At 40.4% G+C, this 72,089-nt stretch overlaps 2 protein-coding genes across 6 annotated transcripts; one reads left to right on the top strand and one right to left on the bottom strand.

The window, feature by feature from the left end:
- Positions 1 to 12,645: 12,645 nt before the first annotated feature.
- Positions 12,646 to 55,936, top strand: LOC131239963 (uncharacterized). Of its 5 annotated transcripts, none has more exons than XM_058237934.1 (14): positions 12,647 to 13,102; positions 13,185 to 13,260; positions 19,152 to 19,357; positions 19,518 to 19,604; positions 19,765 to 19,857; positions 24,115 to 24,269; positions 24,421 to 24,505; positions 24,637 to 24,723; positions 24,812 to 24,931; positions 42,670 to 42,771; positions 42,863 to 43,033; positions 43,088 to 43,108; positions 43,287 to 43,381; positions 55,615 to 55,936. In XM_058237934.1, exons 1-11 carry the CDS (start codon positions 12,695 to 12,697, stop codon positions 43,028 to 43,030), a joined length of 1,587 nt encoding a protein of 528 aa, XP_058093917.1. In that variant the 5' UTR covers positions 12,647 to 12,694; the 3' UTR covers positions 43,031 to 43,033; positions 43,088 to 43,108; positions 43,287 to 43,381; positions 55,615 to 55,936. The 5 variants fall into 5 exon arrangements, with proteins under 5 accessions (XP_058093919.1, XP_058093917.1, XP_058093918.1 ...); XM_058237935.1 differs by lacking the exon at positions 55,615 to 55,936 and adding an exon at positions 50,095 to 50,635; XM_058237932.1 differs by lacking the exon at positions 43,088 to 43,108 and having other exon boundaries at positions 12,648 to 13,102.
- A 3,762-nt stretch (positions 55,937 to 59,698) lies between these two features.
- On the bottom strand, positions 59,699 to 66,379 carry LOC131238903 (G-type lectin S-receptor-like serine/threonine-protein kinase At4g27290). The gene is made up of 9 exons (XM_058236489.1): positions 64,961 to 66,379; positions 61,974 to 62,407; positions 61,578 to 61,703; positions 61,312 to 61,493; positions 60,794 to 61,004; positions 60,439 to 60,676; positions 60,103 to 60,286; positions 59,834 to 59,995; positions 59,699 to 59,752 (listed from the first exon to the last, which is right to left on the bottom strand). The coding sequence occupies exons 1-9, from the start codon at positions 66,310 to 66,312 to the stop codon at positions 59,699 to 59,701; spliced, it is 2,943 nt and encodes a 980-aa protein (XP_058092472.1). The 5' UTR covers positions 66,313 to 66,379.
- Between the last annotated feature and the right edge of the window lie 5,710 nt (positions 66,380 to 72,089).

Raw genomic sequence — 72,089 nt, 5'->3', positions numbered from 1 at the left:
TGGGACTGAGTTTATCCCGTTCTTGTTCTAGAAGATGAACAAAAGCAATGCATCCAAGCACTCTTAACCGACTATAATGTGGATCTTCATTAAGAAGGAAGAATGTGGGAGTTTTTCGGTTAGCCAATACACTAGAAAGTAATCGATTGATCAGATACATAGCTGTTGATTTTGTTTCAGCCCAAAGAAATTTTGGAACATGTGCATATTCCATCATGGTGGTTGATACCTCAGTAATGTGCCGATTCTTTCGTTCTGCTACTCCATTCTGCTTTGGTGTGTGAGGACACGTTCGCTAATGTATAGTACCATTTGAACTTAGAAAAGTCTCAAACTCGGGAGACATATATTCTCTCCCAGAGTCAGACTGTAGAATTTTAATTTTGTTTGCAGATTGGGTCTCCACATATGAGGAAAATTGTATGTAACATGAGAATGCTTCAGACTTGTGTTTCATGAAATAAATCCAAGTGTGCCTTGAAAAGTCATCCATAATGATGATGTAATACAATGAACCACCAGGAGCCACGATGGGAGATAGACCACAAACATCAGTATAAACGAGATCAAACAGATTCTAAGTACAAGAGTTACTCAATGAAAATGGCAATGCAGTAGATTTACACACTTTGCAACTAACACAGTTCATATCGATGGAAATGGGACTAATATTGATTTCATCATTTAAAAGACCAGATCTGTCATGCCCCAAACTCGGAAAACGGGCTCACAAAATTTTCGATCGCCGAATCCGGTGCCGACAGCCTCCGTAGTGCCCCATTCTCGGATTCCGGCACTCTCATGCAATATTCCGATCCCGGGATCCTATAAGGAAGATTTTCAGTATAAATTTTTTTTTTTGTAATGGAGCATAACCACAAGCATAACTAAGTTACAAAACAACATCACCACATATCCACTAAAACAAAATCTTTAAGTACAATGCGGAAAGGGAAATACAGGGTGATCAAAAAGCTTCAAAATAAACTGATGTGCACTCCTGCCTCAGTGCTGCTGCTGTCCAACACTACTTGCACGCAACGGTCGTGCATAAGCTTACAAAAGCTTATAGGGTGGTGAAGGTGTGTGTAAGGCGAGTGCCAAGTGTACAATATCAGAGTAATGCAAAAATATGCGGTAAGTCCATGAATGCTATCAACTATACCAAAGCTATGTGATGCAAGGCATGAATGCTATCGGCCATACCAAGGCCATGCGATGCGAGGCCTATGTAGCCAAATGTCATATGCGAGATGCAAAGTAAGCATGTCAGTCCTCATCAAGTACACATATCAGTACAGTTCCTCTCTGGATATCACCGGGGTCTAATACACTCCACACAGACTGCCTCCTCCTTAGCTGCACAGTCGAGCAAGTGGAATAGACCTCACTATCCGCCTGACCAGTAGTCTGCCAACACCTACCCGGCTCGTCGATAACGGACTCATTTATGAGCTGGTCAAACTCAGCCTACCCTATAGCCCCCTCACTCGGGCGGATAAGGCCACACCCCCTTCCAACCGACCACGACACAGTGGGAGACGCGGCCTACTGGTATTCGGCACTCGGGCGCTCATGTATCCACTCGGTCTAGATGTTGGAGCATCTCCTGGTACCAAAAAGGTTCTGGGACTTTCACCCAAAGACATCCTAAGTGCCCACAATGCTAGAGTCAATATTTTCGATATCCGATACGACCATCCACGATGTGCCTGTGAAGGCTACAGCCCTGATGTCACTAGGGCGTGCAGTGATCAAGTCACACATGGTGGAATGCATGAGTCACATCGTCAAATCATGTAGTAATTCAGTGCGTACCGCACACTCATGTGGGGGCACTCCATCTCATAAGGAGTCCCGTAAATGCCACAGCCCAATGGTTTATGCTATGATCAAACATTCCTCATATCAAGCATACATATGATGTGTATGGGCATGTATCATGGAGCTATACTAAGCATGTTATAAAGTGATGAATTATCCCTACAATGCAGATGGGCCTAAAACGCCCACACACCACAAGTACGGCCTATCAATGGGCCCTAGGGAGAGTCATAATGCGGACATTTAACCAACATTATACTTGCAATGTGGACGTCAAACCAACATTGCTCCCAAGGCATAGCCTGCCACAGACCATAGAGGAATCACGCATTGCAATGGACCCTAAGGACAACCCATTGAGCCTCAACCCGTGGGCCTTAGGTTCATCAAAATGGGCCTAATCACATGGGCTTTACATTCATCAAAGGAGCCACATTAATGGGCCTCACCAACAGGCCTTATGTACATTGCAATGGGCCATAACCCATGGGCCTTAGAATATATCAAAATGGGCCTAATCACATGGGCTTTACATTCATCAAATGAGCCGCATTAATGGGCCTCACCAACAGGCCTTATGTACATTGCAATGGGCCATAACCCATGGGCCTTAGAATATATCAAAATGGGCCTAATTACATGGGCTTTACATTCATCAAATGAGCCGCATTAATGGGCCTCACCAACAGGCCTTATGTACATTGCAATGGGCCATAACCCATGGGCCTTAGAATATATCAAAATGGGCCTAATCACATGGGCTTTATATATCTCAAATGGACTACACTAATTGGGCCCCATATGTACATCCAATGGGCCTCATAACACGGGCCTTATAAATGCCAAGGTGGGCCTTATAAATGGCCACAAATACATATATATATCATGTCCAAGGATCAACCGATCCTCACTTCAAATAATAGTGGTAGGACCCACTTGAACCACATATCTGACTCATTCTTTAGCTCATGCCTTAAAATGAGCTTGCAAAATGGATTGACGGTTGGGGTGCAGCACAAGCATCATGGTGGGGTCCACTGTCCAGACAGCGTATAGTGTGGATAAACACATAAATCATGGTGCGCCCCACCGTCTGCTGGACGGTGGAAATGAAACACGTACGCCACATTGGGCTCCACTGTCCACTGGACGGTGGAAGCAAACTCATAAATCACTGTGGGTCCCATGTGGGGCCCACCATAACGTTTATTTTCCATCCAGACCGTTGATATGGTCGCATGGACCTGGATGAAGGGTAGAAACAAATTTCAGATTGATCCAAAACTTCTGTGACCCAGAAGTTTTCAAAGGCAGACGTTCAGTCCCATTGTTTCCTACGATGTGGGCCACCTGAGCTTTGGGTGAGGCTGAAATTTGGAGGATGACTCTCTGACCTAAGGGCCCACCATATGAACGGCTTAGATGACATATAAATATCAAGGTGGGGCCCACGGCTGGAGCCGTGGGACCCTGCTGTCTGCTCGCCCACCTGGCGCGGTGTCAGCGCCTGACACCGGCAGCAGCAGCAATGCTACTGTTGATATTATTATTATTATTATTATTATTATTTTTGAAAACCCTTAATTTTGTGGTTTTTCAGAGGTAGGGCCCACATCTGCTGAATCCGAGTCTGCCAATGGATTCTATCATGTATAACAAATCCATCAAGTCCAATATTGGGCATTTTTGGGCATGTAGAAAAAATTAAGGTGAGTTTCAACGGTGGAAATTACTATTTTCAAAGGTGTGGCCCGCCAGAAAGTTAGATCAGTCCCATTTTTCGGCTCAACGCCTAAAATAATCTGGAAAATGAGATGGACGGCTTGGATTTGAAGCATACATCAAGATGAGGCCTATATGAGTTGGCCACCAAGAAGCTTGTGAACTAAGCTTATATTTGTGTTTTCCATGGACGTCCAGCGTCCCTGGACGCTGGACAGTCTAGGCCTATCACACGCATAAGGTGGGCCCTGTTTAGGTGGGCCACCAAATGATGAGTGTTGTGGATACAATACATATAAGGTGGGTCCCACCTATAGATGGTTTAGGATAAAATACAAGCCTTATGGTGGGGTCTATTCGGGCGGGCCACACAATCACACCAACATCACATGAAAAGAAGAATAAAAGAAAGGGAGGGAGAGAGAGAGAGATATACACGTGTGATGGAGGGACCCCGGCACTATGGGCCCTCCGTTTCAAGCATCCAATCATATATCAAGTGGGTCCCATTGCATATGGGCCCACCAAATTGAAAATCAACGGTGGAGATCCTTTCTCCGCCAAACTAGAAGGTCTAGATGACCATATTCATGCAAGAAAATAAACATCATGATGGGGTCCATGGAGAATGGCCCCATCATGGAATGATCTTAAGCATCAAGGTGGGCCATTAGCCACATCAAGGGTCCAAAGTGAGATCCATACCATTGATCGGTAGGCCTCACTTGACCCATCATAAGAACATGAAAATCTAGCCTATAGAAGCACCCACCGGTCGATCTTCTCGGTCCGTTGAAATGCCGATCTCCTTAAGCTTCACTTTGATGGTGGAAGATGAGAAGTGAAGGGCTAGGATGGAGGATTTGGGATGAGAAAGTGGGCCACACACATGCACTCTCTCACATGGAAGAGAGCTTGGACGTGAGCTCTCTTGTTGCTTGGGATTGAATTGAGAAATGAGAGAGAGAGAGAGAAGGAGAGATGGGATGTAAAGAGAGAGAGTGATGGATGTGAGTGATGGGTGAGGTGATGTGTACTTGACTAGCATGGGTGTGTAAGAGAGAGGGTGAGAAAGGGTTGACTTTGGAGAGAGAAAGCATGGGTTGCTTTGTACTTGACATGAGGTGATGGATGGGATTGATTTGACATATTGTAGAGATTCTCTTGGGATTGCAAACGCGCGGCGTTTTCTTCGAAATAAACGCGGCTCATATCTTCCTGCCAGGGTATCGGATCGGTGCGAGAGACGCGGCAACGGTGCGGTCGCAATGGTACAAGTCTTGATTTAAGCCGACTCAAATCTACAGCATAAGGCTTAGGGTCGATCGCAACGTCGATTATACGTCACAGGTTGCCGAAATTCGACAGGAATGATCGCGGGATTCGACGGAACAGTACGGACTAGGATACGGGTCTTACAAGATCTAAATAAGAAAAGCATGTTTTTAGATTTTGGATGCCCTAAACGACTATGCCAAAGTTTCTAGCGTTTATTAGCAAAAGAAATATCATGCGAAGATGGAAGAAAGAAACAATGCGATAAGACAACTCCGAGATCAAACTTCAAAGTAAATAGCCTTCCTCTCTTATGACCCTTCCTAATCAGCTTCCCTGTTTCCAAATCCTGTATGAAACAACCAGACCGAGAAAACAAAACCAAACAGTTATTTTCCACTAGTTGAGTAACTGAAACTAAGTTGGTAGATAATTTAGGAACATAAAACACTTTGCGAAGGAAGAAATTGCGAGTGATGAAAGGAAGATATTCAAGGACCTGATGTGAGGATAGGTAATTGGTTCCCATCCGCAGTATAGATGGAACCCATTCCTCTACAAGGGACATAATCAGTTAGACAAGAATGCTCCCCAGTCATATGATTAGATGCCCTTGAGTCAATATACCAAGGATTTATATGATCAATATTACCTATCGAACTTGAAGAACCCATCGCCTGGAGGATTTGCTGAATTTGTTATGGGGAAAGTAGATTAAGCTGTACTGATGGGGTCATAGATGATGAGTCAGTCTTCTCAGCAGAGGGAGCCAGAAATGCACATTCACGTTATTGGTAGTAAGGAGGTAGGGGAGGGCGAGTCGGGTAATTGGCTATATCATGTCCTTCTTGTTTGTAGTATCGATAAAATAGAGTATTGGTTCCAAAAGATTTCAGATTTGCTTTCTTATTGGGACAACGAATAGCCATATGACCAAAACCATTACACTCAAAACATTTAAATTTCGACATGTCTCGTGACTTTCCTGAAAAATTGCGAGTAATGAAGGCAGCATCAGGAACAACCTCTGTCATATAAGCAAGGGTTTTCAAACGTCTCTTCTGCCATCAAATTAGATAAAGCCACCTCAAGGGATGGAAGTTGAGGCTGGTTCATCAGAGCAGCTCGGGTTAGTTCGAACTCCGAATTGAGTTTATATATAAATTGTATCAATTTACTTGTGTCATGAAGTATCTTTAATGTCTCTACTACTGCAGGGGGAATAACTGGATCCATATGATGAATCTCATGCCAAAAGGGAGGTAAGTTTAGAATAGAAATCTTGTATACTCAGAACTCCTTGTTTTAATTTTGACAGCTTATATTCTACTTGATAGCGACGAGCATGGTTTGATTGTTGATAACACATTTTCAAGTAAGCCTATATTTCAGATGCAGTCTCGAATGACGTGAGGTTAATTGCAATGTTGCTCTCAACACTGTTAAGGATCCATGTGACCACCTTTGAATTATTGTGGTCCAAGATAGAAGTTCCTTTTCATCATTTGGTTTGCCCATAGAACCATCTACATAACTGTAGAGGCTCTTTCTTGTTAAAAAATGCTTGAATTGAAACTGCCATAAGGAAAAAATTTTCCCATCCAACCTAACATGGATAGTTTCGATCTTATTAGAAGGATTCATGGATGCCATAAGAAAGAAAAAAACCACTAAGAAGAAATGTATCACTGATTTCTGCGCGAGCAAGACTGAATTTGATGAGCAGAGGTAGAGACACTGCGATCTGACGATAGTGATGGACTGAATCTGACGAATAATCAACTTGATGGGTTCAACCGAGCTAAGAGCAATGAATGCAGATGTGAAGACAGATGAGGAACTGGAGGTGTGGATGAATCTGGAGGCATGGCTGGATATGGAGGTGGGTTTCAACGTGCGATTGGTCGTTTGTCGGATCTGGAGGTGTGGCCGATTATGCGGATTTGGAGGTATGACCGGATCTGGAGGTGGGTTTCAACGTGCGGCCAGTTGTTTGTCGAATCCGGAGGTGTGGCCGATCGTGTGGCTGGTCGTGAGCCAACCGGAATCAATGGAGAAGTGATGTGGCTGGTCGTATGGCAGGAACGGGCCACCAGAATCAATGGAGGAGTGCAGCTATGACGGCAATGATGCCTGGAATGACAGAGATCTGTGGCGGCTGGATGATGGCTCCGATACCATGTAAACACAAGAATGTGAAAAATATTTTTCTGTATTTCTTCAACCCAAAGGTGGGTTTAAATAACCCCTCTACAAAACTATACTAGGAAGCTTATTTAGAGTTTCTCTATACATAGTATATTACAACTAATACACAATCCCATATACACAATATTCTCACACTTCCCCCTTTCTTTGTTTGTTGGCAACATTCGTTGATAACCTATTTAGACCTACGTGCATCGTCTCTATCTAAAAGGTGGGTATTATCCTAGTCATGACTTCGAGAGCACGGGCTTTAATTGAGAGGTCATGAAAAGTTCATATATTGGCACTCATCAAGCTAAATGTGACTCCTGTTTTCATGGAATTCATACACATTTTTACTTGTTCCTATTCTCTTGGGAGTTGTCGACATGATGCACCCAAGGTCTTCCATCGGTCGATGAACTTCTTCATTGATTCACCTTATTATTGTTGAATAAAGGCCAATTCAGGCTACCCGACGTCTCCGTCAGACAAAAAGAAATTTGTCATAAAGGCATCTTATATTTAGTCCCACGTACGTATAAATTTCGGTGTCAGGGCCGAATACCATCAGAAGGCTTTTCCTGTTAGAGATGTTCCAAACAGTAACAAACAATATTGCTGGAACATAGAGAAAACTGGCATGGTTGTGATGAAATACATCAGGTGTTCCTCCGGCGTCCCATCTCTATTGAACTTCTGGAAGTCCGGATACTTGAAACTCAATGGAAATGGCACATCTTTGACCTTACGGAGGTACAATGTTAAAAAAATGAATCTCTTAGAATGTTATCTATCTATTTCCATTCGGACGGCTTAAGCTACTACTTGTCGGATTTCATCTTGAGTTACTATGCGAATAACAGGTGTTGATTCATGCGATCCCACCCTCGGCGGTTGTGATCCTTCTGCTTGCTGATCATTCACATTCATCACGCCCATTATAGGAGGGGTAGTAACTTGGGCTACGTTGCAAGTCAGTGTTATCAACGCCTCCATGAGGTTTCTGCATTCTTCCATTAAGATATTTTGTGTACGTGTCATCTCAATTAGACGTTCATTTGTGGATAACGGTTGGATTTGGCTCGTTCCTACCATGAAAATTGTTGCCTCTCCACTTTTCGATTGTCCAAACGTCGAATGAGAGAGTGGGTAAGTCGCCACAGGGGGAGTTTAAAGAGAAAGCAACCACTGGACCTATTAATACTTTCACATGGTCCTCATTATTTTAACCGGTGCATACCTAGCTTTGATACTCGTGGAGGGGCCGTCGTGACATATTTTATAGATGGCTGTTCATTTGTTAAGGGAATCTCTCCTTTTTCTTTTTGAGTAGGTTGTGAAGCTATGAGCGTTAAGGCGGGAAAGTCCTGCAGAGCGAAGAGAGCAGTTTCGACATGTTCAAGATAAAGCGGGGTATTTCCCCCTATTTTTTTATTTTTATTTTTTTATATAAATTTTATGAAAATAAATAAAAACTAAAAATTAACAATATATATGTGGTCGTATATGCGATCGTGTAATCGCATATGCGCACAAGCATATACGATCACACGCGATCGCATATGCGATATGACGACATTGATTCCAGTATTTATCATGGTAAGCTTCTTGGTGACGTTTTGGACATTATTCAATTTCTTTGGAATAGTCTTCATTGGAGAGCCCTGACCAATATTTAGTTTTGAAGTATTTTTCAAACGAAGACACAACCTCACCCGAGGAAGTACCTGATTGCCGTTGTTCTTTGGTTGAGGTTGGTGGCGGTCAATTTGCTATGGTTGGTTGAGGAGGTGGATCAGTGCATGTGAAGACTAGAGTAGGAGGTTGTGGGGCAAGGCCGAGAGGAGCTCATAAGTCAATGATCCTCTTTGGGGTTGATGGAGATGGTCGAGTCATTGGAGATTTTGGAGAAACATGTCCTTTCATTGTATCTTTTTAGCGCTTCGGTTTAAGAATATTCTCGGTCGATGGAGCTTGCGAAATGGTAGTGGCGGCCAATTTAATCTTTGGCTTATTCGATTTTCGGGTAAGGGTTGTGACTGATTGAGGTGTTACTCTTTTCTTTCCTCGAAATTCTATAGAAGAGAGGAGTTGAGGTATGATAACTCGAAGACATTTATTAACCAACTTTTTATACTGACTTCCCCACCAATCAGGGAAGGTGTCCATTACATGAGGCTGATTCGAATAGATGGGAAGATTGAGAGTCAGACTGGTTAATTGAAAAGTAGAATTAAGAGAATGATAAAGATCAATTCAATCGGCGATCGACCGAGTGAAGGGAGGTTGCTTACAAGATTTTTGAATGAATGGATAGGGAATGCACTGGACAAGACCAAACTGACGAGTGAGCAAAGTTGGACAGTACTGCTCGATTTGAGCCTTGCCATTCTTACTAGTATCTATTGTGTTGCCATATGAGAGATCCTTGCAAATATGACAGCTCTCCCAAGCAAGGTGCATCTAAGATGGTTCTTAGCTGTCCTTATTCTCATGTTGGCCGGTAAACCAGGCCGGACCGAACTCTCTATCATGAAAAGGGGTGAACAACCGACTCCGTTTACTTCTATCCAGAGAAAATAATGAGGAGTTGATATAATGAAAAATGTATGGATCTCCTAGGGAGAATGGATGATGCGCTGATCGTAGAAATAATAAATACTATTGGAATGAATGAGAGCATGTACAGGGGAATGATGGAAATACTCATAGATCCACATTTGAAGAAGCCATGGTGGCCCTCCTCCAAGATACATACCTTTGGTGGTAATTTAAAAAATACTTCTATACAAGTGACTGAGTACAAAAGGTGTCAGAGCAAGTTTTCGACCCTATGCAAACACCTCAGCTAGTTGAACATAATCATTCGTGATATGAAAAGCATTCACGCAGTGTAAATGTTGGTATATCTAGAGTTGAAGGAAGGCCATACGTTCTTTGCAATCGACCAGGCCTTCATGTTTGTTGTACACTTGGATAAAGTGTGAACAGGCCTTACCAACCTTATTTGAAAAATGTCTTGTTTCCTTCTGAGCGAAGCTTAGGAAGACTGCCTTGTCGGAGGGAAGAAGTTGAGTCAGAGCTGCTATGTCTAAAATTGCTGGACTCATGAGGCTGCATTCGAAGACGAAGGTGCTGGTGGGTGGGCTTCAGGATGTCAATGTCGCTGTAAGAAGAGCATGGTCCAATGGATAATCATATATGTAGAGTTTGATGCACTTGTAAAATGCTAGAGTTCCTCCATGTCACTTCATAATGAGAAGAAACGTGAGTGAGCCAAACATCCTATTCTAGTAGTGGTTTCAGCCAGGATCGAGGATTTTTTAGAGTGTTGGATGGTTTTGGGATGGATTTAAATTGAATCGGTATAGTTTCACTCGGACAGATAGGAAACAAAGGATCCATTATGCTAACTCTATCAGTATCAATCTTAGGGAAAAATGCCAGTCCTATTCAATAATAGTATCGAATCGGCGATTTGAAGACTATTTCGTTGGAATACTTATTGGAAAGAGCATCCATTACAGTCGTCTTTATGGAAAGATGGGGAAGAGGACAATGGGGCAACCATTGTCAAGGTTGGAAAGAGAAGGAATGAGTTGAATTTTGGGAAAGAATGATGAAGAAAGAAGCGTGGAATGGGAAGAACGTTGAAATGATGCTTATATTGGTTGAGCAGACGGAGCATTTATTAGGGCATCATTAAAATTTTGTTTTGTGCAATACAAGTACACGTGTTGCAATGGGGTTAGCCCTTATTTCGAAAAGGGGTGGTTAAAGCTGACGTGTAAGGCTATATCAGTCAAAGACAGTTATTATAGCATTGCCGCATGTATCGAAAGACTACTACAGTAATGAGGGGTCACACATCGCTTTCACCTTTTTTCAAAGGTGAAGCGATGTGGGGGGACAATGTTCATCCTCATTGTCTCCAATTACTGCGAAAGCTAATCAGAGTGAGTTACATGTAATCTAGATGAATTTGTGCGGTGTATTTGGAGATCTTTGGGAATATACGAAAAGGATTCTATAATAATACAATTGGAGTGCATAGAGTAATACCACGTCATTCACTAAGTAGTTGATTGAAGAACGATCGTGTATAAGCGGTTACATGACAGATGACAAGATTATAACCAAGAAGAGTTGAGACGTGTTGAATGGTTATAATAACCGTAAGAATGTGATAGGTATCCAGATGACCGGATTAATGTTATAAATAACAATGGAGTTCAATAGGAGAAGGGGTCTCATATCAACCCAATCAAATCCAATATATCTTTCAATTACCCATCATTTACATTCTCAAGTGTAATTATTATACCTTTGTACAAGTCAATTATATTTCTTAGTGTAATCATTTACTCTTCGTTTGCTGTTTACATTCCATTATGTAATCCGCAATATTAATCAAGTAGCTAGTAATTTTAGTTGTAATTTGAGTCTATGCTTATAGGTTGGATTCAGTTCTCCATTCAAAAATGTGTTTTGCAACGGCTCTTTACAACCAACTGTAAAGTTTTCTTTCAATTTTTTTATATTTATATTTATTTTTTTTAAATAGCTTATTGAAAACTCTTTATCAGAGGATGAACCATACCCTTAGAATATCGCACAATCTTATTTATATATTGAGAAAGTGGTTAAATAGGTGATCGATCTCATTCAATCTCAGTCATATATTACATATTTGGGTCGTAGTTAGAGTTGTACACAAATCGAGCTAGCTCGGTTAGCTCGCTCGACTCGACTCAAAAAAGTTCGATTCGACCCGGTTCGAAGCTGAGTTCAAACCGAGTTAAGTTGATTTTTTGAGCTCGAGAATGAATTCGAGCTGCCCTAGCTCGACTCGACTCTGATCGAACCCAGCTCGAATTGAACCTGGATCAAACCAGTTCGGTGACTCGGTTACTTTCATATTGATGCTGCTCACCAAGTGTTTGATGAAATGACTCAAAGAAGTGTGGCGGCTGACAAAGAAGGCATGTATATGAAACCAACACCTTTCTTTTCTTGATTTTTATGTTGCTTAGAAGGTATTTGATAAAATACATGTAAATTCATTGCTGCTGTCTCAAATACAGTGAGATTTTGAAGGTGCATCCAAGTGTTTGTGAAAATACTTCAATGGTGAACTTGGCTCGATTTTGGCTCGAACTCGGCTCGAATTAGCCTGAGCTGCTGACCGAACCAAGCCGAGCTGGCCAATTAGGCTCAAGGACAGAGCTGAGCCCAGTTCGAGCTGATGTCAACTAGTGGCTGAGCTCTGTGGAGCTGAGGCCAGCTTGACTCGGTTGGACTCGATGTACACGCCTGGTCATAGTTATTCTGTTTGGATTGAGATGCAAATTCAATTATGACTCGGAGCACTAGTCATGTGAAAAGAACCGGAAATCGAACGCCAAGCTCATTTTCTGGATTATACCCCCGTAAAGTGATACGAAAAAAATGGATGGACCGTGGATAAACCCATAAATAACGGTGGCGGCCGAGCTCGTGTCCCGTTGGGTAGCACCCCATCTTTATCTTCGTTTTACATACGACACGCTAAAATATCGCAGACACGAAAAAAAAAAGAAAAAAAAAGAAAAAAAAAAAAAAAAACAGAAAAAATCTCAGCTACTCCTGAAAACAAGAAATCCTCTCTCCGTCTCTCTCTCTGGAAAGAAAGCGAACAGACGCCATGGACGTTGCTTATTTCCACAACATCCCCTTCCCTTCTCCCATTCCCTCTTCTCCTTCTGTCTCTCCCTCTTCTCCTCGCTTTCGGTCTCTCTCCTTTCTATCAAGGGTTTCCATTTCGAATCCCTTCCTCAAAAATCCTAGCGATTCACCTGCATTTCGCCCGATCCTTCGACGGAATCTCTGCTCGGCCTGTGGCGGCGCTGATACGCTGGTCGCCGGACCGCAGAAAGAAGGGAATTTGCGCCCATTCGTTAGTGGCAACGGAGGAGGTGATGAAATCGGGGACTTGAAGTCCTGGATGCACAGCAAAGGGCTGCCACCTTGTAAGGTCGTTCTCAAGGAGAAGGCATCACATGACGAGAACCTCCGTCCGATTCATTATGTTGCTGCGAGCGAGGATCTTGATGTAATTGCCTAGCTGGTTTCTTTGTAGCTACTATTATTTTTAAAAATTTTCTTGCGGGTGAAATTTCAGTTTCCTTTTGCAGGCAGGGGATGTAGCATTCTCGGTTCCGAATTCGTTGGTAGTAACTCTCGAGAGGGTTTTGGGGAACGAAACGATTGGTGAGCCTTCTTCCTCTGTTGGTTAGTTATTTTATATAGTCGTGGCATTATTCAATGCTCTGGTTTTCTGCTTGTACAAGTGGAGTTAATTACTCCGAGACACGAGCCCTTTCAAATGGTGGCCTGTGAGCAGGCGGTAAGGAGGAATGTACAGTATCTGTTTATGTTTAGCTGTAAGGGGCCAGATATTCGATGTATGAGACTAATCTAGGATATTATTGATTCATGGGACGGCCATAATGGCCCATCATGTCAACGGTTTGGATCACTGAATCACCTCACTTGTAAAAACAAAATACTCAAGCAAACGGTTGATGCTCCTAGGTTGAGCAGTGTAGCAGACCTCTTTCTGAATTTGATCTGTTAGACTGTAACTGCATGATGTATCTCAATATGTTCCCTTTGAATCTTTTGATTTCTTTTGTTATTATTATTTTTAAAATTTTGGTTGTGTAATGATGATTGCATGCATTGCACCGTGTTGTTTGTTTGCAAGATAATGTATTGGCATTCTGGTGCTAAAAAAAATATCAATAGCAATTGCTAATTGCTGTTCGATGTGTATGAAAGTGGCGGACGGTGGATCATCCATTCCTCCATTGTCCATTTACATGGAAAGTGTAGGAGAAATTCATTTCATTTTTCGGCATATCATGGGTGATGGTGCCAGGTTCCTTTACAGGTGTCCTACTTGTGTGGCTGATGTATGTAAGAATGTTAAAATGAATGTAATTGGATGGGCCTCATGTATCTCAGATTTTGGCCAAAATGATTGGTCGTTCGTAGCTGGGTTGTAATTATTCTCGTATTATTGAGCTTTGTGCTCCTACTCCTAGTAATAGAATTTGTCATCTTAAAAAAAAAAAACGGTCTAGTGCGTGCCCAACATGATTCATGTTAATGGGTTCAAGGCCTGTTTGGATGTGCTGCCAAATTGGCGTTGGTTTCATTTTTCTCAAGTGTTTGGGGCAACTTTGGAAACAAAAATTGTGACCATTTCTCATAAATTTCACTGCTGATTTCCGCAAAGTATCCTGTCTACCATCGAAAGCAGGAACACTAAAAGAATAAAATGTTAGACACAACCTTAGCCATTGCAAATAGTATATTCTTGTAGTATTGAAAAGAAGGCATGGTTCACAGCCCCCTTCCCCTTCCAAGGATGATCAATTTTAATCCTCATTCTGTTACCACACCACAAGCTTTTTTGGATGCACCCCTATGGGAAAATTGAAGGGTTCCGAGGTCGTGATTGTCGCCATACGTTATCTATAGCCATTGTGCTAGTCCGTAGGGTATGCGCCTTACATCCACCTCGTCCATCCATTTTGAAAGCTCATCCAGGTCTGTGTGACCTTATGAACATGTTGGATCTCAAATAAACATCATGGTGGGCCCTAGGAAGGTTTCAATGGTGGGCATCACTGTCCCCACTGTTTTCTGTAGTGGGGTCCGCTTGGTTGTGTTTTCATACATGTCTTGATACATATATAAATGTTATGCATTATGTTTGAATATAGTTGCCTTAGTTCAATCAGACAATATATGCCTTAGGATCCTATACAAAGGAAACCTATTGTGTGCATTTTTTTTGAGATGTTATGATTTAAAAGTGTGTATTAAGGTCTTTTTTTTAACAATACCTGAAGTTTCATTGAAAAATTCAACCATTTTCCCAATGTTTCCCAATGTTTCCCAAAAAGTGTGATAAATTATGCGATACAAACGATATATCCCGTGCGTTAACCGATATGTATCTATATCCCAAGGGTGCGATACATTGCCCGATACCGATGTTTCAAACATTGCTGACAGGTACCTTTGCTATTGCTACACTACAAAAGACATTGTCTTATAAGCTATTCCAGATCAATGCTACTCGTCGCTACCGGCATAGGTTTAAACACTAGCTTCAACGGGCATACTTGTCTATCAAGGGTAACACATTTATTCTGTTCATCAGGATACAACTTGGCTCTCCAGTCTCCACACTTCCTCTGGCACATGAGACCATTGGCATTGTTGGAAACATAAGTTCCAACCGAGACAGCGTTGCGAGAAGCTATCTGATGGGATTAAACAACTTAGGTCAGTTATAGCTAAGAGATTAGCTCAACGCATCTCACAACTACATAGGGTTGACAGCTTCTTGGTGACATGGGCTATTTGACACTTTGCAACTACACAACTATTGACGCTTCGTTATATTGACTATCTTGAGTCCTGATGCTTTAGACATCTACATGATTGACTTCTTGATGTGGCACAACTACATGAGACACTTTATGCCCAACATTTACGAGAAGCGCTTGATGCCTGATAGTTAAATAAGTTTCCTTGGTGCTACATTTTAATGAGATTGACTCTCTGATCCCTACAACTACAGGTGCAAACATTCTAACATGCGCATCATGGCATTATATGCATGCATTGCACATGCATTCATTATTTGTATACTTCAATTTTCCCTTTTAATCAAGGGTTTTCCCCAAGTGATGTAAATAAGAGCTTGTGTATCTCACATCCCGGAATGTATTTTATTCCCAGATTAATGAAACCCTCCAAAGAGATTTTTGTGTTCAAATATTGTCTCATTACTAATATAAACAAAACAAAACTGAAGAAAGACAATTTGCAAACAATTCTAAGTTGTTTTGCCATTTCTGCATGGAAAAAAAATGTAATGTTGGTGAGTGGATGTGCTGAGGAAAAAAAGAGAGGATAAAGAGAGCTTGTAGCAAGCTGGATAGTCTCGTGGTATCTTTGATGTTGCTAGTTATGCTAAGATAATTCAACATGTGATATCACTGGAATCAGAAAAACCAATGAAACTATAGACCTATCCAAATTATCATAGAAACCTAATATGGAGATCTATTGAAATTTTATACATGGAGGAGGTCACAAAATAGAAGCCACAAACCACATCTTTCTTCTTGATAAATAAAGAAATTTATGAAATCAAAGACAGGTACATTGAAAGAACGGGTAGGCATTGCCCAATTCAAATGGAAAACTACTCACCTCATCCTTTGCTATGCATCCCCTTAAGTTGGCCTTCCTGGGAACATGACTACATCTCTAGCTAGATCTTAAATCTCCATGAGGATGATAACAAGTCTGTGGATACAAGCTTTTCCTTGAAGTCTAATAAATCACGTAAAGGAGCCCCCTTCCTCTCTAGCTTTTCTTGCATCGACGAGCAACAAATCTTTAAGCTTTTAATGACCCTCCTTTATCTTGCTTTGTTCGAGTCCATGTCACCAACAATCAAATGAGGTCTAGGTTAGGCCATGGTTGGGTAGTCTACAATTTGAGCAATTAGGCAAGGAGGAAATGGATTTGTTAGAAAAACCAGTAGGTGATGATGAAATTAAATAGACAATGTTAGAATTGGAGTGGGAGAAAGCCCCAGGGTCAGATGGTTTCCTCATGACCTTTTTCCTTTTCCAAATTTTGTGGGAAGAGGTGAAAGGTGGTTGCCTAGGAGTTTGTCTTTGAATTCTATGAAAAGACCAAGTTATGCAAGGGGCTTGGTGCATCTTTTCTTGCTGTAATCCCTATGAAAGGTGGCTGAAGCTTGAAGGTTTTTAGGACATCAATCCGTTTAATGGCTGATGCAGGACAATTAACCACTTGCTCTAAAAGCTCGAATTGTTAGAGTATGATGAATTAATTCCTTTATCTCATAGCTCAGACCCCACATCTCATGAGTTAGGACCTTGGCCGAACCCCCTCGTTGGTTCGTGGGCCCCAAATCACATGGGCCGCCCACCCCAAGTGTATCCCTGCATCCCACGGGCTACCCCACTCGAACCCGGTGTGAAATGCCCCTGCATTAATCACCCCCGGTGAGAAATCTCGAACACAAGACCTCCCCCGTGGGCCCCAAATCACATGGGTCACCCACCCCGAGTGTATCCTCGCATCCCACGGGCCACCCCACTCGAGCTCGGTTTGAAAATGCCCCTGCATTAATCACCCCCGGTGAGGAGTTTCGAACACGAGACCTCCCGCTCTGATACTAATTTGATGCAGGACAATTAACCACTTGCTCTAAAAGCTTGAACTGTTAGAGTATGACGAATTAATCCCTTTATCTCATAGCCCAGGCCCCACATCTCATGGGTTAGGACCTCGGCTGAACCCCCCCTCGTGGGCTCGTAGGCCTCAAATCACATAGGACGCCCACCCTGAGTGTGTCCCCACATTCCACGGGCTACCCTACTCGAGCCCGATGTGAAATGGCCCTGCATTAATCACCCTCGGTGAGGAGTCTCAAACACAAGACCCCCCCCCCCCCGAGTGTGTCCCCGCATCCCACGGGCTACCCCACTCGAGCCCAGTGTGAAAATGCCCCTGCATTAGTAGCCCCTATAATATCTTGGCTAAGATCTTTACGACAAGATTCTGTGAATGCTTGGAAATGTAATTTCTTTATCGCAATGGGTCTTCTTGCATGAATGACATATTTTGGATGGGGCTCTTGTGGCTCATGAATGCATTGATAGGGGTCCAAGGGAGTAATTTTTAAGCTCAACATTGAGAAAGCATATGACCATGTGGATATGAGTATTGACGATATTGTCGATACACAGTAAAAATATATGGGGAACAGTGCGATATTTAGTGATATCTGCGATATCTAGCGATATCGTGCGATATTATTGCTGATATCCAGAATTCCAGAGATTAAAGGGCATTATTGTATCATGTGAGTGTGATATTGATAATATCGGCCGATATTATTGATATTGTGATCCAACGAAAAGCTGCTAAGCTCTCCGAATAGGTTTCTCCCACTCAGTGGTTTCCGTACTTCCACCTCAATGGGAAGGCGTAGGTTGCAGCCATCAAGCTATGACTCGAATCATCCATTATTCTTCATCTGAATTCATAAATACTACGAAAGTAATACAAAAAATGGTTTCGTCTTTGTCGACTGCTTAAAAATAATTCTTTAGATACCCTTGATGTTCTCATCCTAGTTGTTGCTGTATTTCCAGCCAGCGCAGCCTTGTGCTTGTGGTGTCGCAGGTACTGGGTGGCATGACAAGTCACATCTGGTGTTAACATTATCTTGAATTTGTATCACAGAGTGTTGAAGCTGATTGCTTAGATTTTTTTATGGTGTGCATGGATTGATCATATACCGCCGTAATGTAAAAGTGTCATCATTACCGTTTTACGATGGTTGTTTATCCACGTAATTTGGTGGCCAAATGCAGGCGGAATACAAGACAAATAATAATTACAGTTTTACATCGTTTATTAGTGGAAATCCCATATCCAAACACACACATCAGTGCATTTTACCACAGTGATTTGACATTACAGTAATGTAATATTATCATCATTACAAGTTTATGACGCTTATCCAAAGACAGAAATCCTCAATCAAATTATCTGATTTCCATCTGACAGGTATTGTTATTTGTAATCATTACATTTTACATTACTTTACGGCGGTGTACGATCAATCCAAACATGCCCTTATGTTGTTTCCTCCTTTCAATCCCTGTATATACAACAGTGCTGATATTCGTTGCTTAAATTATGTATCTTATTTATAACAGTAAATTTTCATGCACACCATGGATTCACTCTTGGCATTTTTAGCTTCAGTAGTTAACGAGTGCATTTTAGGAATCTATGCATTGTAACTAATTGATGTTTGGGCACTGGGGTCCAGGAGTAACTGCTTTCCAGTTGTCTGAAAAGAATTTGGTATTGAAGCTCATTTGGTTGAACAGAATTCGATTTGATTAAAGAAAAAATATGCCTTGAAGTTTAACCTTTACCCTAGTGGTGATGCCTTCGAGACTGTTATTTTCAGTTCAGGGTTTCAAACTTCGCCTCTTACTGTTGGAAAAAAAACTTCTTTTATGCAGCGGAGTTGTTAACAACCAACAAATTATCAGAGTTGGCCTGCTTGGCATTGTATCTCATGTATGAAAAGAAGCAGGGGAAGAAGTCTTTCTGGCATCCATTTATTAGAGAGCTTGATCGCCAACGTGGAAGAGGGCAGCTTGCTGTTGAATCTCCACTTCTGTGGTCAGAAAGTGAATTGGCATACCTGACCGGCAGCCCTACAAGGGTAATATCTGATCTAGTGACCTGGACCTATCTGTGTTTATACTCCAGTTGCCACTTTCATTAATGTCAAATGAATGTAAAGTTCATCCTGTTACCATGCCATCCTTGTAAAATTTAAGTTGATTGTTGTGCTAAGTATTTTCTTTGTCACAATAATTCAGGCTGAAGTGCTTGAAAGGGATGAAGGGATCAAGAGAGAGTACAATGAGCTAGACACAGTTTGGTTTATGGCTGGTTCATTGTTTCAGGTTGCTTGCATATGAACCTTCAGTTGCTTTTGGAAATTACCTTTAAAAAAAAAAAAACTTTTCTTAACTGAAAAAGATTTAGGCATTTTTATTCCTTGACAATGCATTTGGGATTATAAAGCTCAAGATAACACTGCTAGCATGCTTTTTTTTTTTGCAGCAATATCCTTATGACATACCTACCGAGGCTTTTCCATTTGAGATCTTCAAACAAGCTTTTGTAGCAGTTCAGTCTTGTGTAGTGCATTTGCAGGTAATATCTTGCGTCTTTGCCTGTTCCTCTGTATTTTATGGATCTCTGAATGGAAATCTAAGATCAAGTATTTAACATCTTTCAATTAATTCATTCTTTTAAGGCATTCAAGATGTTCGTTGAGTCGCTGAACTTCTAATATAATATTATGTTCTGAAATTTTTTTGCAAATATGTCAAAGTTAAAACTTAATAATCGAGTCCATGTTCGGAGTGGTTATACACTGAAAATGATAAGGGAGTGTCTAATAGACTCCTCATCACATGTTTAATATACAATTGATCAAACTTTTTTTTTTTTCTTTTTCGAAAATTTAAATTAATTAATAAATACGATTTTAATCTACTAATTTTAATGCACTAATTCAGTACAAATAATGCTCTAATTTATAATATAATAGGTACTACATACATACATACAGTAAATAAAAGAAGTTCTACATACTCTACATAAGTTCTAAATTCTTTTATTATATAATAAATATTTTGAATTTTTATTTTCAGCGAGCTTTTTCCAATATTGTCCCATGAAATCCAAAAATCTCCTGAGAAATTTCCGAACTGAGAAATTGCCAATAATGTGATTTGTCACTATGCTTGGTGCGACTGCTATCACAAATGAGCTATGATCCCATGATCAGGCTTTAAGGATGATAATAACATTTGATTTTTGGAATTGAATTGAGCCTAGGGTGTCCCAAAATTAGATGGAATTGACACCATCATTGTACAAAGATTGCATGTCTCGATTCCCCATTTTGAATCAAAGTCTTTCCTTGGAAAAAAAAAGAAAAAAAATAAATAAAAAACCCTAACCTTTTTCCTTTCTTTTCCTCTTCTTCTTCTCTCTCTTCTTCTTCTTCTTCTTCTTCCTCTTCTCGGCCTGCTACGGCCCTGCTGCCGCTGCGGCTGCGGTCCTGCTGCGACTGCGGCTGCGGCTACGGCCTCCTCCTCCTCCTCCTTTTTCTTCTCTCTCCCTCTCTCCCTCTCTCTCTCTCTCTCTGTTCTTTCCCTCTTTCCCTCTTTTTTCTTCTCTTCTTTCCCTCTTTTTTCTTTTCGGTTTCCCTCTCTCCTTCCCCCTTTTTTTTTTTTTTGGGCAGCGTAAGCTGCTGTCGGTACGTGTCACGCTGAGACGAGCGCTGACACTCCTCGAGCTCCGAGTTGTACGAACGGTTCAAAGGAGATATAGTTTTATAGGCTCCACAGTGATGTATTTATTATATCCACACCGTTCATCTATTTTTAAATATTATTTTATAGCATTGCCTAAAAAATGAATCGTATCCAAAGATCGTCCGGACCACACCAAAAATAGCAGCGGAGGTGATGATTTTCACCGTTAAACAATTCGTAGGCCCACCGTAACATTTATTTTCTATCCAATCTGTTCATAAGGTCAAAAAGACCCGAATGAAGAGGAAAACCAAATTTCATATTGATCTAAAAGTCATGTGATCCCAAAAAAGTTTTCAATGGTAGACGTTCAATCCCCCATTGCTTTTTGAAGTGTGGTCCACTTGATAATTAGATCTGTATTATTTTTCGTGTCAAGTCTTAAGACAATCTCGTCAAATGAATGGACGGTTTAGATATAACACATTCATCATGCGTGGGACCCAAAAAACTTTGACATGTGTGCTACACTTCACAATCCAAGTCTCACCTAATTTGGGGCCATAAAAAATTGTACCAAAGACATATTAACTTAAAATTTACTAATTAAATTATAAACTGCAATTGCTAACTCACAATGCCAAAATCAAATTATTTGAATAGTTTTTAATTGTTATTTGGTGTACTCTTATTTTTTAAAATAGGGCCTTTTGGTTTTTTTCATGATTCACTATCCAATAAATGTCCACTAATACATAAGTGGGATAATGACAATAAATTGCATGAATTTGAGGCTAATTTGGGGCATAGATTGGTCATCCAAGTCAGCCCGAAATTGGCAACGCCATCTACCTGAATTTAATTTCATTTTTTTAAAGAACTACTAGGAGAAAGATATTAAATTGTTAAGTATATAAATTAGATATTTAGAAAATTAAATATATACATTTTATAGTCAAATTCAGGTTACTTGGTTCAAAAATTAATCAGACAGTCCGATACAGCTTCTCACCAAAGAGTGGACCGTTACACCACCATAAACATGTTCCAATTTATAAATGAATGCATATTTGGAATGCTTAGAATATTCCGGATTTAATACATATTTTTTTATATTTTTTTGGCAAAATTTTTTTTTTACGCCGTTACGGGCCGTTACGCCCCCGTATCGCCGTTACGACCCCGTATCCGTATCGGTTTTGGAGGTCACCGTTACGCCAACTGATACCGATACGGGACACCTTGATTGAGCCACTGAAAACTTTCTTTTTAGTGTTCAACATTTATCAACACAGCAATGATCAGAATCATTCATTCAGTGTAAATTTCTTACTGTGAGTTGTAAAGCATAATAACCCGATTCCGATCATCATGCCATTCCAGTACATGGGCCCAACTGGGGCGACACATACTGGTGAGCTTGAGTTGCAACATAAGCAAAACGAACTCAATCCGGAATTCTAGATGTTGCCTGAATGATGTCGTTTAAATGTATGACATGTATAATTCAAATGTGGTGATCTGACGACTCCCTTTGAAAAATTTCTTTTCTTGTTTTCCTATTTTTTGTGTCATTTATTGAGTTAGGTTTCATTGTTAAAGTTGAAGCCTTCTCATTCCTTTATTTCACAAGCTTGCCTACAAGCTCTCGGTGTGAAGGAAACTCATTCAAGTTGACTTCTTCATTACTTTCACCTTTTTCTATTTTTCCATTTTTATTTTTTGTAATAAGGTCATATGCCTTTGACCCATTCATGTTTTTTTTTGGTAATTTGATGAGTTTCCTTTCTTTTCGGGATGCAACTAATGTTCATTGCATGATGTTCATGTTGGCTATGGTATTTTTAAATAGTTATTATGTGCTGTTTATTGTTTCCTCAACTTATTATTTGTTGGGTCAGATTTTTTAAAGTTACTGTTGACTGGACCTAATTTGACAGCTTCCATTGAGGCAAGAAGGCCCTGGATTAGAATGAAAGAACTAGTTTGGATGCAAGAGCCATATCCAATTATTGAGGGAAACTCTTTTAATGCCATAAATTGGGCTTCATCGTTGGAATAATGCCTGTGGAGATTGCCATAAAAAATGTGGAATTAGGCAATAGGTGGAGGAAATTAGAGAGTTGAATGTTCTCTCGTTGTCGTTCATCCACATCCTTAGGGAAGGAAATGATGAAGTGGATGATTTGGTGAAATTGAAGTGGATGATTTGGCAAAACTAAGATGTAATCTCCAATTGATTTGGTGAAAATGAAGTGGATGATTTGGCAAAACTGAGATGTGATCTCCAATCACTTCTGGTTGGCGAATCTCTTCAACTGCTGTAAAATTGCATTATTTTGAATAAAACCTTAATTAATCCTTGAAAATGAATGTTGATTGGACCTAAACTGATATAATTCTTTTAGAATTTTATTTTATTATTTTCTCATTCTTTTGTGATTATTAATTTATTTTGTATGGAATTGTCCCCATGTTTTATATTTTGAACGGCCTTTCCTGGCTTTTGAGGACACTTTGACACTTGGTACCTGTTGCACATGTCCAGTAACACTGGTTGTACCTTCAATTAGCATGAAATTGATAATTTTGTTGGTGTAAATGCAACTATCTCTACTATATATAACGAGAGTTGCCAGGGAAAAAAAAATGCGCACTAAGCGAAGTTCTCCATGAAAGGTCTACATTTTATGACCACTTCTTCTCTGCTCTCTCCCACATGGCCACGTCTTGCAAACAATTGCTTCTCTCTCTAAATTCATTGCACACGCCATATCTACTGGTCACAATAATTGATTTGACACATTGCTATTTGGAACAACAATGGGTATCAAATGGGTGTGGCTTTTACATGAGGAAGGGAGGGTAATGCAGAAAAAAGAAATGAAAAGAAGGGAATGGGAAAGAGAGAAAAGGATGAGGTACTTACCATTCTGAATTGACTGGGTAACATAGAGAAATTTATGGTTGAAATCGAGATAGCCACCATGCTGGTTAGTCAAATCTTCTTCCAGTTTCGTAAAATGAGCAGTTTATCTTTTTTCATCAGGAAGGCATGGGTGTTATCTACTTCTGTTTTTCTTTTGATCAATAGAGTATCTAGTTTTACAAAGCATATGATTGATCATTTACTCTGGTGGATCAGAAAGTCAGCTTGGCTCGGAGATTTGCTTTAGTTCCTCTAGGGCCCCCATTACTGGCTTACAAAAGCAACTGCAAGGCAATGCTGGCTGCTACAGATGGTGCTGTTCAACTGGTGGTGGATCGGCCTTATAAAGCTGGGGAATCAATTGTTGTCTGGTATCTTATTTACCTAAAATCATAGAAATTTCTTACTAGTCTATAATTTGGAGTTGTTCTTGCACTCCTCATGTTGTGCTTGTGGTTACTGTTGCTGAGAATGTACTCTATGGGTTTTATATCCACATCTTAAAATTGATAGATTATATAGGTGCGGGCCGCAACCAAATTCAAGGTTGCTTCTGAACTATGGATTTGTAGACGAAGATAATCCTTACGACCGTATAGTGGTAGAGGTGAAATCTTTGTTCTCTGGACTCGTATATGCAAATTAACTACTTTTTGCACTTGCAATTTAATTACTTTGTTGTATATGGGTTTCTTGATCCAGGCATTAATTACTGTCCTATATGGTTTCTTGATGCAGGCATCACTGAATACTGAGGATCCTCAATATCAGGACAAGAGAATGGTTGCTCAAAGAAATGGAAAATTAGCCGTCCAAGTTTTTCATGTATGGAAATCAAATCCATCACCAGCATGTTTGTTCATCTATGGTTATGACAGTTTTCTCCCAACATCATATTATGCCCCTTCTGCAGGTGTATGTGGGAAGAGAAAAGGAAGCTGTCTCAGATATGCTTCCTTATCTACGATTAGGCTATGTTTCGGATCCAGCTGAGATGCAATCAGTTATTTCTTCGCAAGGCCCCATATGTCCTGTAAGTCTATCTTTTTCTATCTCTCTATCTATCCATCTATCCTTCTTTCTTTATTTCTTTGTTTCTTTTCTGTGTTTTTTGTTTCTTTTTATTTTTTTATTTTTTTTATTTTTTGAGAATGATCCTGTAAGTGCAACTTAACTAAACTTTTCATGAATTGTTTGAACGATTAAATGGTTAGATACGAATATTTTGTGAATCCTGTTAAATGAATGAGAACGTATCTTCCATACACGCAGGTAATGTCATATTTTTCTCATGCAGGTAATGTCATATTTTTCTTTCCATCGGTTAAAGAGTTGACAAATCAGACAGCAGGCAGTGCAATTCCAATACAACGCTAAGCCATTATATCTTCTGGGCAATAAACATCGAGTTTCATTCAATGGATGGTTTCAGGCTACTAAAGTGAGTAGGCTGAGCAGAGAAAGTCACTAGTTATGAAGCTCCTACCAAAATAACCAATAAATAACAGGAAACTTCCACTGAGCTATGGGCAACATTGCTACTTGGTGAGTTTCGTAGAGTCTTTTCTGTCACCCATGGTAATTAAGTCAATAGCTTATTAGCCATTTGGAAATGATGCATCCTAGGTATAATTAAGGAGTAAATGAGAACAAGCCGCAAAGAGAATGGAAGGTTTGGGGATTCTCTTCAGCCATTTGAGCGAGGAGAACCATCGGAAGGAAGCCATCATCAACAGGATTGCTCCACGAATTTCGAGCAAGACGAGGGCATTGCTTTAACCACTGAGGATCTCGAGATCAATGATAGAACTGATTATCATCAGCTGAAAACGGGTGCGATAGGGGAGGGCAGAAGCGAATATCGCGACCCGGGGGAGAGGAACTGTCCGGACTCTGGAGACTCCAACTCGGGAATGGACTCAAGGGGGAAAAGGTCAGCTGGTGAAGGGAGGAAAAGGTTTGCTGGGAAATCCCTTGGAGGAACTCCCGACCCTCTTCGTTAAAGGGTTTCCTGTTGGATGGCTCCTTGTAAACTTTGAGAGGGTTTTCGGGAGGGCGGGTGTAGTGCGTGAGGCGGTGATCCCACGCATTAAAGGGTCTAGAGCTTCGAGAGGCTTTGCATTCGTTCAGATGAAATTGGAAGATGAGATGATGAGAGCGATTGATATGCTTCATGAAGAAAGTTTTGGGGGCAAGAAGCTGTTAGTGTAGCAAGCTAAGTTCGTCTCGACGTTGCCAACAGAGAAGCAAAAGCCAAGGGACTGACGGAGGGAAAGGTTCCCGAGCAGAAGGGTCGATGATCGGAAGATAGACGGCCATATCCTACGATTAAGGGTCACGGTAGCTGCTTTGCTGGTGTCAATGCAGAGCGAAAAACCTTAAACTTCAAAGACGCCCTAGTTGGGGGGGGGTGGTTCGGGGGAACCTCCTCAGACCTCGATTAGGGCTCATCATGGGGAGACAAACCCTTCTCAAGCTCTGAGAAATTGGATATGGAAGGAAGCTTCTTCAGGTATGGAGGTTCACGCCGACTCGACAATGGTGGAAAACATGAAGCAACACCTCTAATGGTTGGTGGTCACAGGCATGAAGGGGTTGCGATGTCTCAAGTGCGATTATGGATTAAGGCATGCCGCCGGTTGGACAAATGGGAATATTGTATCAAACCACTGAATGCCAAGGAGCTCTGGATCTCTCTCAAGCCGGGGACGAACCTTTACCTTCTGGTGGAAGCTGGACAAAGGTTTAATGATGGACCAATTTTATCCGTTTGTAAGTGGGAAGATTGGTCGTCTTTTGGTTCTATATTGGGATGGTATTTGGTACGGGGAATCCCTCTAGAGCTTTGGAACAAGGAGGGTTTTCACTCTGATAGGTGAATGCCTGGCAGAAGTTCTAGTAATTGATGAAGCTTTTGAGGCCGGTGAAGATATAAGTGTGGCCCGCCTCTGCATAAGAAGAAACAGAGCTTCGAATGCCATGGAGTGTGTCAAGCTTTGGATAGGTGGTTCTTGCCTATCTTTTAAGGTGGAGAGGGAGATGGCTTGGAGAGTTCCTAGCCACTGGGGGGATATACGGAAATGCAGGGAGGGTTTCTGACAGGTTCTACTTGCTGAGGCTTCGGAAGGGATGAAGGAGTACCCCTTCAGTGGTCCAACGATTCTTCACAACAAGGAGCGCCCTCATCCTTTCATCAAGATTGGGTATTCTGTGGGAGTAGGTGGAATGCAACGCACACAGTTAGTAGACTACATGGCGTCAGGAGAGAGCTCGCATGCGGAGGGGTCATTTTTTGTGTGTGAAGGTTGGGGCCAAAGCTGTAGGGTCGGAACAAGTTCGGGCAGAAGCTGCAGGGCTGGAATAGGTTTGGGCTTATTTGAATTTGGTTGGGGGCTGAACCTCACATTCTAACCCTGTTGCGGCAACGCGGCTTTCCCAAGCCCAAAGCTGTTGCCTTGAGATAGACAATGAGTCAGGGAGACACCCGGATGGCGACATGTGGGGCTCCCTTGGATCATGGTTCTGGAAAGATGGACATCATCAATGACTCGTGTGGGGCTCGCATGAGTGAAGCAACTCTTCATGACACCGGCAGAGAATTGGCACGTGTCAACTGCCTTGGCTTTAGCTGCAACATGTGATCTCGTTGAGAGTCACGCATCCTTAGACCCAGGCCCCGATCAGTCCCTCATTTCCTCATAGAGGCACTTCACTCTACCGTATACTAGGGGAGCCTCAAGAGTTATTTTGCTTAAACGAGACTTCTTTGTTTCTCCATCAAAACCCTTGTTGGGCGATAACAGCGATGAAGGCTCTTCTTAGCACAAGCAGATGGTGAACGCAGAGGAGCGGGAGCATGAAGACGAGTTAGGCGACTCAAGCAACATTGAGAGGGATCTTGAAGAGGAGTTGAGAGCCTTGACGTTAGCCCAACCTCTTATTGCTGCTTAAAGGGAGACAACCATGGTGTCTGGTGATATCCTGGAAATCCTCGATGTTATGCCTCTTTAGGTTACAATGGCCACAAGGGACCCTTTTGTTGCTGAGGAGACCCAACATATGGAAGAAGCGACAACAAGCAACGGAGTTGTACTCACCAATTCATGGTCGAAGGAGGAAATTGATTAGACCAAGGATGTTATTAATCAGGTGGGGAAGAAAATTGGGTTATCCTTCCATGCTTGTGATGACGATGCGGTGGCCTTGTTCCATTTCATCGAACAAAGAGAAGGGTTGGCAACCAGTCTCACATCGAAGCGTAACCCCAGAAGCTAAAGAGAATTGCTACGTCTAGAGAGCTCAGTGTCACGATGAGGATCTTATTGTGGAACGTTAGGGGCTTGGGGAGTAGAGATAAACGGCTTAAGGTCAGGGCACTGTGCAACAAGGCAAAGAGAGAGATTATTACTATCAAGAGACCAAGCTTGTCTCTTTCGACAAATTTGTTTTGAATTCAATGTTGGGGCTAAAGTCGAAGGATTTTATTTGTAAGGATGTTGTGGGGTCTTTTGGCAGGATTCTGGTAGCCTAGAATTCGAGCAGGTTGAGGATAGAGGACAACTGGATTGGTGAGTTTTCTGTCTTAGTAGTGTTCATTGATTCGTCTGTGGGTTTCAAATGGATTTTCTTGTCGGTGTATGGCCCTTGCCAAGTTGGGGATCAATCTTTCTCTCGGAAAGAGTTGCTTGCGATCCCTTCGAAATGGGCCTTGCCTTTGTGTATTGGGGGGGACTTCACCGTTCTGCGTTTTTCGTCTGAAAAGTCTCAGGGATCTCGGCAGACCAGAAGTTTGAGAGATTTCAATTCCTGGATACAGAGTTGTAATTTTATCGACATTCTATTGTCTGGGGCTAAGTTCACGTGGTCGAAGGGTCAAAGCGTGCCTATTTCCTCTCGTTGGACAGGTTCTTCATGTCCCTGATTGGTTGAACATGTTTCCAATACTCCAGTCTTCGGTGTTGCCAAGACCGGTTTCCGATCATAAGCCAATCCTTCTCTAGGATGAGATGGACAATTGGGGCCCAAAGTCTTTCAAGTTTGAATTGAGTTGGCTGGAAGTGGAGGGTTTCTGTGGAATGGTGCAGTGGTGGCTCTTTCTTGAAGTGGAAGGGCCGGCACTAGGGTTGGGAATTCATAGAAAGCTGAAAATCATCAAAGAAAAGCTGAAAATATGGAGCAAAGAAGTTTTAGGAGCAAGAGAAGCTGAATTATTTAGGTTGTGGGACGATCTTCATGCTTTGGACCTTGTGGAAGAGAGCAAAGTCCTCTCCTCAGAGGAGAAAGAAAGGAGAGCTGCCTTGTCAAATGCTTATTCGAAAATTCTTAAGGAAGAAGAAATAAAATGGAGACAAAGGTCGAAGGTAGTGTGGCTCAAAGAAGGGGGCAAAAATATGAAATTCTTCCACGGATGGCTTCGACTAGAGCGTGGGTTAACTGGATCAACTCCTTGCTCGTGAATGTGGTTAGATTGGAGTAGAAGGACCGGGTTTGCAATGCCATCGTTGATTTTTACAACAAGTTGCTGAGCAAGGAGCAGTGGGCAAGACCCAGGTTGGACTTCATGTCAAAAGCTTATCTTCCGAGGATGTGGAGCAGCTGAAGGCCCTAATTTCAGAGGGAGAAATTGAGGCGGCGGTCTTTGTGTTGGGTGGCGATAAAGCCCCAAGACCCAACAATTTTCCTCTTGCTTCTTTCAAGTTTTTTGGAAAGTGATCAAGAAGGATGTTGCCGAATTTGTTAAGGACTTTCCTAATGATGGAAGTTTGCCTCATCTCCTTGGTGCCTCCTTCATAGCCATTATTATGAAGATTGAGGGTGCGGAGAGTTTGAAGAACTTTCAGCCGATTAGTCTCTTAGGTATCCTGTACAAAATTGTGGTGAAGGTATTAGCTACGAGATTTAGGAAGGTTATTCCCACCATTATTTCTCCCAATCAAGGAGCTTTTGTCGGAGCGAGGCAGATCATGGACATTGCTCTTTTCACTCACGAATGCGCCAATTCATGATACAAGGCTAGGATGCTGGGTTTGGTTTGCAAGCTCGATGTGGAGAAGGCTTATGACCATGTAGATTGGGACTTCTCGACTACATGTTGAGCAGGATGGGTTGTGGTCCTAGGTGGGAAGGTGGATCCATATTTGCATTCGATCTCCCTCTTTTTTGGTGCTTGTGAATGGCTCCCCCAAAGTCTTTTTTGAGCCATTTAGGGGTATTCGTCAAGGTGATCCGTTGTCTCCATATTTGTTTCCTGTGTTGCAGAAGCCCTTAGTTGCATGTTGGCCAAGAGCCAAGAGCCAAGAGGAGGGCTTGATCCCTGGTTTCAGGACGGACGCCTCGGGGGATCGGGTTTCGCATCTTCAGTTCGCTGATGATATGATCATCTTCTATGAAGTAGATCCGATAATGATTGCAGACCTGCAAAAAGTGATCATATGTTTCTAGGTGGTTTCTAGTTTGAAGATTAATGTTGCCAAGAGTGAAATGTTGGGCATCCATGTCTCCAAGGAGTCGCTAGCTGCCCTGGTGGAATCTTTCGGGTGTAAGGCTGGTTCTTTTTCATCTTCTTATTTGGGCCTCCCGTTTTGCATAGGGAAGCCAACTAAGCACTTATGGGACAAGGGAATAGAAAGGATTGACGATAAGTTGTTGAAGTGGAAAAGCAGAGCCCCGTCTCTTGGAGGACGCTTAATTTTGATAAAAACAACCTTCTCCAACATGTCGTTCTATTTCATGTCTCTTTTCAAATGCCCTTGGTCGGTTTGCGCTAGATTGAACAAGTTGAGGAGGGACTTTCTTTGGCAAGGGAATGAAGAGGGATCCAAATTTCACCCCCTTTGTTGGGAGGAGTTGTGTAAGCCAATTTCTCAGGGTGGCACTGGGTTGCGGGTCCCAATGTTCAAAATATCGGTATCACGTTACGTATTGCATCCTTGGGATATAGATACATATCGGTTATCACATGGGATATATCGTTTTTATCGGGTAATTTATCACACTTTTTGGGAAACATTACGAAAATGGTTGAATTTTTCAATGAAACTTCAGGGATTGTTAAAAAAGACCTTAATACACACTTTTAAATAATAACATCTCAAAAAGGAAGTGCACATAATAGGTTTCCTTTGTATCCTAAGCTATGCGTTGTTTGATTGAACTAATGCAACTATATTCAAATTGAATGCATAACATTTAGAGTGTATGTGATGATCATTTCATCAAACACTCCTAAATACTTCGAAATTAGTCTCAATTGACAACTGGTTGAAGGAAAATTTTGAAAAAAAATAATATTTTAATAATTTTAATTAAAAAATGATTTTTATTTTTCAAAAATTGACAAGGACTTGACAAATCAATAGATCAACCCTCATACGCACTTGATTTCATGTCTGGAGCACAACATTGCAAGCGATTTGGGAGAAATTGGGAAAATTTTGAAATTTTCCTAATTTTCCCCAAATTGGACGAACTACACAAATTTTGAAATTAGAGTGTATGTGATGATCATTTCATCAAATACTCCTAAATACTTTGAAATTAGTCTAAATTGATAGTTGGTTGAAGGAAATTTTCGAAAAAAAACATGAAGAACCAATGGATATCGAAATAAAAGCTCCAACTCCATGATTTTTCATGCATAACACGAAGAACCAATGGATTTTTATAACCATTTAACACTTATTTCACATAATTTCAATAAAAAAAGGATCGAAAATTGAAAATGCTCACTGGATCAAACGTGTGGGATATATCGACACTACATGTGCATTTTGTATCGCACAGGTGGGATACAAGACATATTGTGGGATATCAGTCGATATCATTGATATTTAAAACATTGGTAGGACCTTCACACAATGATTATTGCTCTCTTTGGTAAATGGATGTGGCAGTTTGGGACTAAGCGAGACAACTTTGATAGCATCTAAGTATGGTCTTGAGGATGGAGGATGGGAAACCAAAAGGTCCTCAACCTATAGAGCTTCCCACGTTTGGAAAGTGGTGCTGTCAATTAGAGACGAGTTTCTCAAAGGAATTTCCTATTGATTGGGTGGCGGGTCTAACATTAGATTTTGGGAAGATCCTTGGTACGTGGATTCTCCTCTCTATCTTGATTTCCCAAATCTTGTGTGGGTGGCGCTGATTGCGGGGTTAAGGGTGGTAGATTGTTACTCTTGGGAGGGGTCTCAAGTTTGTTGGACCCCCAGATTTCGGAGGAGTTTGACGAACGTGGAGGCGGATGAGTTTCTTTTTGTTTTGGCTAGATTATTGTTTGTAGTCCCCTTGGAAGAGGCAATTTCTTGGGTTTGGAAAGTGCACCCTTCAGGGGTCTTCTTGGTTAGATCCTTTTATAACCTTCTTTGGCCTCCTGAAATTCCGCAACAAGAAGGTTACAGCTTCCATTTCTGGTCCCATGGAATGTCGTCTAGGGTGGCAACTTTTACGTGGTTGGTGGGCACGCGGAGAGTGCTAACTACAAACAACCTCAAAAGAAGATCCATGGTCATCCCGATTATATGTGGGTTGTGCTGTTGCGATGTCGAATCCATTGACGATCTTTTCATCTTCTGCCTCTTCACCAACTAGTAAGGTTTGGGATTACGTTCTTTCCTTCTTAGAGGTGTAGTGGGTCACACTGTCTTCTGTTAGGGTTCTTCTTTGGGCATGGCATGGATGCTATAACGAGAGGTTTGGGAGGGAAAGATGGCTCATGATGCTGCCGGCAGTGTGGTGGATCTTATGGGGCAAAAGGAACTAGAGATTCTTCCAGGATACCTCTCTGTCTCTTAAGATGATTGTGGATTCCATTGTGTTGTTTGTTTTGGAATGGGCTGTCTTTTGTGTTGAGTGCTAGGTTGGGCGTCTTTTGGCGAGTTTCTTTTGGGTTTCCCTTGTATTCTTTTCCTGCTTTGCTTCGGCTGCAGGCCTTTAATAATATTCTCCGTTAACCTTAAAAAAAAATGTCTTGGTAACTTGTGCCTCACTGGTGATGTAGGCATCTTTAGTGATGACAATGGGGATGTGGTTAATGTTACTAAATGAGTTTCTCTTACCGATAAAGCGACACGGCTGACTGAGGGATTAAACAACCCCTTTTGATTGGAGTCTGCCAATAAAATATTGTCACCCACTATGATCTTCACTACAAACAAGTATAAACACAGTTATTAACAAATCATCAACTAAAATGTAATTCTTTTCTCTATTGTTTGGAGATTACTACATCAAACTTGTGGTTTGAGAGTTAATACCATGCTCTTGAAGATAAGATATCATGGCATGACAATGGTATTCTTTTGCATTATCTGTACGTAGAGTACTGATAGTCACATTAAATATTTTGAAAATAGAGCTAACCTCATCTCTAGATTTCGTCAAATAAATTCATGTCATATGAGATGCATCATCAAGAAACGAGACAAAGTATTTAAATCCATTAGAAACAATAGGAATTATACCCCAAACACCTGAATGAACTAAAGAAAAAAATTTCTACTTCAATGTTTTTCAAGAAACAGATAGACAGAGTTACGATGTTTGGCTAATATACAAGCCTCACAATTAAAATTTTTAACATCACTAGATTCGACTGATGTTGGTAATAATGAATGCAATAATAGACTCGAAGGATGACCAAACCTATAATGCCAGAGATAAAGATCTTCCTTTTGGACACTAAGACACATAATAGCTGAAATAATGGATTGATGTTGAGGGGAAAAGGATTGATGGGAAATAAACCTTTGAATAGAATGAGAGGTATACTGCGTTTTTGCTTTTCTGATAGCAAGAGGTAAATCTAAGTAAGGATCAATGTTGTCAAAACGCATATGCGATTGTATGCGATCAGCATATGTTGTTCGCATATGCGATCGCACAATCGCATATGCCATGGCATATTTTTTTTAAAATAATAAAAAATTTAAAAAGGAAAAAAAATTTAAAAAATGAAAAAAATCTAAAAAAATAGGAAAAACTTGCCTAATTAGTACACATGATTGGATTGAGTTATTTTACTTATTTCATTACAGTTTGAGTGTTTCATTAAGTTATATATTTAATTACTTATATTATATTATATAAATTTTAACAAAACAATCAAGCTACATTAAAAGAGAACTAATTATTATAAACTTCGAGCAAAGAAATTTTACTGATAAATGGATAACTTGAAACAGCTTACAAGTTATAACTTACAGCTTAATTTACAAAAAGCAAGCACAACTTATAAAATACAAAAAATAAACATACTTGAAGTAATTGTAGAGCGATTAGAGTAAGAGAAAGAGTAAGAGATTTAGAGCTTTGGAGTAGAGAATAGTGAAAATGGAGGGGATATGAGTGCCTATTTATAGGCAAAAGTTCTCCAAATTGAAAAAATAAAAAATAAAAAAATTGCATCCACTCTGATTATTAGGAAATATGCGATCGCATATTGGTTGCATATAAAAGTATGCCATGACATACTTGCCAGGATCGCATATGCCATCATGGCATATGCGATTCGATCCATAGTATGTGCATATGTGATCGCATTTGACAACATTGGTAAGGATCATCATAAATAGGCAATTGAGTAAGAATACTATCAATACCTGTAATTGAAGGAGCGTGCTTCGTGGTGTCATGAGAAATAATTGGTTTATGAATATTCCTTTGTTCATATACTTTAAAGTATTTAACTTAGTAGAATTAGTAACAATCTTATTTTTAGTATTGTTAGGCTTAGAAGACACATACACTATCTGATCATATTCAAGAACAGGAACATGAAGAACCATAAAATGTGTCTCGCCCTTTCTATCAGAAAAGTATGCAATATCTTTCACAAATTTAACATCCATAGAGACAACACTTTTTAGTAAGTGGATAAAGACATTTATACCCCTTTTGAGAAGTCGAATGTCCCAAGAAAATGCATTTGACAACTTTATCTGACAATTTGTTTTTAAGAGGATTAGTATTATAGACATAACATATACTCCCAAAGACACGTAGAGGAATGTCAGAGATTGGATAAAAGTCCGAAAAATACCGAATGGTAGAATTTCCAGCAAGAACTTTAGTGGAAAGACAATTGATTAGATAGCAGGCTGTAAGAACAGCATCTGACAAAAAGATTTAGGAACAAATATTCCAATAGGAAGAGCCCGAGTTACTTCCAAAAGATGTCTATTTTTCTTTTCAGCCACGGCATTTGTTGTGAAAAGGGCAGTCTCTCCCCAAAAGCAAGATGAAACTTTATTACCCCTTCACGAGCAAGGGAATTTGCAATGGAACTTCCCTTTTTCTAATGTGAGAGGATTTGGAACTTGACCACCACATAAGTCTTTGATTTCTTCCAGCCAGTTCGCCAACCTCCATTGATTTTTTTTTTTTGGAATTGCTTGCACACCTGGTAACAGTGATGGAATCTCACTCGATAACCGCCACCCCAGGATGATTCCTAAGAAGCTCTTTGAGCCCGTCCAAGGGGCCCTAACCTCCACTTCATTTGAGTCACAATGGCCTTACTGGCATACAGAAGCTTTCCCAACTCTTTCCATCCCATCCCGATCACTCCTAACTGGTCCCTCAAGTGCAGCCATCGAAATTGAGTTTTTGGGTTCCCCTAGGGGAGGTTACCATTCAATAGTCCCCGAGGTCACCTCTTCTATTGTCAGTCGCTTCCTCCTGCCCTTGAGCTAAGTTCTCCCACCTGACTGAAGCAAACTATTCGCAAACAATCCCCAAAGTGACAATGCAATGCCATCAGGTACCCTTTCTCAAATTCTCTATTTTTTTGTCCAAAGTTGAACTAATTGCATTCATTCCATGGTGGCTGTAATTGCAACAAAGAAAAGGTTCCATAAAATGTGTCACTTGGAGTTCCAAATTCCTAACCTCCTAGCTTTGTAGATGTCCACAGTGTTGTTAAGAACAGAACCTCCTAACCTTAGGCATCACAAAAATGAGCCCACAACAAGTGTGCAAATTGGCAATGATTGATGAGGTGATTCCACTTTTTCTGTATTCTTAAGGCACAAGATTCAACCATTCATAATGATTTTCTGTTTGCTTAGCTGGTGGTCAACTATTAATGCCTTTTGGCCGTGGTTGCTTTCTCCATGTCTCCCTTGTCAGCATAGTATAAAAATTATTCACAGTGAATTCTCCACCCAATTCCAGACCCCACTCCTATTAAATCTCTTGAGCATGATGCATTCTGCATCGACATTCTAAGTTAGCTACGTGAAAGTTCAATCTCCTCTTCCCAGTAAAGTTCTTAATGAGAGCAAGTTTTGGAGTGATACCCTCTTATAATAGACCCGGACCCTTTAAGCAGGGCTAGCCAATACAAAGAAGCAAACAAACTGCCAAGTGGCTGAAGATCACACCAAAGGCCCTCCCTCCCAAAGCCCTCCTTTCTGGCATCCTGCAATTGGAACCTAATTCCCTTGCAGCCAAAACGCTTCCTTGAATCTAATCCCCTCGTGGCCAAAAGGCCTCCTTGCTACTAACCCGCAGTTGGAACCTAATTCCCTCACAGAATTTGTTGGTCATGTTTGGGATTGCCTTTCACTCTTCTAAGAACCATAATTTTAGATTATAAATTAGATGTATTAGATGCGTTTTGTGATCTGAATCCAATTTGATTTCAACATACTTTATCTATTTTCTTTGAGGATTTGTAGTATGGACACTTTTTTAAGTGCATGAGGACAACATTGAAAAGGCAGTTACCTGAATGTTGGCATGAAAATGGTGGGTAATGATTATTAGATGAAAGTAGTGTGAACTGTGATTGTGTGATGGACCGATGACATCTTTGTCACTTAACATGTGAGTTGGGAATGATAAGTGAAAACTGATGTTGTGGTAATTGGAAAACTTAGATCCATCGAAAGGTAAAAGATTCCTAAATTCTATCCATCAAAACTAAGAAGAGGTGCCTCACTTCCTCCCCTTTGTTGTGGAGAGTTACAACCTATGTTGGGTAAACATGCTTCTATCTTCCTCTTCTTAATGCATCTTTTTCCCGTTTCTGTTTCTGTTTCCTTTCCTTTCCTTTTTAATTTTTGAAGGATGTTATTGCTCCACATTTTGATTTCTCTATACCCATTTGAAGGTGTCTTAGGGCCTGTTTGGATCCTTAATAGTAATGTGGTGGAAAACTCACATAATTACACCTTACTATTGATTGGATTAGCCAGCTGTCAAATAATGGTAATCCTGCGGAATCACCACAGAGGCTTAGATTGGCGGAGGTGTGTTGATGTAGCATGGTTGCATGGGCCCAACCATGATATGCGTTATATCCACATCATCCATCCATCTTGTGAGATCATTTTATGGAATGAGTCAAAATGAGGCAGATCTAAAGCGGAAATGGACCACAACACAAAAAATCAGTGGGAATTGAATGCCTGCCATTGAAAACTTCTTGGGGTCCACAGAAGTGTTGGATCAAGCTGATATTTTTGCTTTTCCTTCATCCAGGTCCGTGTGACCATAATCATTTGCACCCGATCTAACGATATGTTTGCTCGGTGGAAGAGTGACTAACTCCCAAGTATTTTGTTTTTCAAGGGTAGACATCTCTTCTACCATGACTACTTTCCATTTACGGTCACTCAAGGCATCTATAGTCTTGGTTTGGATAGATATGGATGAAAGGTATGAGTGATAAGAATGAGAGATATTCATATGAGACAATTACCAATGGGATAGTGTGTACAAGACCGAGTACCTTTGCAAAGGGTAATTGAGAGATCTTCCTATTCTGGTTCTAACGATGAAGAGTAGTGGTGTTCGGGAAGAGGAAGAATTTTCTTATTTTGAGAGTAGATTTGTATTTCTTTTGTTGGATTGGGGCATGGTACCTCTTCCATATGGGAATCATCTATGACAGGAAGTGGAAGAGGTGCAAGAGTATGAGTATTGTCTCATGAGTTAAAATGAGGTACATTATTAAAGAAACATCTCTTTCTATTTACAGGACAACAACATTTTACCCTTTTTGAGAGTTTGAGTACCACACATTTTATTGAGTATGGTTGTAGCTTGGTGCAAGATGGCCGAAGAATGTGGACAAAGTAGGTGCATCCAAACACTTCTGGAGGTAGGTTAAATAGAGACGTATGAGGTTATAAGATTTGTAATTGCCTTTGAGAACATCGGTTGGAGTCCGATTGATTATATAGGTTGCAAGATGAATGGCATCAATCCAATGCATCTTTAGTACTGGCATGCTTATTAGTAAAGACCGGGTAATCTCTAGTAAGTGCCAATTTACGTTTGGTCACTCCGTTTTGTTGTGGCGCATAAGAGCACTAGGTTTGAAATTTTATACCATGATCAACAAAATCTTTTTTAAATTTATGATGTAAATATTCTCTAGCATTGTTAGATTCAAATGTTTTTATCTTGGTATTGTATTAAGTAGAAACCAAATATTTGATGGAACAACTTTATAATCAATGGGACTTCATCTTGACTTTTTAGAAGGTAAACCCATTTATATCGTGAGAAATCATTGATAAATGATAGGAAATAATTGAAGCCAAATACAGAAACTAGAGGAACAGGTTACCATATGTCTAAATGAATAAGTTGAAATGGATTAAATGTCTTTATATTACTCGGGGGAAAAGTAGTTCGATGATGCTTGGATAATTGACAACTTTCACATTATAAGGTATTACTTTTATTGAACTTTTCAGGAAACAAGTGACATAATGGTTGAAAAGATAAATGACTTAGACGGGCGTACCAGAGGGTCACCTGATTGTTAGGAGTTGAAACATGAGCAAAACTTGATCGTTCTCAGTTGAGAAGATAGAGCTCTCGATTTTCACGTCCACCTCCAATCGTCTTCTTTGTTGCTAGATCCTGGATAACACAATTTGACGGATAAAAACTAACACAACAATTCAGTTGTTTGGTCAGGGAGCTTACAGAAAGAAAATTAGATGGAAATGAGGGAGCATGAACTATAGAAGAAATAGACAATGAATTAGAAAGAATAAAAGTTTCCTTCACTAGGACTATGGAATGGGAATCGTCAGCCAACTTAATATTAATAGAGATAGGGGGGTGGGAAGTGTATCCATCAATCGTAACTTGCATGTGATCATATGCCCCTGAATCAATGATCCAGGACATCTGAGAGACGCGGTTTGTAGTTGCAGAAGTACCTGATTGCCCTAACAAGTTAGTAGCGGAGATGGATGCTTGGAGAGTTGCCACTTGTTGTTGCAGGTCATTGATAGTGTTGTCCCTCGAGTCGTAGTCATTTGGTCGGTGGTCACTCTGGGTGATATCTATAGTAAAGCTCACATTAGCAGAAGACTTTGTTTTGACATTCTTTGGTTGAAGATGAGGATGGACCCAACAATATCCCTTTAGACATCTCTTTCCACAGTGTGTGCATTTGAGCCTATCTTTGTCCATGTATCCTTGTCTTGTTCCTTACCACTAAGCATTTTTGGAATCTGTAGTCAAAGCTGACTGTTCTGGAAGGATGGTATGGGAGGCATTCCACCGTCTTGCTTCTTTGTGTATGTAGTTATATACAGATTCAAGGGTAGGAAGAGATTCTCTTCCAAAAATTTGTATATGTTGAGGTTCGAAATCCGAATGAAGATCAGCGAGAAACTTAAAAATTCTGAGTTGACATATTTGTTTTTTCAGATCTTCCAGTTTTAGAATAGCTTCTTGATAGTTATCCAATGTGTCCTATTTTTTGTTAAGCTTAGCAAAGTACTCTTCTACGGATCCATTGCCCTATTCAAGATTGTCAATCTTTGTGTGGAGTGAATAAAGGTGGACATAGTCTTCTTGGTGGGAGTACATTTTGGTGACTTTATCACATACATCCTTAGCGGTTTTCAAGAGATAGAGCCCACTATCCACAACTAATGTTTAGTTGCATGGAATTTAGCAACTAAGACATCACAAGCCAATTATCACTTTACCATTCATCATGCATGGGATCGTCAGAATTGGGTTGTTTCTTGGTTCCTGTAATGTATCTGTCTTGTTTGTGCTCCAATATACAATATACATATGGGTTGCGTACGACCACTCTAAATAGGTTGTGCCATTTACCATAGTAATTGTAAGACTAGGGCCGTCCATTTGTCTAGAAGAAATCTTAGTACGTTTATTATCTCTCATTTAGAGGGAAAAAAAAACTTTTTAGAGGTGCAAATGAGTGCCAACAGAGGGACCTGGGGGTGGATGTAGTGCTTGTCGGAGGACCACACATCAGATTTGGCACCAATAGCTGGTCTAAAGGAGAGATCCGATGGTATATGGAGGTCCGGGAGGCTGGAATGATGATGGATGGGGTCACACTAGTTCCGGCAGCTGTAAGGCCCTGGAGGTGGTATTTGTCAGATCTGGCAGCTGAGGTGATACCTGTCAGTTCTGACAGCAGTACTAGGCGCAGAAGGTATCTCCGACAACAAGATGTGGTCTTACCTCTTAGAGATCGCACCCGACAATTCTGGCAGCAATAGGAGGGCCATAAGGGATTTCCAGTGACATTAGAGGCGGTGGGGCTTTCCAGCTATGTCAGTAGGTTTCCAACTCAGATCTGGTGACATCCGTCAGCAATAGGAGGCCCATAGGAGAGTTTCGACATTAGCAGGGTTTGCGTGGCCTGATTCCAGTGGTTTTGAAGAGGCCCTGACACAAATCTGGTGCCAGAACTAATGCTGGAATTGAAACCCGTGGTCCTAGACAGATTTCAACTTTTATGTGGGGCTGGAAAACCTGCTGGAACTTGATTCCGATACACATAGGGGCTTCTTTGGTGGGATTTGCAGCCTTGAGATGCTGTAGTTTCTCCTTCCAGAGGAAACTGCTGGTGGAGGAGACTCTTCTGGATGAATCAATGATTTATTGGGGTTGCATCTGTATGATGGGGATGGAGAAAACCTCTCTTTCACCATCTTACATGGTTCATTAGAAATAGTCTGTAGGTTCAAAGTTGTAGAAGGAACTTGAAGATCCTACAGTAAAGAGCAAGGTGTTCCAAAACGGTAACAGTGGCCATAACGGCTACCACTGTTACCGTTATGATACCGTTACAGCCTTTTTTTTTTTTTTTGAAAAAACCGTTACAGGGCCTTTACTGGCCTGTTTTTTCTGTAACGGCCATTTCGACCCCGTAACGCGTAATGGTTATGACCTTTACCATTACATAACGGCCGTTACATAGCCAATTTTAAATACCTTGGTAAAGAGGAATTAATAAGAAGAATATTAAATACTCTGAGGATCAGCAAGACTTTGATACCATGTGAAATAAGAAGAATATAAAAAAAAAAGGAGAAGAAGGTGAGAAGACAGTATTGTACTCTTCCCCTCACATTAAACTTGTATTTATAGAAAATACTCTGAGAAGATAACTTACAGTAGGAGTCTTTAATAAGAAGAATATTAAATACTCTGAGGATCAGCAAGACTTTGATACCATGTGAAATAAGAAGAATATAAAAAGAAAGGAGAAGAAGGTGAGAAGACAGTATTGTACTCTTCCCCTCACATTAAACTTGTATTTATAGAAAATACTCTGACAAGATAACTTACAATAGGAGTCTTTAATAACAAGAGATAAAGCACCGTATTAAAAAATCTAATCCCAATCCCAATCCTAATCCTGGTCATTTATGGTATTCTGCATGTGTACGTAAATCTGTGTACACCCAGGTATACATTAGTTTGTTGTATACACTACAGGTGTACGTTAGTCTGTAGACCAACGGATATGATTGATCATTGTGAGAGTTATGTGCCCACGAGAAAATAAGATGTAATTCTTGCCTAATGGGATGGTTGGATTGATTTCTTATGACAACACATGCTTTTATGCCCCCTATTAAATGGAAACTTATTATGTATGCATTTTTTTTTTATATATATATTTTTAAATTTCTAAATATGCAAATATGTGTATTTTAACATCTCCTAAAGTTTTACTGAAAAATTCCACCATTTTCCCCATGTTTCCCCGCATTTCCGGTTATCGGTGATTTCGACATTGTTTCCGTATCCCCGGCCAGTGAAACTTGCAGCGATACTGATACTTTGAACACTGTGCATACAAAGATACATACATACATACATCTATTAAGACACTTTTCAGAAAATTGTTGAGGCCTGTTTGGTAGATGCCTAAAAATGAGTTTATGTCATTTTAGTTATCTTGATATTTAATACATAATGAGTTCAACAGGGCCTAAGATTTTTAGGCAAAATCTTATTTAATACATAAGGAGTTTATGTCATTTTAGAGATAAAGATCTCTAATTCTCATAATTACTGTAAATTAAAATGAGATGAACTCATTTTTAGGCGTTTTCTAACAGGGCCTAAGATTTCAAAAAGTAATGGATTAATACAATGATTTAGGCAAAACATATCCTGCAAGTATCTGGTACCAATACTGGTATCGTGTCATGTTTGACACGATATGTAGACAGTATACAAGTATTTGGGTCTCATAGCATGGGGCTGTATCAGGGCAATGGAATTATTCTTATCTTGTTGAATGCTTGCCCTTTACTACTGCACAATTTTTCATTATCTGATTGAACTTGGTTCAATATTTTATGATTGTTTTGTGTTGTCTAGCATCCTACGATGGAGAGCCATATTATTCTTTCTAGGATACAGCTGAAGTCGTGAATTTCATGAGAGTGCTTAGTAGATTTTTGGACGATGTCATGTGTGAGGTTGCTGATCTTCTGGAATTGTTTTCTTGGCTTTGTAACATGCTAACAGGTAAGCCCATGCATGGAACGTGCGGTTCTGGATCAACTTTCTGATTATTTCAAGGCTCGACTTGCTGGCTACCCTACAACCTCATGCACAGATAATGCTTTGGTAATGTTAGATTATCTTGATTTTCCAGATCATGTTACCCTGCTTAAGTTGAGGCAGTCATTGTGATGCTTCTCTTCTTGTGGTGTGTCAGTTGGCAGATCCCAGTTTGGACCCAAAGAAACGAGTTGCGATCCAGCTTATAAAATTAGAAAAAAAAATGCTGAATGCATGTCTTCAAGTTACAGTTGGATTCATAAACCAACTACCTGATCACACTGTATCTCCCTGCCCTGCTCCTTATGCACCTCTATTGAAATAAAGGGTAGTGCCTCTCTCTCTCTCTCTCTCTCATTTCTCTACGATATCTATTCCTTAGTTGCAGGATCCTTCTCACTAGGTGCCGCTTCTGCCTCAGAATGTCATTCCCACTCCTGCTTCCTACCTATTTATACTTGTTTACATTTTGAAAGAGACGCTTCCCTGCTCCCGCACCTGAATTTGTTGCTGCTTTGCTTCATGCTTTGTGCAACTATAATCTGTTCTATTCATCTGGGAACTTTGTGATCTGGCTGCAGAATTGGTTACTCACCTCATCCGGTCATATCCTGCAAAGCTGAGCAAGTTCACAGCAGCATTCACTGTCTCAATTCTAAGGGTAAACTTAAACAAGGTATGCCCAATGAATCCCTGAAGCATTATATCATTTTGAAGGTAACCTCTGTTTCATTTTATGGTTCTTGCTTCACTTTTTAGTTTGGCCTCTCTTTTACAATGTTGGATGCTATTTCTAAATTCTAACTGGTGATCTGATGGAGTTTATGTATTTGTTTTATGTTCATTTTTGGTCTAGCTAATGATTTGTGAATGCACATTGTCTGACCTAGGTTGCCTGAAGTGGTGTGGGAATGGATTTGGTTGGTAACCAAGAAAGTGATGGTTCTCTAAATAATCATGAAGCAGGAGTACATTTGTAATCCTGCACCCATTTTTTGCACAAGGTGACCGCATGATGCAAACATCGTATTGAACAGCTTGGATGTTACAAGAACATGAAAGGTGGAAGTTACTTGCTGGGTGGATGGTAACTTAGATAGATAGATAGATAGATAGAGGTAGGCAGGGAGGGAGCGAGACCAATGTTTTTGATAGTTAAGGCAATTTGGCACTTTACCAATATTTTTGACATCTCCAGTAAAGACCATGCAGGGAAGGAGGGAGGGAGACCAATATTTTTGATAGCTAAGGCAGTTTGGCACTTTTCCAATATTTTTGATAGGTAAGCCAGTTCCATCTCCAGTAAAAGACCATGCAGCTCCCTTTATAGGGAATCAAATATGAAAGAACGAATGGGTCTGCAGTCACACGATTTGTGGCTCATACACACACACATGCCCAACAGGAGTGAGTTGGTGCAAGTTGAAGGCCTAAAAGGGTGTGGATTGAGATAGTAAGAAAAGACTTCATGACCTGTCGTATAACTGCAGGTGTGGCCCTTGATTGAGTGGAATGGTGGAATGGGATTCATGTAGCCGATCCTAGTTAATTGGGATAAGGCTTAGATGACAATGATAAAGGCATGCACACACACATACATACATGCACCCACCCACCCACATATAGAGAGGGAGAACTTCTGTTGGAGAAGGTAGAGAGAGCCTAATGTGTATGCAGAAAACTCTTATTTTTAATTCTGGTGGCTGAATGACATGCAGAAAACTCTACCATGGGATATTTTGGTGGCATTTGTGCTTTAGAAATTGGAGGCGGCCGGTGATTCTCCTCTTAAAGGAAGTGCTAAGCCCTAGTTAAAGTGCCATCTATCGTGAATGTGGAAGCAAAAATCTTGGCAAAAATGGAATGAGCGTCATCCTCACAGATGCTGCAGGGGCATTGCACATGCCCTTCTTAGCTTTGGATGTCGAGGAGATGCATACAAGGCCAATGCTAGTTCTTTAGAGGAAGCTTTGAGATATATTCGGTTAGGTTCTCCATGCCCATGATTGTTGATGGAGATTCTAAATATTTCATTTGCCAGTGCCAAGGGAGGCTAATAGGTGTATATTGGTGCCATATAGTAAAAACAAAAGTGGTAGTAGCAGTGCAACTCCTCAGTTTGTCTTCGAGTACTTCAACATGGGGTTGGATTCCGGTGAGAGGCTTGTCTTCGAGTACTTCAACATGGGGTGAGACTCTGGTGAGAGGCTTGTCTTCGAGTACTTTAACATGGGGTTGGACTCTGGTGAGAGGCAAAATGCCTTCCTAGGGACGGAGCTGGTCTAGCTGAAGTTTAGGGGTAGTTGGCTAAAGTTGCACGACTGATAGGACGAGAGGAATGAGGAGTATGTGAGGCTCCTCGATCACACCCTTTTCAGGCCTCTCCTTTCTGTGCAAATGTCTTGTCCAACTGGGAGTTACTAACGTTGTTGATCGAATGATGGCGGGCGGAGACTCATTCTTTCCACTTCTTCGGGGAGTGGGGGATCACCGAACTCGATGTGTAGATGGTTATGCCACATGCTGATGCATATATGAGCTTGTTGGGGGTCGTCCCCCCTGCCCATGTGTTCGGAGTCACCAACCTTGAACTGAAGTGGCTCCATCGTACCTTCACTCCCATCTCCCCCACCACCTGAGAAGGGATAGAGCAGAAGGCACGGGCTTGCATTTTTTATACCTTGGGGGCCACGATTTTCTCCCATAGAAATGGTCGGGTTAACAACCGCTACTTTTCCTCGCAGCCGACCTCACCTTCCCCGTTCAATATAGCTGGGGGTTGGCCCTACTCGCCCATCTATTTGCTGGCTTGGACAAGGCTACTCACACTGAGTCCACGTCTGTTGCATTGAGTTCACGTTTTAAGCCCGATAAATGGCTACACGGAACTCTTCTCATTGCTGAAATTGCTTCGCCAAATTAGTAGTGAGGGGTTGATACACATTCAACTCCTATGTTCCTTTTTAGTTTTGAATAATACTCAGCCCGTGATTTATCTTATTGTTGAAGCTCAAATATTTCCTCAAATAACTAATACGTTCAAGAGATATTTTTGTTGGATGAATATATCTCTTGTGATGTATTCCACACTACTTTTGCAGTATTAAAAAACATTACATTCGCACTAGTGGAAGGTTCCATGTTGTTCCACAACTGCGTCATATTCCGAGCGTTCTCTTGGATCCATTGATCATACGTACCAACGCTCTCATCAGGATTTTCAATGGTCAAGTTTTTTAGCTTGTGGTAGTTAAAAACACTTGAATGGATTTGGACCACAGAAGATAGTTCCATTTCATACTATAGAGGTTATTTGGACCCCTAAAATCAAATGGATTTATGAATCCAGTTCTCGAATCACCTTTCTCTTTCGTCTTGGACAAGGGACTAGAATATATACCGTAAGCTTATATGAACACGGGCTGACCTTTAACGACAATGAACCCCCAATTTGTACACTTCACATAGTTTGCACACCACACTTGAAGAGAATAACCAGCCCACATGTTCACATGTTCCAACCAATCATGGGGTCAATGATCACGAACATGGCATATGATGATGGCAATCAGCCCACACGTCTCACGCATGAGATGTTGATCATGAACACTTCTCATTCTCACCCATGCATGAGGTATTGATCCCCATTCTTCCCCTTTATATTAATAATAAAAATAAAAAGTACAACAAATATCCTCACTAATTATGTTCATATTCTAAATAAGTCATAATCCAATATAAATACTAAATATAAAAGAGAGAAGTTAGGTGGACCGTATAGGGGGATGGTACCGTATAGGGGGATGGTCCACATTCACATCCATTAGGTGGGCTATGTAGCTATATCGCCCACACCCCAATCCATAACTCAAGTGGTAGACTGAGTGAAGATAACCTCGTTTCAACACTGAGGTCTTGGTATTGATTCCCTAGTGGGGGTGGCTAACAGTGTGGTGTGTACTAACAAGCTAACCTAAAAAAGAAAAAGGAAAAAGAAAAAAATGTAGCTGTATTGCCCACATCCGCATGTTTTAACAATCCAAATCCTTTGATGGTTTGGTTTTGATCCAAACTGTATTTAGCTTGTGGAGAAGTGTTGGAACAAGTGTTGGTTCGTTGTGGTAATCAATGGGAAGAATTCTGGTTCTTTTAAGTCCTCCAGAGGCCTTGATCAAGGGGGACCTGTACTCCCTTAGCTTGTTCATAATTGAAGAAGAGGTTCTTAATAGAGGGTTATGACTTATGAGGGCTTCATATTAGTGGGAGATGTGTAAACTATTATGTCCTTGGAGGATGCCCCATGATATTCCATCTCTTATAGGCAGACAATACTTTGGTTTTCACCAATGGTAGCAAGGGTACATGTAAAAAGGATTAACAAGAATAAAAGCAACATCATTGTCTCAGACAATGCATCCTTGGAACATGTAAATCTGCTTCTTCAGTCCATAGAATATTTTTACAGTTCACTGCCAATGGCTTTCTTGGGTGCTCCAAGCATCATTTCAATCACTTGTTTAAAAGATTATTGTGAACAAAATCCAAGGGTGGAAGTCGAAGTTGCTTTCAGTTGGAGGCAAGTTGATTCTTATTCGCAATGTCTTGCCGAGTATCCTAATACACATTATGGCAACAATCCACGTGCCCACATTTGTTATTAATCAAATCGAAGGAGAGACTTAATGGATACCTATATCAAAAGACCTAATGGGTACCTAGATTGACAAACCTACTGGGTATTTGAATCGAGAGACTTAATGGGTACCCAATTTGATACCTAGATTAAGAGACCTAATGGGTACCCAACTTGATACGTAGGCATAGGGGTGCCAATGGGTAGGGTTGCTGTCCCAGCCAGAGTAGCTCGACCTCGAAGGTCCAGGGTTTGGGCTACTGAACTTGGCCCAAAGGTTGGGTTCAAACTAAAAATCGGCCTGGTGTCCGAGCTTGAGCCAATCACAAATAGCTCAACCTAGCCCTTGGGCCCCAGTGTATATAGTATGTATGATGCGGACATCAGTGGTGCACCCTTTAGAGTGTACTGGAGGAGGAGACGTCGCCGACAGAGTACCGGAGTGGAGGAGTTGATGCAGCGTCCATCGGACCCATTTTCTAATGTGCTACGAGTGCAGAAGCGGCATGATCGCACCCTGACCATAAATCCATGGGTCAGATTTCACACCTTACCACACGGGTGTTTTAGTTTTAGATGTTTTTGTTCTTTTTTCTTGTTTCATGGGCTTTATTGCACTTTCTTTAATTTTTCGTCTTTTTTTATTTTTAGGGGCTTTAGTGCACTTTTACTTTTTCTATAGCTTATGTATACGTTGTGAGAACCCTATTTTCATTATTATTAAATGAATAGAAATTCGTATTTTTCTTCCTCTTTATTCAAGAGATTAGGGTTTTAGGATTGGCTCTTGGGTGTTGAGGATTCCACCCCGATTTCAGGTTTCATTCTTTCTAAATCTTCGAGGTGCAGGAAAAGGTAAGAGTCATCCTCCTTGTCTTTTGATGACAAAACGACCCGTACTTTCTTCATCTCGAACCCTTCATTCTTCACCCCTTTCGTTCCTTTCTAGATACCCCTTTCTAGTTTAAACGAAAAAGAGAGATGGTTAGTTAGTAGAATCAAATCCAAACTTAATCGTGGACTGACTTATGCTAGATCTAGGATATCCTCATATTCCTAGGTCCTCTATTTTTACTGTTTACGTGATTTTATGTCAAGGGGCATGATCCTGACGGAATGACCTCATCTTTGTTTTGAAATTTACCTAATCCCTTTGATTGAAAATGGTTAATTGATTCATGTATTTACTTGAACATTCTTTAACATGATTATAGATGCGTTTAGGATTAGGTCATCACATGTCCCTGCATCAATGTAGTTTCTAGATTAATACTGATACTTTGCCAGTGTTGCGGATAATACATAGACATTTATAAATTACTTATAAGTCACATAATTTGCGTACAAATAATTCATATTAGATTGTCCAAATTATGGACTCCAATTTAGATATATAATGAAAAAAATTACACTTATTTGATTAGCTAACTATATGATTGGTGGATTTTTATTGGATAGTTAAAAATGAAAAGATCCAACTGTCCTAAAGTGTCCACAAATCAGTGGCTAGAATTTGTCAACCAATCTTATTTTTAGATGCGACATAGAGACAGTATGTCCCCCAGTTTACTTGGTTTCATTTGAATTAATTTCTTCCTTGTGTACAATTTCTAAGTGCCCGTGTGTCATGCGTCATATTCAATAGAATTGTAAAATAACTCCCTATATGGTAATATATACACTTACAAAAGGGTAATGATCTTGTGGGCTAACTGCATGAGAACTTTTCCATTGACATATTTTCATTCGGATATGGTGGAATCCAACATCACCTTATAATTTTCACTTTTAACTTATAGGGCCAACCCTTGCCCGATCATATCCCAGCCTAACCCGACCCTCATGGGCTAGGGCTAGGACCGAGGCCTCTTTAGCCCATAAGGGCTGAGGCTGGGCTTGGGCCATGGATTAGGACTCTAGGGCTGAGCCAGGGCCAACCTTGTTGCGGCACGTTGCCACCCTTAACTAGGCATCATGGAGTCGCGTATGCCTTCTTATTTTGGAGGGTGATTAGGAATCAGGAATGTGGGTGACAGTCATGGTTCTGAATTTCGGTATTGGTCGACGTATCAACTTAGCGGCAAAATGATACGATACGGCGCCGCGTATCAGTATCAGGGCCGTATCGGTCAATTTTTTTATTTTATTTTTATTTTATTATTATTATTATTATTATTATTTTTTTTTTTTAAAAGCAAAAAAATATGGTGGTCAACTACATGGTCCCTAATTGAACACAAATCAAGCATGAAAATACAACAAAAAGAAGATGAAAATATAAAAAAGAAAGTGAATGTTTACCCTTCTTTCCAATTTTTCCCTTAATGGTCCACTTTGCTTTGATTTGTTGAATCCCATTCAAATAATTTGTTTTGATCCCAAAATAGGTCTAGATCTAGCCTAAAACAAGTTTTAAGCTTCTTCCATAGTCTAAATAAAAAAGAAGAGGAGACATGAGTGAATTTTTGAAAAAATAAAATAAAATAAAAATTGGACTTCTTCGGGCGTATCGGCTGATACGAGTTAAGTTTTTCTTTTTTTTTTTGGGTTGATACGACCTTGTATTGTGTATCGTCTCGTGCCGATAAGGATACGATATGGCTGTATCAGTTGATACGATACCAATATTCATGTCTATGGTGATATTATGTAGAGTTTGATGATGAAGATGGGCTGGAATGTGTTCTTTGCTGGCAACATTATGAGTTAGATTTGTGTCCACCAAATACCTCAATGGTAAGCATATCTTATTGCAGGTCGCAAGTCAGGCTGTTCTAAATTATGTTGCGGCATCCTGGAATGTCTGGATCATATCCTAGAGAGTGTGCTATGGATTCTGGGGCATGGTGAGATACATTTTTTGGATATGTGAACGGGCAGCAAGCACTTGATTAAGCTCTTGGAGGACCAGAGGGAATTTGATTTGGATTTGAAGGTTATCGATGCATCGTTGAATAGCGGGGACTGTGCTGCATCTGTTCATGATTGCTCCATCCATTCTTGCGTGCTTCAGGAGGTCCAATAGTGTGGCCTGTGTCTGTATATTGGAGGACCAAATTGTCTAGAAACAGTTAGCTGAAGGGTCTTCTTCAGGGCCTATTTGGTTTTTCAATTACAACAGTAAATGACTGTAAATGGATAGTGATTATTTACTATTGTAATTGTGTGGTGACACAAGTTACATTTGACTACAATGACGATTTTGCTACATTGTCTGTTTCACCCTGAAATTAATGTAAAATGGTATAGTTTTGTAATTTGAAATTGTAATGATTACAATTTACTGTACCTACTTCCTTTACAAGTGTATTTGACTCTTAAATTATGAACCATAATTCCTGTTTAAACAAACACTTGGAAATGATAATAATGGCTTATTTACTTTGCATTTCATAAGAAACTAGAAAACCAAATAGGCCCTTAGTGAAATTTGCGTGGCAGGTTTCTAGGTGTTGAGCGCCTGCTTATCATTGGGCTAGGTAGGTGGCAGTGGCATTCCCATGTCCTTACTAAAATTTCCTTGTTTGTGTGGAAAGTCTGGAACAAGGCACTCCTGGTGGACGACAGAGTCAACACGTTGAAAATCCCATGCTCTCCAAGTACATGTGTGCTGAACCCGCGGGGTTGACAGTGATCTTGATCACCTCATTGTGCATGGGAAGCTTGCTAAAGGGGGCATGGAAATTTGATGTAGGATGATGGAAACCATCCTAGGATGCAAGATGAGAGATCAATTACACATTAATTTCAGCAATCAACATGTAAAATCAAGCATATCCACATAATAGATTTAGAAATTCAAATTTATAACACGAAGATCCTAGGTTATCACATACACGGTGCACGAAAATATAAAATAATTCAAGAGTGGCCCACTTGGAAGTAGGGACTTCTAATTTAGCACGGGTAGTGCAACAACAACGTGGATTGACAAAGATGTAAGCAAAATTCTGGTTTGGGGAAAGTTTCACAAAAAATTAAGATTTTCATTAGGTTTTTGTGTTCATGGATGGAGATTTAGGAATGGGATTTTTAAGGATTCAAAGGATCTAGGGATTAGGGAGTTTTGGAGGAAAATCAAAGAGGAAAAATCCCAAACTGGGGCCCACACGTGGCTGCGAGTCCACACGTGTCTATGTAAAGGAGAAGAATGAGAGAGGGAGGATTGAGTGAGGTTTTGATGAGTTTAGAAGGTTGTAATGGAAGGGAAAAGAGGAGGACGAGAATAATAAGAATACCTTTTGAAGAAGAGAAATAAGAAGGATGTAACCCGGGGAATTCACCACCAAACCGGGGCCCACACGTGGCTGCGAGTCCACATGTGTCTAGGTAAAGGAGAAGAATGAGAGGGAGGATTGAGTGAGGTTTTGATGGGTTTAGAAGGTTGTAATGGAAGGGAAAAAAGGAAGACGAGAATAAGAAAAATACCTTTTGAAGAAGAGAAATAAGAAGGATGTACCTCGGGGAATTCACCACCAAACAAGCTTTTACCCTTCCACAATTCAATTGGAAGGGAGGGTTTCTCACAAACCTTAAAACTCAATGAGGAAAATTCCTTCACACACGAGAACTCTATTTTTTCTTTCTCAATAACACCACTAGAGTTGGACCTCCACCCCCTGTGCTTTTATAATTAAAAATTTGGAATAATTACAACTATGCCACTTAAGTGAAATAGGTCATCATCCAAAATAAGAAAACTAAAATACTTATTATCAATCTTAACCATCAAATAAATCTTAAAAATAATAAAACACATGAAGGAAGCAAGATCAGAGTCCAAGGGGCCTAGATATGTAAGATCTGGTGGTCCGATGGCCTGATCGATAAGATCCAATGGTCAGATTGACACGAAATAAAAATCCTATGACTAAAATGGTCTCCTAAGCATCCCACATACATCATCCCAAAGTGTGGTATTCTTGATGCACGTCTAATGCACGTCTCAAAATGGCCTGACGGGCCCCGTCTAAAACTCGTCTCTCATCCACAAAGAAAGTTTCACTGATGTGGGTGGTCGTCTCCGTCTCTGGTACACCCGAGTAGGTCCTTTGATGTGCCCATCAATTTTTTTTATTTACGCATTTGAAGGTTGGATTGATCACTGGCCTGACATGGTTCCAACGTCCGTCTCAATGGTTTTCTCTGGCCAGCAAGGGTAGCCAGTTTGGCCTAGCTCGTGGCATCCTCCCATGTTTTCCATAGGCTGGGATATTTGGCTTGCTAGAAATGAATGCAAGTTCAAGGAACATAGAATCCAGAGGGTGATTGAAAAGGTTAGTGATTGGTTTAATGAGGTTAGTGTAGGAAGACAAGTTGAGAAAGTTGCCTCTTTTGCGAAGCATATTGATGCAGGACATAAAATTCAAGTATGATGTGCAAGATTTTCAGGCTTTAGATCACACTAATTCAGAAACAATTACACAAAATTCCACATCCCACACAAAAGTTCAAACACTCAACCAAGGGTCAAGGGGAATCTTATGCGAATCCAGGCCTACACATGCTAGGGCCAGATCAATCAAAATTATATACTAAACAAGAATCAAAGGAGGGTAAAGGCATCCACACATGCACAAAAATAATTCCTCAAATCCAAGGGATTCAGAAATTTCGGGGAACCCTAAGGTTGAAGAAAGGGCATAAAATTGTGGATTTGAGTAATTTAGGGTTAGGTTTAGGGATTTTGGGTGAAAGAGGAGTGAGAGAGGAGAGAGACGAATCAGAGAAGTGTCGCACGTGTGGACAGCAACAATGACCCAGACGCACGTTCATGTGATCTTGACCGCACGTGTGTGGGGCCCACTATTTAGAGAAAGGCCACCTTGGCCCTGGTCGGCCAGGGATGGACTCCAAAACCCCCAAATCTCAACTCGATCCGATGCACGGTTTGTGCGTGGTGCTCTGTCGAAGTTTCAGCTCTCATGCAGGGCCAGATTCTGAAAATTTGTTGTAAAGAAAAACGTCTGTAAATATTGATGGATTTGTAGATGGAATGCTTGTAGGAGGAGAAATATGGATGGAAGAAGGTGGGGGTGAATCGGGATAGGTGTGGCTTTGCACCACAGTAGTCAACCCTTCGAGGAAGGGAGAGTTTCGCACCCAATTGAATCTCCACAGCTTAGAAATTTAGAGGAGCAGAAAAACGTAGTAATTTTATTAATCTTCATTGAATAAAAAAAGACTATAAGGGGTGTCTATTTATAATAAAACCCTATATATATCCCAAAACTCACTTCATGTGCGTAACCTATTACTTGGCGATGAACTAATAAAAAATAACAAGTAATCAAAGCAATCTAAACCGTCCATGATACTCCTAATAACAATAATAAGCAAAACCCAAAGTACTAGATTAATTCGAATAGTGGGCCACGATCATGAGAACCCGTGGTGGATTCACATGACTATCGAGTCCACTCCAATGAACCAAAACGCAGTCCTCTAACTAGGAGGCCCTCCCTGGACGTCGCCATTGGTCCAGATTGATGGCGGGGCCTTCCTCCTCCTTGCGTACGTACGTAGGGGGCGTGCGTGTGCGCGAGATGTTCCCATCACATATTGCCATTAAGTTTGGGGGTTCTTTTTTGCCCGGTAAAGCGAAAAAGGTTTCTTCCCACTAGGCGGACCTTTCCTCCTTAGGGCTGCCTAGAGCTGAATGTAAATGGATCTTCAAGAGGCAACCTGGGGATGAGTGCTGGTGGGCATGTGCTGTTGTGATGATAAGTGGAACATTGTCTTTGCATTCCATCATCACTCTGATGAGGTGTCCAACACCTTTGTGGACAAGAAGTAGCTGATTGGTTCGCCAAGAAAGGCAGTGCTGGGGTTCCTGATTCCATTTTCTTTATCGTGGAGCATCTCCTTGGGGAGCAAGAGGTAGAGCTACTGTGGATAGAGCCAGTAGTGAACTTTAGATCTGGGAGATGCTTGTCTTTGTGGGGTTCTGAGTTTATTTGTGTAGGGTTTGGTAATCACATTGGCCTTGTATAGTGATGCCAATCAGGTGGAAAAGAGAGAGGGCCTGCCTGTCCCAACGACAATCCTAGCTACAATTGTAGGCGCATCATTTACTACTGTAGACATGATATATTTAGAATGTTTGAGATGACTTCGGGGTGGAACTAGGAAGCTGCTGCCAGATGGGATGTGCCTGTTGAGTTGTGATAGGACTTTGATTGGGAATTTGGTTTTGGCTGGGAACTGTAGCATTCTGTTGATGGACTACGGGGCAGCCAGAAGTTTGAATGAGGCTGCAACATGTGTTAAAGACATGTTTTGTGAGATTTTTCCAGATCCTGCTCTCGGAGGTTATTTGTGGATAGTGATCGAAACAATGTCAGGATTTTGGAGTGACGTCTGGGCAAGTTTTCCTGTCAGCTTTTTATGTGCTCGTGTGAAGCGGCAGTCAGAGCCTCATCAGCTTGGTTATGGATGTTCTAATGTCTCCAAGGGTGATTGCTTTTTGTTGGGTGGCTAGGTGAGATAAGATACTGATGATTATCTCAGGATTTTGCCGAAAATCATCATCGTTTGCAGCAGTCTGTATTCAAGGCATGTGGAAATTCTGAATTACCTTCTATTCTTTTTATGTTCTCAGCGATAGACAGGGTTTTCAATAGGTCAGGTTTGTGTCTGTTCTGGTCCTGGCATACCTGTTCCTGGATCTGGCTAAGGGGTCAGATTCTGGAGGAGGAGCAGGGAGAAGAGAGGAAGGATTGCTGAGGGAGGGGTGAAGGGAGAAAGGAAGAAGGAACAAGGTAGAAGGGAGAGGAGAGAGAAGGAAGAGAACGAACGAGTAGGAAGAAGGGAGAGGATCACATATGAGAGCATGCAATATGCCAAGCTCAGTGTGCACATCTCTTCCTCTTCAATCAGGGTGAAGGGAGCCTTACTGCATTGGAATCGTGCTCTTTTTATTTTTATTTTTATTTTTATCATGGCCTGAGTTACAAAATGTACTGTACTTTACCTTTGCTAACTTACATCATCATGTTGTAAGGTCCTTGTGTCGCCTGTAGATCAAAACAATCTACTGTTTGATATTCAACAGCATTGCATCTCTTTGTTTATGCTATTACCACCCGCCCCCCCCCCCCCCCAGAAGTATACTTTTAATACAGGACTCAATGATCAAACCCATTACCAAAGATGAATATCATATACTCTTTGGATGTTTACTTTTACCATTTCTCCAGTTCTCTCCTCTTAATTACATACCCATTGTAGAAAACGTGACTCACACTTTAATTATTTTTTGCAACTGGATTGTGTAGAAGAAGAATTGAAATTGGGAGTCTGGTCAACTGGTGCATGGAGCTAGGAAGGTTTCTTGTGGATATGCTGTTGCTGAATGTAAGTTGGTAGCTCTTCATTCGGTTTGCTTGTATCCCATCAAAGTAATTTCTTCCTGTTGTTTTACGGAGTAACATGGGTGAATATGGCACAGTGCCACTTTGTACAGAAGCTTGATCCAATTTTTCACCAATGGCTATTGCATAGATAACTTGGTAACTATCCGTGTTCGGATTCTCTTGGCCATCTTGTACAAAACTTGGTAATGGGTGGATTGAATTCAACTCAGATCTTGTTTTGCCCTGTGAGCTTGGTGATTCTACAATCATGGCAGCACACCGTCGCGATGCAGGTTTTATTGGGCTCTGGTCATCCTATTCAGTGGAATCTATGTTTGAGGTTTCAGCTTTGAGTTTTAACTGTACATAGGAAAGGGGAGGAGCTACCACCCTGGTCTCTCCTTCTAAGTCAAGAGACGCAAACTTTGATACTTTGGCATAGTGTGATGGATGATATGCAGGTACTTAGAAACTGCATGCATGGCATACCAGTCAAATCACTGTCCAAATTATCGTTCCCAGTTTAGATGTATCAGGAACCAAAGATCTATGTTGTCAAATGGCACAAGCGATCCTGTGCTACCTATGCGGTCGCATGGTCATCTGAACTTTCGAAAAAAAAAAAAGTTCTGAAAATAAAAGAAAATTTTTTATAAAAGAAACTCTGAAAAAAAAATGTGAAGTACTACAAGTGTGGGAATTGTTTTTATTGTGTTATTTCCAATTTCATTAAAATGTTATTATATTTGTTACATCTATCAAACTATTAGACCATTACAAGTCAACTAACAAATAATCTAATGAATATATATAAAAAAAAAATGAAAAAAAAAAACATCGGTGAAATTTTAGAGATAAAGAGTACGACAGTAAGAGGTCAATAAGATAGAATAATCATGGTTTATGTGGTTTTATAATTCTTTATGGCACCATAGCATATGTGGTCCATCCTCCCAAAATGGCATATGTGATCACATGTTCACTCATGTGATTGTAAATGACAACACTGCCAAAGATCCAACGGTCCTATTTCAACAAGTGTTGCCAATCAAAAGTTAGGATTGTTTAACCAATCTGATTTTGGGAATGTGACTCGCTGACAGTGGGTGCACAGGTTAGTCTGTTTAAATTGTGTTAATGTATGTCACATGTATGATTTCTGACTACCTCCGTATCAAGCATGATATAATTCCTGAAGGAAATTAGCTAAAGTAAAATGTAATGGGCCCTTTTTCCTGACTGCTGCTGAAATCTTTTTATTTTTTATTTTTTATTTTTATTTTTATAAATTTATTTATAAAATATAAATAATGCTAATGTCAATTTCAGAGGATGAATTGTTGGTCAGAACAACTGCCCGTGAGATTGGCTTTGCTGCAGATGGGCCATGAATAAAGAATTTCCCACTGCTTGGTTGTAAGCAAAGATGACCAACCATTTGCATCCAATGGGCAGAAAGCCTTATTTTGTCGAGTGAATTGTTAAACGGTGCAAATCATTTTGCCTGTGGTCCATCCAGCAGCCATGCTTGATCCATTCTGATCACTGCGTATGGTCCAGATTTTCACATGTATGCGAGCCATCTTTGAGTCAGCACCATAGTTGCTGTAGGAAGTGACATGGTTGTATTTTCAAAATGCAACTGTGAAGAGCCATACATTTACTCCTTTCAGGTTCCATTTGCTTTGTGCAAAACAGGCGGATTTAGTATTTGCACTCATCATGGTCTCAGAAAGGTGTGATTGCACAATCTCCAGACCCTAACCAACACCCTATTCATCTCCAATCCAACAGTAGATTTGGGTCCAAAAGAAATGTATGGACATCGGGTCCAAGTTTTCCAAGCCGTTCCTGCCTATTTTTACCTTACCATATATATATATATATATATATATATATATATATATATATATATATATATATATATATATATATATATATATATATATATATATATATATATATATGAGTCATGCTCCCCTACGCACGTGTGCACCTTTGCACACGTGCCATGGTGTCTAATCTGAACGGTCCATGTGATGCGGAATCCCATAAAACCCATGTAACAAATTTTCACCCCGATCTAATATTCTGGTGGGCCTTAGGAAAGAGAAATGCAAATCAAGGGAGGAAATTGTTTTCATTTTTCATGGCCCATCAAAGTTTTAGATCAAAGTAAAACTTAGGCCCAGGGGGTTTCAGGAGGTGCTGCTTCACATGAACGGTTCAGATTTTGGATCCACATCACGTATGATGGGTTCTCAAAAAAGTTCGTACGTAGTACGTACGAACTGGTTCGCAGGTGATCGTATCCGTATATATATATATATATATATATATATATATATATATACGGAAAATGAGCGAGTTTCACTTCCGTGTCCTATTGAATGCACTTGTTTGTCAATATGTTGCTGGCACACGTCTGATCTAATTAATAGGCACATCAGGTGGGCCGCATTGAGAATGCATTATGGCTCTGGCCAGTCGGAGTTGGTTCTCTCTCTTCTATCCATTAGTGTAGACAACCTGATGAATGGACATGTTGGATGCCAAATAAACATCATGGTGAGCCCTAGGAAGCTTTCAACGGTGGGTGTCATTGTCTCCACTACTTTCTATGGTGTGGTCCACTTGAGCTTTAAATCTGCCTCATTTGTTGGTCCATGCCCTAAAATAATCTTGCAAAATGGAAGTAAGCCTGTGAGCCCATGCCAAGGCAAAATGAAATTTCCTCTCCTACTTATTCAAGCCTAGTCCCATCTTGTTGATCTTTTCTACCACCGTAGCAGACATGGAAAATAAGTGAATAAACACTTATATATGATATAGGCCACAGGATACATGGCAGGGGTGATGCAAGGATTAATTCTTATAGGTTGGATTGCTTTCCTTTCATTTTAGATAACAATCCAATCAAACTGTTAATAATCTTCTATTTTGGACTAATCAAATCATCATCAGCCATTTGTTATTAGTATAATCAGACCATTTGGCTTCCACATCGGTCAAATCTAGCCGTTCATTTTCAATATCAATCCAATTGATTCATTCACCTAAATTTTAACATGAGTGAATCGTTCATCTTCAACAAGGGTACATCGATCTTCCATTTTAGACTTATCCCTCTAATTAGTTGGAGCTACATGATGGATTGGCCAAGTCTATGTGGACTACACCTTTGATCTGTAATGGTAGCTGGGCTCAAACTACCATTGGTCTCTAGTGTTTTTCATATTGGTTCGACTGAGCCTATATTGAAAATCAATGACGGATGTCGAAAATGAGTGGTCGACTTGAATGACGCTAAAGATATACAGTTAGATTGAACCCACATCATAGATGAACAATCTAATAGGATTAATAACAAAGTTTGATGGACTAATTGTGCTGGAATTAGAGATGAATGGTCATATTTGGCTGATATTGAAAATCAACAGGTAAATCAACCTAAGTAGAAGCCAAATGGTCCTATTTGAATGATATTAAAGATAAATGGTCTGATTAGACTGATATTAAGATATTTTCAAAAGCTAGACATTTACCTATGACAGGACTGAGACACTTTTGAACATAACTCCTCTGCTGTAGTTGCAACCAAATGCACACTAGGAGTCTGATCCAGATCGAACACAGTAAGGCTGGTGTTATGCCAGGTTTTCATGGGATGATCTTGAATGGGGGGATATGTAGAATTGGGTTTTTAGTTTGTAGAATTAAACACATCCACTCATTCAGTTGATGATTTGATAGGCAGACTAACAACAACAACCCCTGAAATCTCCAAGGTTAGAAAAATCCTAAAAGCTAATGCTGGGCCTTTTTTTTTTTTTTGATGTTTTGTATTCTGTATTTCAATTCTAGCCATCTTCTTGTGGAAAGTGATTGCTCACAACTGCATGTTGGTTAACTTAAAATTCAACCTGTGTTTGCAGGCATCAAAAGTGAAATTTCTATTGTATGAATGTCAACAACAAATTAACAAATATGGATTCTATGATTGGGTTCAACCCTTTGGCTTCCAATTGAAGAAAGCCTCATAATCATTCTTTATACATGGCTAGAAAATCACAATAGTTTAGAACAAGAAGGCAAATTTTGCTTCTCATCTCTATCTACCCTTTACTGTGGAAATTGTTACCTCATTAATAGAACAATTCATTTGCGTATTAGAATCAGAGTTTCCAGTGGAGACACTCATGTAGAAAGCAGATTTTTTCGGTGTTGGCAGAGTTGCAGTTTCACCATCAACTGTCAAGCATGGTAAGAACAGAAGCCATGGTCGGTCGATCTCTTGCATTTTCTTGCACACACAAAAGCGCCACATGGATGCATCTCAATACTTTAGATGGATTGTATGTCTCACTTAGTGAAGGATCCATAAAATCAATGTATAAAAGCAATCCATACAAGTAATGGATGAATAATCATTTTGACACTTACATGTCCTGTAAGGCTAGAAGCGTCTTCGTAGTTGTAAAATCCAAAATTCTTTTCTCCACTGACGATTTCAAGCAATACAATTCCAAAGCTAAAGACATCGGATTTCATAGAAAAAAGCCCATTGGCCGCACACTCAGGAGGCATGTAGCCACTACATTCCACAATTATGTAAAATTAGTATGGTGCCATATAAGATACGTTGCAAGTAATGCATAATTTACTTTCTTTGAATGTTGAAAAATTGTGTCGTAAAACGATAATATTTATATTATAAAATAAGTAGAATCCGTTTAAGGCACTCACAAGGTCCCGACAACTCTATTTGTATTTTCTTCAGTTTGGTTTCCACCAAAAATTCGTGCCATTCCAAAGTCTGAAATTTTAGGATTCATCTCGTTGTCAAGAAGAATGTTGCTAGTTTTTAGATCTCTATGAATAATTCTCAGCCTAGAATCTTGATGAAGATAAAGAAGCCCTCGAGCAATTCCCAAGATGATGTTGAAGCACTTATCCCACCCTAGTAATGCACATCGATTTGGATCTGCCAATTGTATTCAGAGAAGAAAATGTAGTTTCACCAACAATGCAAGTTCTTACCTAGTAGAATTCAAACATGAATCTGAAATAGATTGGAGCTTTTCTGGATATAGGAGCATACCAAAGAGAAAGAAATCCAAGCTTTTATTGGGCATGTATTCATGGATCAACATCTTTTCATCTCCTTCAATGCAATAACCTAAGATCCTAACCAGATTCCTGTGTTGTAGTTTAGCAATCAGTAAAACCTCATTCTTGAACTCTTCAAGGCCCTGTCCAGAAGTCTTAGACAGTCTTTTTACAGCTATTTCTTGTCCTCCTGGAAGCTTACCCTAATATAAGATGAAAAAGTATAAGACAATGTCAATTGAAGTATAGATGGTTAGGGCCATCAGGTGGGCCACATACGTACCCTGATGAGTTCAAAGGATTGATCATTGGGCTGAGTAATCTAAATGGGGCCCACATGACAGATGACTTGGATGTCCCACCCAAGAACTTGGTAGGGCCATTTGCAGGCATGTTGACTGTATGCATAGGTGCACATGAACCTAGTATAGCTCACAGCTCATCATCCAAGAAAAATAGGTGATCTATTTTCATCTTTTAGTAATATAGGTTTTGGTCATGGACGATTACCTGATAGACAGGCCCAAAACCCCCTTTTCCAAGCTCATTTGAATCTGAAAAGTTCTCCGTTGCTTCTACTATGCATTCAAAATCAATAAATAGTATATCAAAGCTATTCTTTCCATCCATCAACTCATTGTCATGAAAGCTTGTGCCCAAACAACGTAATGACATGTTCGGCATTTTTTTCTCTGATACAAAGAAAAACAATAGAAGTCATGAAACATATAAGTATGATGGATGCGAGTATTCAGAAGTATCAGTTTGTCACTAACCTTTTCTCTTATTCTTCCTCCTCCACAATCCATAGATCAATGTCATAGACAACAGAATTCCTATAGCAGCAGTTATTATGATGACTAGCAACAACCGTTTCTTCCCACTTGATTTGTTAACACTGCCTTCCGTGGATACAAGAAAGAAAATACACTCAAGTCATATGCTTTGGAGGAGGATTCATGGAATACTGATTCTGCAAACATATTTGCTATGATAAGTGATCTAATTACTATTAAAACCATGACAATGAGTGGAATCCACATGGTATGAACCCAATCTATGACCACCTTCTAATGGTAATCAGATTGTTTCCCACTGGAAATTCTGTCCTCAACTTACAACTGTGATTTTTTGGGATGTTTAATAGAAGTTAGATCAAGACTCTTACTTACCACGCCTGCAGTTCATACGTAATGGATCCCATTGAAAATTTCCATTGCAAAAGCACCTTTTCCTTCCAACTTCTTCCTTATCTGACAAACATGATGAATTTGTCCAAGCATTGCAATCCTCCTCCGATTCACAAACTGGCTCCGGTGGTGCATCCCATTCAATCACAACTCCCTCCTGCCACATGCGTACTTCCACAGATGATCGTAAATTAACAATGCTCGAATAAGAGCTACACCCAGTATCAGAAATCCCAATCTTATGTGATGTCGATGACTGCAAACCTCCAGCACCATAACCACAACAAATCTCTGAATAGAAACAAGGTGCTCTTCCTTGCTGTATATAGCTATGGCATGGACTAGAAGAGTTGCAATTAAGAGGTGACAGGTTTTTGGGTGTTGAAGAACAATTTAGCAACAGAATAGTGTTATTTCTGTTCACATGAAATGCTAAACTGCTATTAAGATGAATATCACTTGGTTTCAAACTCCCAGCCCAACAGAGATCCACACCTTCTAGTTTGATCACAAATGTCCGAGTTTCTGGATTGATGTTGATAATTGGAAAAGATGCGCCATTAGGTGTGTGAAAGTGGAGCTGTCCAGTGGAGTTATTACACTCGAAGCTATTATAAGCGGGATCGCCGCAGTTGAGTCCGGGATTTAAAGGATGAGGAATGGTATTGGTACCACAGCTTTCACACTGTATTCCTGTAAAATCTATGAGAAGACAAACAGAGAAATTCCATTAAAAGGGCGGCAGAATAATGTACATAATTTCTACTTTTGGTTATACACATTTTGTATTATTGGATCTTAGATGAGCAAAATTGAAATTGATAGGTGTAGGTCTTCATAAGAGTGGGTCACACAACCACAGACATGAAATCTAAGCCATTCATAGGTAAAAGCTCATTCTGAATATGCATGGCTTAAAAAATAACTGAATGCCCCTCATTAGGTGGGTACAGATTCATAGTTGGCTAAACATCATTAAGAAAAAAGTATTCGAGTTTTATTGAGTTTAAATCATTAAAAAGATGTAAAAAATTTGGTTTAAAAAAAAAAAAAAACAAAAATGCAAAAAAATTGGAGAATAAAACATAATGAAAAAAATTGTTATATATGAATTTATGTGTGTATATATTATCTTTAAATAAGGTTAAAAGTGAAAAACTTCAACTAAGTTAATTGAAATTTCTAGATATCATAAATAAGAAATTATCTATATAGGTAATTTAAATTTATACCATAACTTTTCATCATGCATCCCAATATTATGATAATCCAAAGTGGTTGCTAGAGTGGAATGGTTAGATGATGATGATAATAACAATTTTCAAAAGAAAAACATTCTGAATTTGATTTGTCCAAAAAAGATGAGGTGGTTTTTTTTTTTTTTTGTTTTTTCCTTCTATAACATGGATTTTAAAAGGGAGTTTTATCAACTGCGTGCAGATTTCACGAGGATGCAGGTAGCCCTGTAATTTATTGACTTTTGTTTTCCATGAGATTACTAAAATAGGAATTTATTTTATTCATAGAAGTTGGTTTCTTCAGCCAGAGAAGGGATTTAGATATTAATTAATTTAAAATGAAATAAAAAATAAAATATAGTGAATAAAGAGAAAAGAAAACCCACGTTGGATGGATCTTATCTTGCTATTTTTGGTGGATGGGTGGGCTTTTTTAAAAAAAAAATCTTTCGTGCATTGAATAATTCAGTTACGCCATATTCTGGCTCGGTATGGTCTTTGAAAAATATCTACATGTATGTACCCATTCGTGTAACTTTAGGCCCACTTGAGAAAATCACACTATCAGCAAAACTGGTGGGCCATGCACTTATTCTCAGCACGCAACTGTGGCCGAATTGATGTATAGACGGCCCAAATTTACGAGAGATGATATACTGAGGTTTGGCCCCACCCACTGATTGCTCAACATCTCTCTAACATGTGCTATATTTAATTTTGATCCACTTTCCAGTGTGAATGAGGTAAATGGAATTGTGGGCGTATGCACTTATTTTAAAAAAGTTGACAGTGGACGACTTTGATAAAGGTGCGGTCTACCATGAGATCTTCAACCACCATTTCAGTCGGATGTGGACCATTCATTTACTTTTAATAAGTGTGTAAAATCAGCAAAATGCATGCGCTCATCAGGTGGGACGTTGAATCAGTGGGTGCGGATCGCCAAAGGATGTGCCAGTAGCGGGGTGTTTTATCTACACCGTCCATTCATTTTTCTAGATCATTTATGAATGACGTTATGAACGGTATGGATGGCATTTAAACATCACTGTCGACCCAAGGGAGGTTCCAACGGTAGGAATTTCCCTACCCACCTTTTCCTTCAGTGCAGCCCACTTGAGTCTTGGGTCTGCTCACTTTTTAGTCTCAAGTTCTAAAATTATCTTACAAAACAGATGGACGGTTAGATTTCTCACAAACATCACCGTGGGCCCACCTAGGTTTCCGGTGCAGTAATCCGCGTCCGCTTCACACGCGTTTGTTTTTTTTTTTTTCCCACGTGTGAAGCGAGAGGGAGTGCAAATATCGTTCTCCTTTATCGACCGGTCATCTACGTGGCCCAACCAGGTGGATGGGCCTGATTAGCTTGTGTGAAGACCGAGTGTATGGAGGCAACGTCACGTGCCATGATCCCATCGTTACCAAGCATCAAACGTGCTTATCCGAGCTATCGTAGCCTCTCACCATTTCTAACCTGCCATGAGGACACTGTGTACGAGATCCCGGCTTTTTTCACAAGGGGAATCGTCTCACACAATCAAGTTCACAAGGCATGAGTTGAATCTAAACCGTTGGATATCCTTATCCACCATCCATTACGCACATGCATACCCCACCGAGCCTAAATTTTTTTTTTTTTTTTTAAATTTTATGGGGCCCACCAAATGAATGAGCTTAATCTAAATGATCTAATAATCAAAACTTACTCAATTCAGAAGCCGCGAGTCGAACATTAAAAGGTCCACCTCCAATCCATCATCGTCCACCTCCCGAAGATCAGCCACATCAGTAAACCAAAAGCGACAGGGAAGAGAGCTACTGTTTCTGCTATCAATCTTGAAAGCATACGCCCTGCAACTACAACCATAAGAATCACAAACCCGCCTACATATTGTAGAATTTTCAGCTGATGAAGTATTTGTAGGATCAACCAACTTCACCCTCTTCAAATCCAAGAACCCATCGTTAGCCCCACATTGCCACTTGATCCTTGCCATACACCCATCGAGCCAATTTCCAGAATTCAAAGCCCTAGCCGACTTGGGCTTGAATCCCGGCAAGCATTTACACATCGGCTCGCCGTTCTCGTTGCAGCTACTGTTAGGTCCACAAGCACCAGATGAATCGCACATCGAATCCCGTCCAGACCAGGCGTTAATCGACACACCATCAGCCATTGATACTGAGTAGCTATTCAGAACACCGTATGATTCCATTACCAAACCCATATATACTGTATCTGTACTAGGAAGGAAGGAGTAGGTGAAATATCTCTCTTCTTCTTTGCTTGTGATGCTGTAGTTGAGACAGCTCCCTGGAAATGCAAGACTATCGAAGCTACTTCCATTCCAGAAAATGACCCTTTGGTACGGAGCCGATTTCCGCCAGATAAAGAACTGGTCTGGTGATTGAGGATCGATGCCGAATGCATAACTTCCAGGCGCAGGGTCATCGTCGGTTTTCCATGATCTGAGTATTTGGGTCTTACCGGTTGTGAGATTGATACCGATCTTCATACCAGGTAGTAGTGTATTAGAGGGATCGTCGAAGCTCTCCCATACTACTCTTCCTGAGTTACTAGAATTCCCTTCTCTCAAGACCAGATTGCCGGTATCTTGCAGCACTGCAATCAAACCAACGGATGTTGCTGCATTCGCTGCTGCTGATGACGATGACCACCGAATTTTGCTGATTCCATCCAAGACTAGAAGGTTTCCAGTACCATCAATGACTAATAATCCAGAGGAATCCGCAATTGGGTTTTCTCTGTTTGCAACCCAAACAACAGTGGTGCTGTCGGAGGTAATATTTTTCGATAACCATATTCCAACGTAACGATTTTTGGATTGGCCGGGACTGAAAAATCCCAATTCGAATAGCTTGTTAGTTGAAACAAGGGTTCGTCCATCTCTAAGTGATTGGAAGGTAGATAATGTGTTTGTCGCAGCGGCAAATGGAAGCAAGCGTATACATGGTAAGAAGAATAAGAGGATTGCAGTGGTAGAAGAAACACACCATCCATGGATGCTTCTGGTTTTTGCCATCGCCCTATTCTGCAAAAAACCTACAGCTTGCTTTATCATCTGGGAAACGCACGCTGAAATCTATATAAAAAGGACGCGGAATGACTACTGAAACTGTCAGTAGCTGGTAGATTGTTCTGGTTTTTATCAACGCCGTCCATCCATTTTTACAAGATCATTTTATGCATGAGCAAAAAAATGAGGCAGATCCAAATGTCACGTGGACCACACCACAGGAAACAGCAGTGATTGAACGCCGACCATTAAAAACCTCCGTAATGTTTATTTGCCATCCAACCTGTGCGAGAAAACACAAATATCAGCTTCACCCAATGTAATGCTTATTTGCCATCCCACATCTTGATTAGGTCAAACGGACCCAGACGAGAGGAAAATACAAATATCAGCTTCTACAACTTTCGTGCCCCCCAAAATTTTTTTTAACGTGAGCGTTCAATCACCATTGTTTTCTTGTAATGCAGCTACATTTGGATGTGTTTTATTTTTGCGCTAATGCTAAAAAATATGTGAAATAATAGATTAAAAACGGGGATAAAACACATACATCATGTAAAGCCCATGTAGTACTGGCCAATAGCCACCTCACTCTCGCTGCTGGCGGTATCCGCATACATAACCTTTGTTCATCTGTTGTTATCAGGAGGTTTGCTAATTCCAGGCTTGACTACCCCAATCCCGATGTATGCCTTCACATGTGCCCAGACGGCACTCCGGTGAATCAGGGTGGCCAGAGTGTTAAAAGTAGGGGTGGATCCTTGACCGTGGGGCCATCACATTACATCCATACCGTCCATCTGTTTTGACAGCTTATTCTAAGGGCTTGTTTGGCGGGCGGATTTAGCGGGATTAGGAGGGATGGGATCGTAATGTCCCATCCGCTCGGTCCACTAGTCTAATTGGGCCTACATAGATCCCACGGGACGGCTGATATTTCTAGCGAAGGTGGTCCCGGCAGTTGCAGTTCGACCCTCTGCTGCTAGTGCTCCTTTAGGCATGTCTGCTACGGTAGAATGACCAGTAGCCAAGGTGGCCTATGAGATTCCTCCCCCAGCTGCCCAGGCAGAGGCTAAGATTGTTGTTGCTCCCAAAGAGAGCCAGGCAGCGCGTAGTGGCGAGTTGGTAGCTGCACCAGCCCATTCCTCTTCACATGACGCTTGGCAGAGGGAGGTGGTGGACCTCGACGTGCCTCCTTCCCTCGCCGAGTAAACTTGGGCCAATGGGGGGGTTCCTCTTCCTCTATCCCTAAACACTTATCTATGCTAGTGAACTTGCATATCGAGGTGAGTTTGTAGTCGTAGTGTCGGGGTCAGGTTGCCCCCTTTTTTTTGGATGTCTTCTCGCTAACTTATTTTCCTCACTCTTGTAGGGTTGCTTGGGACCCTTGCAGTTCATCACTTCTTGCTTGACCTAAAGGCTTGGGTCAACAACGTGAATCAAAAGCTCAGTGCTGCTAGAGCCGACTTGGAGGGGAGAGCTTAGGAGCTTTGACAACTCTTTGTTTAGTAAAATCATGGTAACAATATCCAGTTCGACATTATCAGGGTTAAGTCTGACATCAGTTCCAATTGGTTTTCCGTTCTTGTCTCATCCTGTAAATCATATTAGTCCGATCTCATTTTCGTAAAAATAAGCCTCAGCCGTGTTAGACATGGATAAGAACGGTTTGTTATCAGCCAAATGATTTGGTTGAGATGTTTTAGCCTAGAAACTCAATGGCAGTGTTAGCACCATAATGTAATATAATGTAATTGGAGGGAATGAGCCAAACTGTATAACCGAATTCGGACACTAACCCCTCATGTGTGTCCGAATTCGGTTCATTTACAACTTCATTCTTGGTTCCTTCATTCGGTTTAGAAGAAGCTAGTTCTAATGTTTTTGCTTTAACAAACAATTCTTCAATTAAAAGATTATCCAAAAACTCTTTATCGCATATATGATCAAGCTAGTTCTAATGTATTCGGTCGATCCTTATATATCCATTCTTACCTTATCGTAATTTTAGTTTTCAACTGAGTCAAGGCCCACATGAAGCTTAGTCATATTTACCAATATATGTTCTTGTTCTTCTGTCTTTGGTATTGCCAAGCTTGATCGGGTTGGCGGGTACTTCATTTGAGATTGATCCAATACAACGGCCGATTGTCTTCTTTTTGCTACATATTGCCTTTGCCAATATCATTTATAAGTATGAGTCATCCCTTCTGGTATTGCTAAGAATTTCGAATGACTGGGCTTTTTCCACACTCCTTCTCAAACATGCCGATGTTTAATCATCCTTAACCGTTGGACGAATCTAGTATGATCACTAGCATGTTTGACCTTTTGTGGGTAAAGAGAATTTCTTTTTTCATAGTTTTGATTGACCGATTGTCTTGCTTGATATTTTAGTAGATAAAATATCCCATTTAATTGAGTCAAGCTCGCACATTTATGACAAAAGCGTTGATAGTTTGAAATTATTACCTCCAGACATGCTTCGGTCATGTTAAACATAGGCTTATGCCTCATACTCCTTTTGTCATCTTTTCGCTCCTTGGCTCGACCCATTTGCACTTTAAGATTAATTTTTTGTCGCGGCTGAATTGACCTTTGAGGATTAATGGTGGCTATATTGATCTTCATATTAGAAGGAAACATATCAGTATTGATTAGCATTGCTTCTTTTTCTTTTTCAGGGAACTTCAACAACCCTTTATCGATGTTGTCTTGAATAACATTCCTAAAAACAACGCATTTATCAGTGGGATATGACCGAGTTCCATGCTATTTACAATAATTAATTTTCTTCAATATTTCGTTTATCGGAATCTTATGGTTAACATGAATTTTGATAAATTTGCCGACTAACATGATATCAAAGATTCCGTTAGCGCGAGAAATATCAAATGTGTATGTTCATTGAACTCTCTGATTAGAGGATGTTGTTATCTTTGTTTTAACTAAAGTTGAACATGTGAATAGTTGTTTAGCCACTACTTCAACCACTGTAACATCATCATTAAGGTCACACTAATATGTTCCTGTTGACGAATTCTTTTGTCGTATTGACTCTTGAATCATGATCTCATATCGAAATGCATTTTTGGTCAAATTATAAAGATATGTGAATTTTGTCCCGATAAACTTCTTATGAAGCTTGAATTCTAGACCATCTTGAGGTAATTGGACAAATTCTGCTTGAGTGATGATTACCTTGCATTGACCTTTTGCTCTTTTAAATGGAGCAATATAATTTTTGACTGATTCTCCTGGCAATTGCCGAAAATGAGTAAGATTAGCCATGAAAATTTCTTTATCTTTATAAAAGAATTGAGCATGAAACTTTTCTTCCATCTCTTGCCAATTCTATATGAAATTTGGTAGCAAATTGGAATTCTGAGTGAAAGCTACTCCAATAAGTGAATGACAAAATAGTTGTAATTTATAATACTCATTATTGGCCAACTCTTCACATTGTATGGTAAATTAGCCTATGTGTTTTATGGTTGATTAACCTGTATCACCTGTAAACAATGTAAAGTTAGGTGATAAACTGGAGTAGTAGTTCAACTGAGAACTTGGCCTGTTACTTCCTGTAACCAGTTGAACAATTTAGTTACGCCCTTAGTATTATTGTGCATTAACTAGCGATATTTTTAGACCAACCTGATATTGCTTTTCATTATATGATTGATTTTTAAGTAAATATTGTCCCTAAGGTATCCCTTGATTCTTGAGTTTAGGGATTAAGTTTCTATTCTTATGTTCAGGACTCTTGAAATCTATCGGTAGTGGTGAATTTCGCATATCCTAGACAAGAATACGTTTAGTACGTCTGAAATTTACCGGTATCAGTGAAATTTGCATGTCTTGAATTAGACCAAGGATATGAATAAGTGGTGACACTGGCTGGGGCTAGTGGTATAGGTGCTAGATTCCCAATAGAACTAGTATTGACCTGTTGATAAGGTACAACAAGTGTTCTTTCAGCAAACAAAGCCACCAACCAATTCATACTCTTGGTATAACCGACCATCCACATGTTAAAGGTCTTACTCTAGGCTCGAGAGTGTTCAACCTAAACTCGCGACAATTCTGTGATATGCTGAACCCCCCTTTGCAAGTTGACTATCCCGACTAACATAATCTCAAGAGGTTCAACTCGGGATGTCGATGGTGTCACACCCCAAACTTGGAAACCGGGCTCATAAAATTCCCGATCGCCAAATCCGGTGCTGACAGCCTCCGTAGTACCCCATTCTCGGCTCCCAGCGTATATACGCCAGATTCCGATCTTGGGATCCTACAAGGAGGATTTTCCAATGTATATTTATCTCGTAATGAGCATAACCACAAGATTACCCAAATCACATAGGCAACATCATCATCATATATCCACTAATATAATCGTTTGAGTACAATACTGAAAGAGAAATACATATATAAAATAAATCAAAGCTCCAGAAGACCGCTGCACGCTCTAGGCTCAATGCTGCTACAACCTAACATCACTTGCACGCATCTATTGTGCATAAGCTTATAGGAAGCTTAGTGGGCGGTGAAAGTGTGTGCATAAGGTAAGTGCCAAGTAAGCAATATCAGAGTAATCAGAGTAGGCGAAAATACTGATAAACGCATAATCATACAATATCAGAAACACTAGCAAGATCATAAATCATACGAAATCAGAGTAATACGAAAACATACTGATAGGCCCATAAATACCATCAGTCTTATCCAGGCTATGCGACGCAGAAATATAATAAAAACAATATCATATACTGATGAAGCAATGTAGATCAACTATGCAATGCGAAGACAACAAGCCAAATATCAGATGCTGCTGATGTAATGCAATATACAAATCCTGATGAGTCCACGAATACCATCAGTCGTATCTAGGCCGTATAATGCAGAAACATAGCAACCTAAAATGCTAAGTACTACGGATACAATGTGGTATGCGGTGCGAATGAAATGACCATGCTGGAGTGTGAAGTCGGGATGATAGTACGTAGTATCGCAGGCTATGGGGTCCACCACCAGGGACTTCTATCCAAACCAGTCCCATACCTAAATTTGGATAGTCAGACTCAATGTGGTAAACTCCTGATCTCAGGTTAGTCGCGCGCCCAACCGAAATCCTCGCCATGCGAAGGTACATGTAACAAATAGTTACGCACCACCAGCCCGAGTGGATAGTGAATGAATGAATATGCAATTCTTGCTCAATCAGTCCACATATCAGTAAGGTTACTCTCTGGAAAATCGTCGGGGTCTATTACACTCCAAACCAGGTTGCCGCCCCATCGCGTGCAACAAGGTGAGTGAAAGAGACCTCACTATCCGCCTGCCAAAATTGGGCCCAGCTCGTCGATAGCGGATCCATTCCTCGAGCTGGTTAGACTCAGCCTAGCATTGCTCCCTTCTCTCGGGCAGGTAAGGCCGTACCCCCTTTCAACCGACCACGACATAGTGGGAGACGCGGCCTAACGGTATACGGCCCTCATGCGCTCGTGCATCCACTCGGTCTAGATGTTGGAGCAACTTCTGGAACCAAGAGGGTTTAGGAACTTTCACCTAAGGATATCTATAGCACCCCATGTAGAACAGATTTTCGGTATCCCATCTGGCCATCCACGATAAGCCTGTGGAGGCTATGGCCCTGATGTTGCTAGGGCGTACATGATGCAAGATGCATGAGTCATACAATCCAGTCATGCATCAATCCTGTGCATACCGTGTGCTCATATGAGATTACTTCCGCCTATTAGGGAGTCTCATAACAACATGCTCAATGACATATGTAATGATCAACCTCATCTCATAACAAA

Source organism: Magnolia sinica, chromosome 3 (genome assembly GCF_029962835.1).
Source record: "Magnolia sinica isolate HGM2019 chromosome 3, MsV1, whole genome shotgun sequence".
Classification (NCBI taxonomy): domain Eukaryota; kingdom Viridiplantae; phylum Streptophyta; class Magnoliopsida; order Magnoliales; family Magnoliaceae; genus Magnolia; species Magnolia sinica.
Note: the sequence above shows the minus strand (reverse complement) of the source record. Positions and strands in the feature narration are given on the sequence as shown.

What these genes read in the sequence shown, in the direction of transcription:
- LOC131239963 (XM_058237934.1), top strand. Translation starts at nt 12,695, where the DNA reads ATGGACGTTGCTTATTTCCACAACATCCCCTTCCCTTCTCCCATTCCC. An exon ending in CTGCGAGCGAGGATCTTGAT is followed by an intron (nt 13,103 to 13,184) that starts GTAATTGCCTAG and finishes TTCCTTTTGCAG; the next exon opens with GCAGGGGATGTAGCATTCTC. An exon ending in ACGACCGTATAGTGGTAGAG is followed by an intron (nt 24,506 to 24,636) that starts GTGAAATCTTTG and finishes TTCTTGATGCAG; the next exon opens with GCATCACTGAATACTGAGGA.
- LOC131238903 (XM_058236489.1), bottom strand. Translation starts at nt 66,312, where the DNA reads ATGATAAAGCAAGCTGTAGGTTTTTTGCAGAATAGGGCGATGGCAAAA. An exon ending in GAGGAAGAATAAGAGAAAAG is followed by an intron (nt 61,494 to 61,577) that starts GTTAGTGACAAA and finishes TCTTTGTATCAG; the next exon opens with AGAAAAAAATGCCGAACATG. An exon ending in CTTGGATTTCTTTCTCTTTG is followed by an intron (nt 60,677 to 60,793) that starts GTATGCTCCTAT and finishes TACAATTGGCAG; the next exon opens with ATCCAAATCGATGTGCATTA.